Consider the following 72,089-nt stretch of genomic DNA (forward strand, 5'->3'; position numbering starts at 1 on the left):
GCCGCCGCATGGACTGCGATGGCTGCGCGCGGTTAAGGCCTTGAAGTGCGTATAATACGCGGTACGTCGTGGGAATTCATACACAGGGATGTCCGCTGTTACGCTCACACGAATGTTTCCTCATTGCCTATAATATGTGAGTTGTAGAGCGCAGCGTGTTCTATTTACCTGCGTATTACGTGCGATAGAGCCGTCGTGTTACACTGCGCATGTGCGGCGTTTATACGCAGCGGAAGAGCGGAAAATAAAAAAAGACTGAAAGCAGGAAGCCTGCGGACGGCCGAGGGAAGCGCCCTCAGCCTCCTCTAAACCTCCAGAGCCCCGACGATGAGCGTGGCGCGGCCCGCAGCGGGTCCGGGCCCAGACAATAGTCTGCAGATTGTGAGCTCCTCTAGGGATAATTACACCAATTACTCCTAATCCCACAAAGGAGCCGCCAAATCTCCTTAATTCTCTGCTGTTATCTCCCCGCTGTCTGGAGACGATCCTCTCCTTCTGCGCTCGATAGAGTAACGCTCGATGGGCAGCAGACATTCAGGGCTCTGGGAAAGTAGAGTGCTGGCGCTTGCAGACATATCTTCAGCTTTCCCAGAAGCCGATCTTGGCAGTGATCAGCGGCTGCGGGCGCCGGGCGTCACGGTATCTGATCAATCAGCCCGGGGAGCGGAGAGCTACTTTAACTTGAAAATAGGATTGTAGAAAATCCTTCTTGGGTCTAATCCGCTGATTTGTGACATGTTGTGCCGCTCGGCAGCTGCGGATTACAGACGTATCTGCAGGCTTAGACACGGCAGGGGCGGAAGGTCTGTATGTACTGAAGGGCATTATTACACCCCGGCCCTCTCACCACTGGCGCTCCCCGCTGCGGTAATTCTCCCCGTGACTCCGGAGGGCGCCACAACATCCACGTTAGGCTGATTTACACTCTGGTCACCCTTTTCCTGCATCCCTTCGAGGATGTAGAGATTCGTGGAGCTCCATTGTTTTCAATGCGAGACTTTGCATCGCCGCAGTGGACGGTGCGCTGCGAGATCCCGCAGCCAGATAACACATGCCGGGGTTTGTTTCCAGCATCACATTGCGGTGCCATGCAGGAAAGCATCGCTCAGGTGTATCACCCCGCCCAAATCTCGAGTGCTCTTATCGCCCGTGTGCAGCCGGCGTCAGGCTCCGTGCACATAGACCTCTAAAGGCACGCGGACATCCGGCTGCTGCGCGGTCTGACGCGCGGACATCCGGGCTGCTGCGCGGTCTGACGCGCGGACATCCGGGCTGCTGCGCGGTCTGACGCGCGGACATCCGGGCTGCTGCGCGGTCTGACGCGCGGACATCCGGGCTGCTGCGCGGTCTGACGCGCGGACATCCGGGCTGCTGCGCGGTCTGACGCGCGGACATCCGGGCTGCTGCGCGGTCTGACGCGCGGACATCCGGGCTGCTGCGCGGTCTGACGTGCGGACATCCCACATTGACATGCACTATTGTCGTCCTAGGACTGGGCAAGGACCAGACATGCAGCGACTTATCAAATGTGGACTAGTCCCTAGAGTAAGGAAGAGCCCGTGTGCCCACACGCATTCAGTGCCATTTGGTCTATCCGTGTGCTTGCACCCTTAGGCTGGCGGCACCTGGTAGGATTCCCCATGTGTGAGCCCGCAGTAGAATCCAGCTCTGACCGCGGCCTCCGTGCCCGATTTTTTCTGTATTGCGGATTGCCCCGGTGGCTCGCCGTCAGTCACGCGCAGTACAGGTATTTTTTATCTGTTTTTCCCACACCGTCACTGGGCGATTATACGGGCCCCCACGACCTATCTGCAATGTCAATTGTGTTGGGCCCCGGGGCAGACTGGTTGATTGTTTTCAATGGGAGCCATCGCACTACAATAACACCGGCTGCGATAGGATTTCCGCTAATACGAAATGTTCTAATCTTTGAATCGATGTGGAATACCGCAGATCGTCCTTGCGGGTTTTCGCAATTCAAAGCTGGTCGTGTCCTATCGGCCTTAGATAGGAAAATCTAACAGAGCGACTTCCAACGAGGCCGGTCATCGGTGCTAGACTAGCCGGGGTCTCACCGCCAACCGCGAGCGCGCTCGGGGGGGGGGGGGGGGGTTCTCATGTAACTGCGCAGAGAGTATGGCAATTGGGCTTTCGGGACGCCATCTGTCTTCCACCTAGATTGGTGGTCACACCTCTAGGACCTGAAGAGGGGGGGGGGGGGGGGGGATACGTTTTGCAGTTTGCAGTCAGAACTACAAATACCATCTTGGCATACGGTCTTCAGTACTTGCATGTTCCGTGAGAGCGCCATCCAGCGCCAATCTAGTGCGCAGATACAGAGCGTTCCGTTACCGCCATGCACGATGCCTAGTACATTACCAAAGTGCACTTACCACTTAGTGCCGTCCGTCAACCACAAACTGCCACACAGTGCCCAATGGGGAACACAAGGGCTGTATGACGACACGAGGAGGCGGAGCTGTGACGGCCGCCATGTTAGTTGTGACCCCGCTGTTCCAGATGTAACTGGCGCATTGCGTTTCATTCCAAGAATCCGCATCGTTTTCACAGACCGTAACTCTGCCTGTTCAGTGCGTATTCTGGCCGTCCTGCTGTTCGCACCTGAGGTCCCGTAGACCTCCCTCCTGCGCGGAGGCGCCATCCCAGCGACCGCAGTCCGCTATCAGATCCGGAATACCGGAATATAACAAATACCGCCGTTTGTTTTCACGTACGTAAATCTGAGCACGAAAACCGCAGGTCTGAATACCCCAACACAATGCGTAAATACACGTGCGCGAATGAGTCGCGATGTGCAGCGGGGGATTCAGTAAAACACGTATGAAAGAGAACCCAGAATGTTCCATCGTGTCTCGTATGACGGAGTGACAGAGCGCACTGAACCCGGATGATACGTAGCGGACTCTGCCGCAGCGGTCGGCTTTATAGCTAGATAGCGGCGGCTGTCTTCTGCCACGAGCGCCGCCGCAGGTAACCGCCAATCTATGGCAGCTCCCCGCGATTTCCATCAGACAGGAGGCCGCGTATACGAAGGAAAAATCACAGCTGAAAATCTACGCCGGTTCTTCGATTTTTTTTCTAGCCACGACCTTCTTGGGGAATTTACGCCATTGTTGCACGCGCAAAAAAATAAGCAAGAAGGTTAAAATAGACATTGAGAATTTCGGATGCTGCGTATTCATAGGCCGATACTGAATGAGCCTCCAGACCAGAGGAGCGAACCTCATGTGCGTGGGGCTCATTCACACATCATGGGAGTCCAGGCTAGAGCAGACCCGTCACATCGCGGCCCGCTGGCTGTACGGACGCCCTTCAGCATTTTTACCGACAAAATAGTGTTGCATGCGGCGCGCCTTCATCCTGAATTTCACCGGCAATCTGCAATGGCGGCTTCGCTTGGCTCTTCCGCCGCCGCGGTCTACGAACGCCACGGCTCACAGGCATTTTTTTTCAGGTCGCACATTTTTGGATTGCAAGTTTATGGGAAAATATCAGAAAAATCACCAGATGTGGACCGTGAGCCGGGAGTGCGGCGCTTGTAGCGCGTTCCGTAACTCATTACCCTATACGCACATCCGTAGTGGCGCACGCTTTTTATGCACAAAACGGATGAAAACGCAGCGTTTCACGGATCCACAGGCTATAATGGGTTAAACATTGTGAAACGATGCATGCGACTGCGGTTCACCGGACTGAAGAGCAGCACTACGCTTTTCTATGATACGCATGGCGGTACGTGTCCAGACGCTTAATGTTACTTTTGTGATATTGAACTACAAAACTTTATTAGGAAAAAACAGCTAACAGTGACAACATACGCGTGGCACAAGAAAACCGGCAAAAACGGACACTGCGCAAATGATTTCAAAACCAGGCTGTCAGGCTTGTGGATCCATCTCTACGTGTTCTCCTGCGCGTCTCGTATATGTGATGGCGGGAGCGTCCGGCCGCCGCCGCGTTCTACTGCAGAGAAAACACGGTGATTGTCCCGAAGCGCGATGTGCGCCTTTTGTACTTGTGTACTTTATCTCCGGGGGTTCGGATCGAGTCCGCAGTCTGCTGCTTCTTCTCAGGCTTTGTTCCCACGGGCGCCATCGCGCTCATCAACGTGCGTTTTACCCGCGGATGCCAAAACATCATGCATCACTTCTGAGAAGTCTGGCTCTTCTGGCGCTTGTGCCACGCGCGTCCGAGGATCGGCAAGTGTCTCCATCAATATCATAAAAACATCACCTGTCGTGGGCATCAGACGGCGAGTGCATCAGACGGCGAGGGCATCAGACGGCGAGGGCATCAGACGGCGTGGGCATCAGACAGCGAGCGCTCAGACGGCGAGGGCATCAGACGGCGTGGGCATTAGACGGCGAGGGCATCAGACGGCGAGCGCATCAGACGGCGTGGGCATCAGACGGCGAGGGCATCAGACGGCGAGGGCATCAGACGGCGAGGGCATCAGACGGCGAGGGCATCAGACGGCGAGGGCATCAGACGGCGTGGGCATCAGATGGCGTGGGCATCAGACGGCGAGCGCATCAGACGGCATGGGCATCAGACTGCGAGTGCATCAGACGGCGTGGGCATCAGACGGCATGGGCATCAGACGGCGAGTGCATCAGACGGCATGGGCATCAGACGGCGAGTGCATCAGACGGCATGGGCATCAGACGGCGTGCGCATCAGACGGGGTGCGGTGTTTTTCTTTCCCCTGCTGAGTCCACCCAGCGAGGCGCTCCGGCAAACCAGGACAGGCAGCGGTTTCGCGCCTCGTAGGCATAAGACGGTGTGGGCATCAGACGGCGAGGGCATCAGACGGCGTGGGCATCAGACGGCGTGCAGTGTTTTTCTTTCCCCTGCTGAGTCCACCCGGCGCTCCGGCCCACTCGGACAGGCAGCGGTTTCGCGGTTCGCAGCGTCGCTCATTTGTGACTGGATTCAAAAAACTAAATTCATATTTTTGCAGGTTTTCTGCGTCTCGCAGCGCATAAGATTGTAGCTTTGCGCCGGTGTGCCCGCAGCCTCCGCGGTCCGAGGGCCAGGAAGCGGACCTCATTGTGCCATCAGGTTGTCACTTTCCCATCTGGAGAGCTGGGATCTGATTGGTTGCGGTGACCGCTGTGCCGCTGCTCTTGCAGTGAGAGGGGCATACGAAGAGGTCTTCCAAAGCAAGCAATGTGAAGCAGCTGCCAATCTGTGGAGACATCGCGCTGAACGGCCCGGCCCCCGCGGACGCCTCGCGCTGAATGGCCCGGCCCCCGTCGCGCTAAAGGGCCCGGCACCGAAGTAGACGTCGCGCTGAAGGGCCCGGCCCCCGCGAACACCTCGCGCTGAAGGGCCCGGCCCCCGCGGACGCCTCGCGCTGAAGGGCCCGGCCCCCGCGGACGCCTCGCGCTGAAGGGCCCGGCCCCCGCGGACGCCTCGCGCTGAAGGGCCCGGCCCCCGCGGACGCCTCGCTTTGCAGAGCTCGGCCCCCACGGACACATCGCGCTGAAGGGCCCGGATCGGAGGAGACATTGCACGTTTCAGAGCGCGGTATCAGGCGGTTTCCCACGTGTCGTTACGCTGACATTTGCGCGGCTTCCTCCGCAGTGATGTCATCACCTCCACAGATTCGCGGCGGGCTTCGTGTATTTTACCAGCATCGGTCCGCACGGCTACGGCGTTAAACATCCGCAGTGAATACGGACGGCACGCGGGGGTTCGCGGCGGTTTCACAGGCGGGGGGCGCTGTCCGTCCTTACTGCATTTTTTCACTTGCCTGAAGACCCAATGGATGCGAGCGCCAAACACGGGTGAACACGCTGCGTGCCTCACGGCCGCCCGCGGCGCTCTTTCTCGCGGCTGCAGCACATTAACCCCGTGTTTGATGCTTATTTTCCCGGTTTTTGTCCGTGTATCACCATGGCGGTCGCTGCGTATTCGCGCTGATATCACACCTGTCTACGGCGGCGTATTCGCACGGTCCTACGGGTTTCAATGGCGGTCTTGGTCCGTAATACACAGAGGGGTGTAACCGGCGGGTCGCACGGACTATTTACACCCAGGAGGATATCCAGGCCGCGTACACTGTAACGAAGCTTCAGCTGTGAGCTGTTCACTGACAGGCAGCAGAGCTCTAGTGATGAGACGGTGCTGCCCCCCGCCGTCGGGCTCCACAGCCCTCCCATCCGGACACTCCGGAGAACTACAACTCCACACGAGCCCTCAGGAGACTCGCGCGGTGCACGCTGGGAGACTCCACACAACATCTGGCGCTGCGGAAGAGTCTATGTGAAGAGGGGGGCGCAGAAAGATCATGATCGGGGATTCTCACACTCCCGACTGATATTATCGCGTTTGTTATATTGCGGGCGCTTAATTACTAAAACAACAGCAAGAACACCGGCACGACTGATCCCGAGAACACCTCAGCTCCCCCGTACGAGTAATGGTTCGTTCCTCGCCTGACCTCTGTTTGATGAGCAGCCAGCTAGACCAATAGGACGTCAGAGGGGAGGAGCCATGCCTGGTCCCGCCTCCTGATTGACAGCTCTCCTCAGCCATCTACCACAGCGCTTTTCCCCCTCACCTTTTAGTCAGAGGTGAAGAGACTGACAGGACTTTCTGACCAATCAGAGCCGCCACTCTCACTATGTGGGCGGGCCTGTGTTAGCAGCTGGCCAATGGCGTGGCTTGTCATAGCGGGCGGGTCATCGTGTCAGCGCTGGGGCGCCAGTCCTTCACGTAACGGTTTTTGGGTGACGGTGGAATAACGGCGAATAACGGAAACCCCGGGGACACCGGAGCCCCGCCAGGACGGACGGAAAGCCGCGCCTCGTCCTCCTGGGGAGCCGTCACGTCAGCCGGGGTCGGCAGTTATCGCTTCTCCTCCTGACCCCGTCCTCCAGACAGACCCCCGCCGGGAGAGGGGCGGGCAGCGTCTCACCCGAAGCAGGGAGGAGCCTCAGCGGACCGGAGTGTCGTGACAGCTCCTGACCTCTTCACTAGGTGTCACGATAAGCCCCGCCCAGTGGCTGCTGGTGAGTGACGACGCCCGGAACTGCCCACATCAGCGATAACTGCAGGAGACCCGATAGATGATGGGGGATATATATATACCGGGCATATAATATACGGGAGGGGGGGATATATATACCGGGCATATAATATACGGGAGGGGGGGATATATATATATACCGGGCATATAATATACGGGAGGGGGGATATATATATATATACCGGGCATATAATATACGGGAGGGGGGATATATATATATATATATATATATATATATATACACACACCGGGCATATAACGTACGGGGAGGGGGGATATATATATACCGGGCATATAACGTACGGGGAGGGGGGATATATATATATCCTGGGCATATAACGTATGGGGGGGGGGGGATATATATATATACCGGGCATATAATATATGGGAAGGGGGATATATATATATATATATATATATATACCGGGCATATAATATACGGGGAGGGGGGATATATATATACATCGGGGATATATATATACACCGGGCATATAATGTACGGGGAGGGGGGGGATATATATATACACCGGGCATATAATGTACGGGGAGGGGGGGGGATATATATATACACCGGGCATATAATCTATGGGGAGGGGGGGATATATATACATCGGGCATATAATGTATGGGGAGGGGGGGATATATATACAACGGGCATATAATGTATGGGGGGGGATATATATATATACACACACACACACACACGGCATATAATGTATGGGGAGGGGGATATATATATCGGGCATATAATGTATGGAGAGGGGGGATAGATATATATACTGGGCATGTAATGTATGGGGAGGGGGGATATATATATACCGGGCATATAATGTATGGGGAGGGGGGGATATATATATATACAGGGCATATAATGTATGGGGAGGGGGGGATATATATATATATATACACCGGGCATATAATGTATGGGGAGGGGGGGATATATATATATACCGGGCATATAATGTATGGGGAGGGGGGGATATATATATATATATATATACACCGGGCATATAATGTATGGGGAGGGGGGGATATATATATATATACCGGGCATATAATGTATGGGGAGGGGGGGGATATATATATATACCGGGCATATCATGTATGGGGAGGGGGGGATATATATATATACCGGGCATATCATGTATGGGGAGGGGGGGATATATATATATACCGGGCATATAATGTACGGGGAGGGGGGATATATATATACCGGGCATATAATGTACGGGGAGGGGGGGATATATATATACCGGGCATATAATGTACGGGGGGGGGGGATATATATACCGAGCATATAATGTACGGGGAGGGGGGGGGTATATATATACCGGGCGTATAATGTACGGGGAGGGAGGATATATATATATATATTCCGGGCGTATAATGTACGGGGAGGGAGGATATATATATTCCGGGCGTATAATGTACGGGGAGGTAGGGATATATATATTCCGGGCGTATAATGTACGGGGAGGTAGGGATATATATATAATCTGGGCATATAATGTACGGGGAGGTAGGGATATATATATAATCTGGGCATATAATGTACGGGGAGGGGGGATATATATATTCCGGACGTATAATGTACGGGGAGGGGGGGGGGATATATATCTACCGGGCATATAATGTACGGTGAGGGGGGAATATATATATATATATATATATACACACACACACACACACACATACACACCGGGCTTATAATATATGGGGACAGGGATATATATTCCGGGCATATAATGTACAGGGAGAGGTGGATATATACATACCGAGCATATAATGTATAGGGGGGGGATATATATATATATATATATATATATATATATATATATATATATATATACACACACACACACACACCTATATATACCGGGCATATAATGTACGGTGAGGGGGGAATATATATATATACACACACACACACCGGGCATATAATGTATGGGGAGGGGGGATATATACCGGGCATATAATGTACGGGGGGGGGGATATATAACACACAGATCCCTGACCATCTGCTGATCCCCTTGACCACTGTTGCTATGGTCAGCAGAGGAAGCAGAAGGTGCTGATGATAGCGCAGCCGCACAGCTAGGCATGGCATTGAAGTGAATGGTAGCTGTGCCCGCAGTGCCAACCTGAGATGCTGCACTAGGGTCAGCGCTTTCTGGTAGCGGCCATGGAATGGGCTGATGGGCAGCGATGCCAGTGGTGTGTCCGCCATCCTAGTATACCCCTCCGATAGTCTTCCTGCTCCCACAGTAGAGTCCCGCTGTGATCGTGGCGTCAGAGGCGCCTCCTCTTCATGGTTACAGGCACAGGTGTCACAAGATCACACTGTCCTGCACCCCCACATACCTGTCCTGATGCGGAGCGCCCACTGTGCCCTTCCATACGGGGACCCACATCACCACATGAGGGGCCACTAATAGGATTGCTTGTCCTACCATAGAATACTGGGGTCACATCTCTTACTATGCCGCTCCTCACCAAACGTTTAATGTGGCCCTCGATGTTCAGAGATCTGTGCCATACTGTAGAATACATGGCACAGCTGCTGCAGAACCTCTGTAAATAGCATTCATGCCGACAGACCAGGAAGAGATCAGAGGCGCCTGTGGAGCTGCTCATCGCCATATAAGGCTGGGCCGTGATTCACGCGTATCGCAGCACGCAATGGCGCTGTGTACTTGCTGCGTGCCACCAATCGCCACGCACCATCTTGGCGTGTAATAGGACAGAACATGCCACGATTTGCGGCACCGTGGGAGCTCTGGCAGATTGGTACAGCGTCTTATGTGCGCAAAACCCAGGTGTGTCACCAATACCATCAGAGTGTGAGGGGGAACCAGGCCAAACATAATACCCCAAATGGTACCAGGATCCCCCCTCTATATCCCCCTCATCTATGTGTGGCCTCTCCTGTCCCCCTCCATATCCCCTGTATGTATCCTCGGTCCCCTACGTGTCACCCCCTGTGTATCCTCTCCCCCGTGTATCCCCGGTTCCTCCGTATGCACCCCAGTCTTCTCCGTGTCCTCTCCCCTGCGTATCCCCGGTCCCCTACGTGTATCCCCGGTCCCCTCCGTGTCTCCCCCCCCCCCTCCCCTCCGTGCCCCCCCTTATATCCCCGGTCCCCTCCGTGTCCCCCCCTTATATCCCCGGTCCCCTCCGTGTCCGCCCCCCTATATCCCCGGTCCCCTCCGTGTCCGCCCCCCTATATCCCCGGTCCCCTCCGTGTCCGCCCCCCTATATCCCCGGTCCCCTCCGTGTCCTCCCCCCCCCCCCCCTTATATCCCCGGTCCCCTCCGTGTCCCCCCCCCCTCCCTCCGTGTCCCCCCCCCTTATATCCCCGGTCCCCTCCGTGTCCTCCCCCCCCCCTTATATCCCCGGTCCCCTCCGTGTCCCCCCCCCCTATATCCCCGGTCCCCTCCATGTCCCCCCCCCCCCCCCCCTTATATCCCCGGTCCCCTCCGTGTCCCCCCCTATATCCCCGGTCCCTTACGTGTCGCCCCCGCCTCACACGTGTCTTTGTCCCCGCAGGTGTGATGCTTGGAGAGCGGGGGATGCCGCAGACGGAGCCGGCCCGGTGATCGCTCCCCCGGCAGCAGCAGCAGCAGCGCACAGCCCCGGAGGGAGGAGCGGAGGCGGGCCCGGCCGGAGCGGGAAGGCGGCGTCTAGGTGTCGGGCAGAGAGCGGGGGGCTCAGCCGCCGGGTGTGTCCGGGCACCATGGTGGAGAAGCAGCGCTGCCCCCTGCAGAGGGACGGCGTGTACCGCTGGTTCTCCGAGCTCTCCTCCTCCCAGCGCATCGAGTTCCTGTGCGGCCTGCTGGACCTCTGCCTGCCGCTGGAGCTGCGCTTCCTGGGCTCCTGCCTGGAGGATCTGGCCCGTAAGGACTACCACTCCCTGCGCGACTCCGAGATCAAGGCCAACAACCCCGCCGACCTGGGCAGCCTCACCAACCTGGCGGACGAGGTGGTGCGCAGCAAGCTGCTGGTCTCCCTGGCGCTGCTGGCCTCCGACAACCGCGAGGCGGCGGGGGCGCTGTGCCGGACGCTCACCCACATCGACTCCATCATCAACAACCTGGGCCTGCAGCTCAACGAGGGCCGCACGGGCGACGAGTTCCTGCTGCTCTTCACCATGGCCACCAACCACCCGGCCTTCAGCTTCCACCAGAAGCAGCTGCTGCGCAAGGAGCTGGCTCACCTCCAGGGCCGGCAGGGGGCGGCGGGCCCCCCGGGGAGCAGCGTGCCCACGGCCACCACCACGACGGTCAGCAGCAGCCGGGGCTGCACCAAGGTCAGTGCCCGGGGGCATACAGGGGGCTCACCCCATACTGGCCCATTAGAATCAATGGGAACACGTAACTGTGCCGCCAACATGTATGATGCGTGTGCGAGCTGGGCGTCCAAGGGGCCGCTGCATGCTTGACAAACGCCATGAACACGCCTGCGGGCAAAGGGCAATACACGGAATACAGAGTATCAGCGCTGCGTATGTCAGACCCCATTGTGAACGAGCCCTGAAGGTCTTCCATCCATCGCCCGCTGCATGTACGACCCGTGAGACCGACTGATGGCCGAGACGGGCGACGCCAGCAGAATGATCGTTCAGCCATCGGCTTCTCTGTGTGGCCGGGATCTTGTGCTCTTCTGAATGGGCAGTGGCATGTTAGTCGGCGCTGGGTCTGCAGAGATCATCGCTGCCATCGTTAGTGGCATGTTAGTCGGCGCTGGGTCTGCAGAGATCATCGCTGCCATCGTTAGTGGCATGTTAGTCGGCGCTCAGAGATCCTCACTGCCATCGTTAGTGGCATGTTAGTCGGCACTCAGAGATCATCGCTGCCATCGTTAGTGGCATGTTAGTCGGCGCTGGGTCTGCAGAGATCCTCACTGCCATCGTTAGTGGCATGTTAGTCGGCACTCAGAGATCATCGCTGCCATCGTTAGTGGCATGTTAGTCGGCGCTGGGTCTGCAGAGATCCTCACTGCCATCGTTAGTGGCATGTTAGTCGGCGCTGGGTCTGCAGAGATCCTCACTGCCATCGTTAGTGGCATGTTAGTCGGCGCTCAGAGATCATCGATGCCATCGTTAGTGGCATGTTAGTCAGCGCTGGGTCTGCAGAGATCATCACTGCCATCGTTAGTGGCATGTTAGTCAGCGCTGGGTCTGCAGAGATCATCGCTGCCATCGTTAGTGGCATGTTAGTCGGCGCTGGGTCTGCAGAGATCATCGCTGCCATCGTTAGTGGCATGTTAGTCGGCGCTCAGAGATCATCGCTGCCATCGTTAGTGGCATGTTAGTCAGCGCTGGGTCTGCAGAGATCATCACTGCCATCGTTAGTGGCATGTTAGTCAGCGCTGGGTCTGCAGAGATCATCACTGCCATCATTAGTGGCATGTTAGTCGGCGCTGGGTCTGCAGAGATCATCGCTGCCATCGTTAGTGGCATTGTAGTCGGCGCTGGGTCTGCAGAGATCATCGCTGCCATCGTTAGTGGCATGTTAGTCGGCGCTCAGAGATCATCGCTGCCATCGTTAGTGGCATGTTAGTCGGCGCTGGGTCTGCAGAGATCATCGCTGCCATCGTTAGTGGCATGTTAGTCGGCGCTGGGTCTGCAGAGATCATCGCTGCCATCGTTAGTGGCATGTTAGTCGGCGCTGGGTCTGCAGAGATCATCGCTGCCATCGTTAGTGGCATGTTAGTCGGCGCTGGGTCTGCAGAGATCATCACTGCCATCGTTAGTGGCATGTTAGTCGGCGCTCAGAGATCATCGCTGCCATCGTTAGTGGCATGTTAGTCGGCGCTGGGTCTGCAGAGATCATCGCTGCCATCGTTAGTGGCATGTTAGTCGGCGCTGGGTCTGCAGAGATCATCGCTGCCATCGTTAGTGGCATGTTAGTCGGCGCTGGGTCTGCAGAGATCATCGCTGCCATTGTTAGTGGCATGTTAGTCGGCGCTGGGTCTGCAGAGATCATCACTTCCATCATTAGTGGCATGTTAGTCGGCGCTCGGAGATCATCGCTGCCATCGTTAGTGGCATGTTAGTCGGCGCTGGGTCTGCAGAGATCATCGCTGCTATCGTTAGTGGCATGTTAGTCGGCGCTGGGTCTGCAGAGATCATCACTTCCATCGTTAGTGGCATGTTAGTCGGCGCTCAGAGATCATCGTTGCCATCGTTAGTGACGTGTTAGTCGGCGCTGGGTCTGCAGAGATCATCGCTGCCATCGTTAGTGGCATGTTAGTCGGCGCTGGGTCTGCAGAGATCATCGCTGCCATCGTTAGTGGCATGTTAGTCGGCGCTGGGTCTGCAGAGATCATCGCTGCCATCGTTCGTGACATGTTAGTCGGCGCTGGGTCTGCAGAGATCATCGCTGCCATCGTTAGTGGCATGTTAGTCGGCGCTGGGTCTGCAGAGATCATCGCTGCCATCGTTAGTGGCATGTTAGTCGGCGCTCGGAGATCATCGCTGCTATCGTTGGTGGCATGTTAGTCGGCGCTGAGTCTGCAAAGATCATCGCTGCCATCGTTAGTGGCATGTTAGTCGGCGCTGGGTCTGCAGAGATCATCACTTCCATCATTAGTGGCATGTTAGTCGGCGCTGGGTCTGCAGAGATCATCGCTGCCATCGTTAGTGACATGTTAGTCGGCGCTCAGAGATCATCGCTGCCATCGTTAGTGGCATGTTAGTCGGCGCTGGGTCTGCAGAGATCATCGTTGCCATCGTTAGTGGCATGTTAGTCGGCGCTGGGTCTGCAGAGATCATCGCTGCCATCGTTAGTGGCATGTTAGTCGGCGCTCAGAGATCATCGCTGCCATCGTTAGTGGCATGTTAGTCGGCGCTCAGAGATCATCGCTGCCATCGTTAGTGGCATGTTAGTCGGCGCTGGGTCTGCAGAGATCATCGCTGCCATCGTTAGTGGCATGTTAGTCGGCGCTCAGAGATCATCGCTGCCATCGTTAGTGACATGTTAGTCGGCGCTGGGTCTGCAGAGATCATCGCTGCCATCGTTAGTTGCATGTTAGTCGCCGCTCAGAGATCATCGCTGCCATCGTTAGTGACATGTTAGTCGGCGCTGGGTCTGCAGAGATCATCGCTGCCATCGTTAGTGGCATGTTAGTCGGCGCTGGGTCTGCAGAGATCATCGCTGCCATCGTTAGTGACATGTTAGTCGGCGCTGGGTCTGCAGAGATCATCGCTGCCATCGTTAGTGGCATGTTAGTCGGCGCTGGGTCTGCAGAGATCATCGCTGCCATCGTTAGTGGCATGTTAGTCGGCACTGGGTCTGCAGAGATCATAGCTGCCATCGTTAGTGGCATGTTAGTCGGCGCTGGGTCTGCAGAGATCATCACTTCCATCGTTAGTGGCATGTTAGTCGGCGCTGGGTCTGCAGAGATCATCGCTGCCATCGTTAGTGACATGTTAGTCGGCGCTCAGAGATCCTCACTGCCATCGTTAGTGACATGTTAGTCGGCGCTCAGAGAACATCGCTGCCATCGTTAGTGGCATGTTAGTCGGCGCTCAGAGAACATCGCTGCCATCGTTAGTGGCATGTTAGTCAGCGCTGGGTCTGCAGAGATCATCGCTGCCATCGTTAGTGACATGTTAGTCGGCGCTCAGAGATCCTCACTGCCATCGTTAGTGGCATGTTAGTCGGCGCTCAGAGAACATCGCTGCCATCGTTAGTGGCATGTTAGTCGGCGCTGGGTCTGCAGAGATCATCACTGCCATCGTTAGTGGCATGTTAGTCAGCGCTGGGTCTGCAGAGATCATCGCTGCCATCGTTAGTGGCATGTTAGTCGGCACTCAGAGATCATCGCTGCCATCGTTAGTGGCATGTTAGTCGGCACTCAGAGATCATCGCTGCCATCGTTAGTGGCATGTTAGTCGGCACTCAGAGATCATCGCTGCCATCGTTAGTGGCATGTTAGTCAGCGCTGGGTCTGCAGAGATCATCGCTGCCATCGTTAGTGGCATGTTAGTCGGTGCTGGGTCTGCAGAGATCATCGCTGCCATCGTTAGTGACATGTTAGTTGGCGCTCAGAGATCATCGCTGCCATCATTAGTGGCATGTTAGTCGGCGCTCAGAGATCATCGCTGCCATCGTTAGTGACATGTTAGTCGGCGCTGGGTCTGCAGAGATCATCGCTGCCATCGTTAGTGACATGTTAGTCGGCGCTGGGTCTGCAGAGATCATCGCTGCCATCGTTAGTGACATGTTAGTTGGCGCTGGGTCTGCAGAGATCATCACTGCCATCATTCGTACCCATACTAAGTATATTCTTGCGCATGGCATGAAAGATCGAATCAGCCCATCGGCTGACCGCGGGTATAGTCAGATGGGCCAGTGGTTGGGCAAATGTTGAAGCTCTATCATTGCCCTGTGTAACGGAGCTTCAGGCAGCCTGTCCACGGGCGTTGCGATATCGCGGGAGCAGGAGCCAGCTGACAGATCTCCGCGGTGAGCCTATCTGACAGGCTGACCGCGGAGAATCGCTGCAATTTGCCAGCCACGAGCGGAGGATCGCAATGATTTTCCGCTCGGGGGGGGGGTGTTGCGCGTTCCACAGCAACATTATGGAAAGCGTTCACTGCGTTCCCCGCAGCCGGATTATCGCCGCGGGGAACGCAGTGTAATTCGCCTGTGAACCCAGCCTAAAAGGGAATGTTCCAGGTAAAGGTACCTTTACTTGCTGATCATTGGGGGTCTCTCTGCTGAGACCCTCACTGACCCTAAGAACAGGGATCGCATGCCCCCCCACTTCTCCCACCTGCAGTGACTACAGTGAATGAAGTGCTGGCAGAGCTTATGTAGTCATTCACTTCAGGGGGCCTGATGGAAACGCCCCTGTGCTTGCTGTCAGGCTGTCTCTGCAGTCCCATTGAAAATGAATGGAATGGCAGCGCGCTTGTGCGACCGTGGCTCCATGTATTCTCTTCCTCACTGCTGGGGATGCAGTAAGCCCAAAGTGATGAGAATGGGGAACGCAGGATCGGTGGGGGTCTGCTGAGACCTCCACCAATCAGCCAATTAACCCTTTCCTTTGGATAGGGAATAACTTGTAACTCTAGTACCGCCCCTTTAAGGCTGCCCATACTCATCTAGTGCTGAATGCCTACAACATTTGAGTTTGCCTGATGGGGTCTGTGCAAGGTTAGGAAAAAGGCTCTGCGGATTTTCTAGAAACAGCGCCACGTCAGTCAATGGGCCGTATCTGGTACTGCAATTCGGCTCCATTCACTTGAGGATCACCCATACATATGCATGTTCGGGCAAGTGTGCACATGTTCTTAATAGGGGAGGTCAGAAAGCTGCTGCCAGGCCCCTCTGTCACTAGCTTACCTCCCAACAATAAAAGGATCAGGCAGTTGAAACCTGGTCTTCTCCGGTGGAGAGTTGGGGGGCCGCCACACACGTTAGTAGGGTCCGCTGATATCCAATATGTATGGCCTGCTTCATGGTGACGTATCGCACGCAGCGTGTAGTACTGCTATGTGATCAGAGCCATGGTGGTTGGCGTTCAGGTAACCATGCATCACGTGGCGCCGCTGTCACTCGGCTTGTCGCATCGCCTCCTCATAGTCAGCAGGTTTATTTACATGAACCCAAATGTCAGGCGGAGTGGCAGGTTGGCGTATTCAGCCCCGTGTTCTGTGGTCGCCTTTACCCACAGTGACTGGCAGTCAGTGGTCGCTCATGTGCCACCTGCTGACCTTGGTGAAAGTGGAGGCCACAACCCGTGAGCCCTGCCGGAGGCTCGTCAGGGAAATGTCACCCACTTGGCAGCAGGCGCAGCCCTCTATACATAGCATTGGGGAATGTACCCGCAGGTATGAGAGTCCTAGCCGCCCGTCCTCTGCTGGCCACAACTACAAGACGGGCCCTTGGAACATTTCTAGCAGACTCTCCATGTGAGTGGAAAGAGTGAGCCTGTCTGCCCGCCGGCGGCCTCCTGCGCTGAACGCCACTTCCTGCCGGACCTCGTCTCTTCCAGATTATTACACCAAATAGGGGGTTATTTATTTATTTCCCTCAAGGAGCCAAATTACACTCCTTGTCAAAACCAGGCGCTCCCCCATGAAGAGGTTATGTGATAGATCTATACTCGCTGTGTCAGTAATACGCCTCCCCTGGTAGGAGTATATATATATCATTGTCAGTAACATCATCCCAGAAGTTGTTGGGATGAAACTTTGTGTGATTACAATCGGAGCAAAAGCATCATTTAGGCTTCCTGCACACGGGTGGGTCAGACTCCGTATGTGGGATTCCCGCAGCAGAGTTCGACCTGGTGCCAAGCTGGTGAATCCAGCTTACCCGTCTGGCGGCATCTGCACACTCTGCGGTTCTGCTGTCCGGCACTCCGTCGTGCATGCGCAGTAGCTGCTGGCGCTGGGGGGTGATGCGTATCCTGCGATACTTCTGCAATGCTCACTGCAGAAGTGCCGCGGGGCGGAGGGATTCCGTTGACTTCAATGGAAGCTGGCCATGCGTAACCGGCACAAAATCGCAGTTTGCTGCAACTTATTCTCCGCAAGCGAAAATCTTAAAGGGGTTGTCCCGCGGCAGCAAGTGGGGGTATACACTTCTGTATGACCATATTAATGCACTTTGTAATGTACATTGTGCATTAATTATGAGCCATACAGAAGTTATTCACTTACCTGCTCCGTTGCTGGCGTCCCCGTCTCCATGGTGCCGTCTAATTTGCAGCGTCTAATCGCCCGATTAGACGCGCTTGCGCAGTCCAGTCTTCTTCTTTTCTGAATGGGGCGCTCGTGCCAGAGAGCTGCTCCTCGTAGCTTCGCCCCGTCACGTGCCGATTCCAGCCAATCAGGAGGCTGGAATCGGCAATGGACCGCACAGAAGACCTGCGGTCCACCGAGGGTGAAGATCCCGGCGGCCATCTTCGCAAGGTAAGTAAGAAGTCACCGGAGCGTGGGGATTCGGGTAAGTACTATCCGTTTTTTTTCTTTAAACCCCTGCATCGGGTTTGTCTCGTGCCGAACGGGGGGGCTATTGAAAAGAAAAAAAAACCCGTTTCGGCGCGGGACAACCCCTTTAATAGATTTCCGCTCGTGCAGATGAAATGACGTTTTGCCATTGAATACTATGAGCTGTATTCGCCGCGGACTCCACATGCAAATACGCCCTTGTACAGGAGGCCTTATTGTGGGGAACTGACCCCTTGAAGGGAGCCGGTATTGGTGTATTTTGTCTCCACCGGAACTAGGGATGGAGGCAGAGGTTTGTCCTGGTGGAGTTAAAGGGAACACCTAAAGCTGCCGATTGGCTAGCTCACATTGAAGCCATGGTTCTGTCTATTTTTCTGCTGCTCAGCTACCCTTCCGGTTGCTGTAAGTGTCCCTGGCGCTCTCCCTTCTCCCCTCCTGGCTGCGGTGCTGTAACTGTCTCACCCCGCTGTCCCTCTGGCCGCTGCTCACATACCCTCTCCATTCCTGTAAGTGTCGCCTGCGTTCTCCCTTCTCCCCTCCCGGCTTCTGGCGCTGTAATGGTCTCACCGCCCGCCTTGCCAGCGGCGGCGCTGTCACATCATGTCCACCGGCGGTTCCTTTCAGTGTGCTTTCCCCCGCTCTGTCTCCCAGACGGCCTCCTTTCATCGCTGCTGTGTGTCCTGCGCTGGCGGCACCTGTCACTGTTTCCACTGCCGGTCTCTCTTTCGCAGCTGCCTTGTCCGGCGCCGTCCGTTCTATACACACCCCCTTTAAAGGCGTAGGGAGATAATTGCATATGACGACGTTGTAGAGCTCAATATACTTACAGCTCGGGTCACATGTTACCGGAGAGAATTAATGGAGCTGAATTGGGGGGTAATCACACATTTTTGTACATGCTTTTTCCTGCACTAATTGCAACTTTTCTTTTACACCATGCTCATAATGGGCAGGCCTTGGCGGAGGGGGCATAGCCTCCTATTGCCTGGTACATTTAAGTACAGCTCTATAGCAGTTCATAGCTGGCATAGACTTACCTTTCTGGCGTGCAGGACGGGGCACACCCCTTAATAGAATAGATGGTCTGCTCCAGCATAGCTTACTTCAAGGTGGAACTGCTGCCATTGCTTTATTTCTCTGTGCCCCCGTTTGCAAAGCGTTATTGTCTATGCGCTCCTGTTCCCCACAATCGCCCCCGTTACTTTGCATGGCTGATATGGAAGCAACGGAGATCCGGCCGCCGAGGGGAAGCTGCAGCCCCGCATACAGGTAAGCACTGGAGAGCCATGCTTCCTCTGCTGCTCGCTGGCAGTATGTGGCTCAGCTTCCGGATCTCCTCGGCCTGGGAGCCTGATCTCAGAGTATGGTGTAAATCCCATGAGATCACGCTGCTGGAACCTCCCAGTTGTCAATCTTGTTTGATCAGCTTGCATATTGGCTGCTAAAACAAAAGTGTCCGATTTCAGGGGAGCAGGCAAAAGAAAATGTTTGGCACTCGTGTCCTGGAGGAATCTATGGTGGGTGGTATTTTATTTGGGCCTCTTGGGTATGTTCACACATGGTGGTAAAGCTGTGGACTGTCTGCATTGGAAAACCCACAGCATTTATGCATCAACAATGCGCCCGTTGGTGTGGATAGGCACCTGATTTTCTGCAGCACGTAATGCTGAGCCTGAAACATGAGCATTGCCAGCACCAAGAACGCAGTGCCCACCGCCAGCCGGCAATCGCTACTGAGCGCCGCTGCAGGTGGAGCGATGCGGAAGTGGGAAATGATTGCTATGCTCAGTGGGTGATGGTGTGCTTAAATTGGCTACAGATCCGCAGTTGAATCTGAGTCACAATCCACACCAATGGTGCAAATTTAGATTTGGAAAATTGGGTTTGTGTGGCTGTAGCTTTAAGGTCTTGTTCACACGGGCGGCACGGCATCGCCGCAATATTGCATCGCTGGTCCGTGCGATATTGCTGGTTTCTCACGGTGATGGCACGATTTTGTAGCCCCACATGCAAGGACTTTCAGGGTAGGTGTGGGGGCTTGAAATATAAGCCCTAGCTGCAGGGAAAAAAAAGAGTATACATCACCTTAGAAGCGCTGTCCGCGACTCTGCTGCATCTTCCTGGTCCCCCGACACTGTATTTCATCTCTTCTGGCTGATGATTGAAAAATCCCCGGCCCCTGGAAGTGCTGGCTGCGATTGGCTGACACTTAGCTAATCAGAGCCAGCACACAATGAATGGCTGTGATTGGTTCATCAAGCGCGAGCTGTGATTGGATAAGCATTAACCAATCGGAGGCAGCGCTTCCAAGAGGCGGGGATTTTACAATGCCCAGCCAGAAGAGATGAAGGAGAAGAGTGCCAGAGACCCGGGGAGAAGACGCGCCGGAGATGACAGCGCTTCTAACATGATGTATACTTTTTACAAAAAGTGTTTCCTGCAGTTAGGCCTTAGGTTATGGCTTTGACAGTAGGATTTCCTACTGTGTATCAGGGAGGAAGGTTCTATAGGAAAACGTGGGCTACAAAACCTCACGAGTCGCGGGCATATGGCGGGACCCGCAAGGTTTGTGTCGGGATGTTGCATGCTACAAAACCTTGCACATGGGGATTAACCCATAGCAAAGCATGGGCTTCACATACATGCGATTTGTAGCAATGCCACTTTGTCGCCCGTGTGACCAAGGCCTAAGGATGCATTCACACATAGCGGAAATGCAATATATAAAGCGAAGCCAGGCAGCATCTGATGTATAACAATAAGTAGAAAAACTTTTTATTCCTCCATATTAAAAAGAGACTGGCGACGTTTCGGCTTCGCCTCAAGCCTTTCTCTGGGCTTGAGAAAGGCTTCAGGCGAAGCCGAAACGTCGCCAGTAGCTACTCAGGTACTTAATAGCTTATTAGTGTGCAAATGAAGCCTTTAGCTGAATGCAGTTAATAGCCCAAGGGCTCTTATCTGCTTCCAGTTCCTTTGTTCTCCGCTGGGAAACAATGCTATCAGCACCACCAATGGAGAACTCCTGATAAGACCACACGATTTTAGGTTTACCTGAATTTAGCAATCAGCAGGCAGTGCATGAAATGTGCACAATGGCCGCGTGTTTAGACGCAACGATTATCACTCAAACGATCGCATTTTAGCGATATATATATTTTTTTGAGCGATCATAGAACTGGCTCTGGTTAATTACTCCATTCTGATCCAAGTACTTGCATACATGCTGGTTTGTTAGTTCAAAGACCTTTCCCGGTATGGAAGTCAGGCTCACAGGCCTGTAGTTTCCTGGATCCACCTTCTTCCCTTTTTTTGAAGATAGGGACAACATTTGCCCTTCTCCAGTCTTCTGGGACTTCTCCTGTTCTCCAGGAATTCTCACAGATTATAGCGAGTGGTTCAGCAATTACCTCCGCTGCTTCCTTTAGTATCCTAGGATGTAATTCATCTGGACCTTGAGACTTGGATTCATGTAAGTTAGCTAAGTGTTCCCTCACCATCTCTCTGCTTACAGATAGCCTGCATTCATGTATCCTCCAATACCACAGGGACGATCAGCTGATGTTACTTCTACTTTCTGGGAGAAAACAGATACAAAATAGGAATTTATAAGTCCGTCCTTCTCAGCATCATTCTTTTTTTTTAAATTCGTTTTATTTATTGATAATATGCAGTTTGTGAGATACACAGTGAAGTAAACTTTACATTACACATGGTGATATAGACAGTAACGGTTGTATATATTGGATTAACATCAACTTAGTTGCTGTGTCTCTCGAACTATCTGTTCGCATATTGTAACAGTAAACTTTTAAATTTATATAAAAGAACAATAAAATAACATCGGACTCTCCTCTTCCTTTTTCCTTTTGGAGTTGGGGGATTCGGGGTTGTAGCTCTTCCAGGCGCTTGTCAGTGGGGAGGGGGGGGGGGGGGTATTAGGAAATGGAAAAAGGGGGGGGGAGGGGATTAACGTGGGGTAAGTTAACGTTTTCATCAGTGGTCTCTCAGCATCATTCTTAACCAATTCCCCATTTTCATCTTGTAAACATCCAATAGCATCTTTGAGTTTTCTTTTGCCTTTGACCCCCAAATCCTTTTTTATTGCTTTTGGTCTCTCTTACAAGCCTCAATTCATTATCAGCTGTATCTTTTCTGACACTTGCCCTACAGTTTCTGCAGACCCCATTATATTCTTCTTTAGATATTTCCCCCTCTTTCCATTTGATAAACCTATTTCTCTTCCTCTTTAACATGTGTACAAGTTCTGTGTTCATCCATCCGGGTCTCTTTAAATGCTTCCCATTCTCCCTTCTTTTAGGGATTGGTAACGATTGTGCTTTGAGAATCTCATTCCACAATATTTCCCAACCTTCTTGGACATTTCTGTCCTTAAGAACATCCAGCCATTGGATTCTTCCTCTTTCTGAGTCCATTACAATCTACCTTTCTGAAATCCAACCTTACGGTCTGAGTCTTCTCAGGTCTTCCTCCCCTTGTTATCCAACATCCAAGGATATCATGATCACTGCCTCCTAAGGTCCCAGCCACCCTTACTTCCCCAACCATTCCCTCCCTGTTGGTAAGAATTAGGTCCAAGATAGCAGATCTCCTTGTTTTCTCTTCTACCTTCTAGAAGATAAAGTTGTCAGCAAGAGCGGATAAGGATCTGTTGGATCCATTACTTAGTTTGTGATCGGGGTCTCTTGTTCCTCTACATTCCTTCTGTATTGTTTGTTCTTTCTTCCCACTTCTAATAACGAGGTTCTCGGCTGTGTTCACTAGCTGTATATTTTTGCCTTTCACTTCCCTTCCCATATTGTTCTAGTGTAGTATCTTTGTAGATCCCCTATAAAACTCTCTTGAAGGACAAGTGGCAATGTATTATATTCTGGTCACTATTTCCCCGGTGCGCCCGCTCTGCACCCCCGTTATTCTGTCAGGTCTGTTGGTTAGTATGAACTCCACAATGGCCGCCCCTCTAGTGGGGTCCCGTACAGGTTGGGTAATTATCTTTAGTAATTGGCAGGAAGTTGTTCCCCTCATGAGATCCGCAGGTTCGGCTCCCCAGTTTATATCCGGATAGTTACAGCCCCCCATAATAATGACCTCTCTGTGATTTGCTGCTTCAGTAATGGATCTTCAGTGGCTTCTCTTATATTTGGTGTCTATAGAAACCCCATATGGGGATTTTAGTATTGTTCTGCCTCCATGTATTTCCACCCATAGAGACTCCACATGTTCATCTCCCTCGTATATGTCTTCTATGTGTGAATGCTGCCTAAGAGTGCTTTACCAGCAATCCAACATGTATCCCCTCTCCACAGTGCTGTCATTCCTATTAGGAGCGAGCGGCGCAGTGGTCACGCACGCTACCCCGCCAATCACACAGGAACCCATGATTGTGGTATCCCTATTGATAATACACTCCTCACACATTATGGGAAGTCCTAAACTCAACGGTACATCTTTTCTAGTTGGCGTCATAAACTAATCAGCAGCTGCGTAATAAGGCCTGTATGTACAGGGGATGGTCCTGGCTGATATTGTATGTCTGCTCTGTCTCACAGATGACTCCAAGAACGGAGACGCTGATAAGCAGCATCGGAAACAGCTTAGCAAATGCACTACACACATCAGCACATTCCATAGAAGATCCCATACTCAAGAGGCCTTCGGGGAAGCACTCCAAAGGTAAGCCGGGGCAGCCTCACCTGTACACGGGGTCAGAGGTCGTCCGTTACGGGCACCTGATTTACAGTGTTGAGCTTCAGTTGTCAGAAACTTTCCAAAAGGGCGATGCAATTTGTTTTTTTTGTTTTTGTTTTTTTTTCTTTCAGAAATGTGTGCAAATGTATTTATTAATTTGCGGTTTCAGAACTTTCTAACATTTTCCTGCAATCCTAGAATTGTCCCACAAGAATGGCAGCAGCTCTCCATCGGGCATCTCGGTGAAGCAGGTTGCTCGCTGTGGACCCTATGAGTTAGAGGGGTTTTACCGGAACACACAATAAATCAAAAGGGTTTAAAATGAATGTAATATTCCCTGCTCAGCTCTGTGCCCGCTGCACGGAACCTGCAAGAAGCGGCGGGCGGTCATGTGCTGTTCATGTGACAGCTCAGCCATTCGCAGGCGTCAGTGGCCATAGAAGAATCACCACTGAAGCCTGTGAGGGCACAATGACCTATGTGTGACCGCCCACCACTACTTCCACATCCGTGTGGTGGGCATCGGAGCTGCAGCGCTGGGCGCGGAGCTTCTGGGGTAGGTGAGTACTTAGTTTATTTTCATTTTGCACCCTTTTTGATTTCTTTTTGTTGTTGTTGTGTGTGTATCCTGGAAAACCCTCTTTTAAGGTTTTATGGCCCCTTTACACTGGGCGACTTTAAGGCGCAGAAGTGTCCAAAGTCCCTTTAGCAACTATTATTGCTGTAAAAGCATAGAAGCTCTAGTACTTCTGTGGATGGAAGCGGTGCGGGCCCGAGATCTCTGGCCGCGCTCCAGCTGCGCACTGCTATTGTTGGCCAGAGCGGTGGTAACGTGTCGCACACTCGGTGTAGCCACGCACGCCCTGTCAGGACTTGCACTTGTAATTTGCCTCGGGAGATCCTTATTCGATTATTGTGGCAGTTGTAAAGTCTCTGACAGGTTCTCCCTGGATGAGGTGTTACTGTGCAGTCATGAATCCATAGAGTTGACACGCTAACGCCTGAGGGATGTGGCGCACATCATGGAGCTTAGAAGATGAGCGGTGCTGGAGGTGTCAGGAGTTAGCAGCAGGCATTAAAGAGGCTATCCAGAACCTTTTTGGTGGCCTGTCCCCTGAATAGGTCATTAGGAGTAGTTCTACATAGTAACATAGTATGTTAGGCTGAAGGGAGGCAGTGTCCATCTAGTTCAGCCTGTGTGTCTCCCCCCCCCCCCCCCCCCCCCTCGTTGATCCAGAAGAAGGCTAAAAAAACAATGAGGCAGAAGCCAATTAGCCTCCTTGTGGGAAAAAATTCCTTGCCAACTCCATAATGGCAGTCAGAATAATCCCTGGATCAATGTTTGAAAATGCCTGCCTGACTCCCAAGACCCGGATCAACAACCCGCTGATCACCTAATGTCTGTATCCTGTAATATCATAGCGCTCTACAAAGACATCTAGTCCCTCTTAAACCCCTCTATGGATCCTGCCATCACCACGTCCTCAGGCAGAGAGTTCCACAGTCTCACTGCTCTTACAGTAAAGAACCCCCTTCTATGTTGATCAGTTGAGGTTCACCATTCCGTACCCCATTGAATTCACTGGGATCTGCGCCTGTAATAGTATCATGAGCCACTGCAGCCCAGACAGAGCTGTAAGCTTCCAGTTGTGTCTGCACTGACAGCAGGTCCGTGAACAGCTAATCAGCAGGGATCCCAAGCGCTAGACCCCACGATCAGCTATTTATGACCTATCCTGCCAAGTGATTTAAGAGTAAAGGTCCTCGGAAACCTCCTTTTAACCCCTTCGCGCTCCAGGGCGTAAACTTACGGCCTGGGGAAAACGCGAGATCATAAGTGATCTCGCGCTATCCCACAGTGGGAGGCGGCGGTCAGTCATAGCCTCCTGCTGCAACAACGGGGGAGCATCGGAGATGTGCCCCCGCTGTTAACCCCTTCCCTGCCGCAATCTATGTAGATTGCGGCATGGGAAGGGTTCACAGACAGAGCGCGCTCCCTCTATGAAGTTGCCGGGCTCTCGCAATATAATCGCAGAGCGCCCGGCTTGTTGCCAGGTACTGGCGTCCTGTATTGCCATAGCCTGTGATCGCTGTATAAGCGATAAGGCATGGCAGGAGAGAAGTCCTGCCATGCCTTATCACAGCGATCATCAGTGCTGTGCTGCAAGTCCCTCAGAGGGACACAGATGGTGTAAAAAAAAATGTACAAAAAAGAAAAATGTAAAAAAAAAACCCCTTTTTTGTGCTTTTTGTCATATTAGCGTAAAAAAAATTAAAACCCCATATATTTGGTATTGTCACGTTTGTAACGACGCGTACAAGAAGTTGCACATGCTTTTGACTGTACACCAAAAAAAAACTCAGGCAAAATGCTAATTTTTAACGTTTTGCCTCCCTAAAAACACAATAAAGGTGATCAAAAAAGCCATCTGTACCCCAAAATGGTACCAATAAAAACTACAGCTCGCCTCGCAAGAAATGAGCCCCTCACAGAGCTCCGTCCATGGGGAAATAAAAAAGTTACTTTCAATGCAGCGATTTAGAAAGAAGAAAAGATTTCCATAAAAGGGTTTTTATTGCAGAAAAGTGGAAAAAAAAATATAAGGATTATGGTATCGTAACCGTGCCGACCCGCAGAAAAATGTATCGTGTCGTGTGTGCTGCATGATTAACGCTGTGAAAAAACTCCACAAACTACGGCAGAATTGATGCACTTCTCTCGCTGCGATCATAAAAAAGATTAATAAAAGTTTTACAATACGGTCAGCGGACCCAAAAACGGCACCGATAAAAACTACAGCGCGCCTCGCAAAAAACAAGTGACGACGGAAAAGTGAAAAGGTTATGAAAATCCGCCAAAAATCATTGCGTCCTTAAGCCCAAAAGAGGCCGTGTCCCTAAGGGGTTAATAGAAGCTTGTCACCATGTTGCTGGCCCTTGAACACCATCTACGTTTCCATGTGTGACGTCACGAGGCGTCGAGCGGTACCTTTCATCAGTCTGGACCCCCTCTTGACACACCGTGCACCATAAGCTAATTAGCGCTGGAGGGTCCGGTCCGAGCGCTCCGCCTGTCTATTGTACTAATGAGCGCCCCCATTCGTGCTCAGTGACTCCTCAGCTCAGCCCGCTGGAGACGGGATGCATTGCACCTTCGATGGGGGAGCGGCCACATGTGCTGTGACTCCTCGGGCCGCACCGTCGTCAGCGTGGCACAAGCGCATAAAGGTGGAATGTTTTCAGTGGGCGAAGCTGGAGATGTTACTGAGCAAAGAGGGTGTTTTTTAGTACAATGGGCAGGGAGAGAGCCTGGTCCGCTGGCAGAGGACGACCCATCGGAGGGTCCACGGCTAATGAGCTTATGATCATCAGGGGCCGTAACTCGAGATGAAAGCCGGACTGAAACAAAAGGTACCGCTGGCTTAAAAGTATATTGTGTCACTAGGCCAAAAATATGGTGACAGACTTGTATTAAAGGGACCTCCCAGCAGCCACACGCATGGCCTACCCACAGGATGTCTGGGGTGGGTAGCAGAAGATGGCGGGGACCACTGTCTATCCACCTTTTGTTCTGCTGTTTCTGAGACACCCATGGACTTCTGGTAACTTTGGGGGGAGCGGGCGACATGTCTCTTTGGACCCCCATGAGAAATTAAGAATCCGAGCTTCTGATCAGCATTTTGTAACCCGCCCCTCTGCTCCCGCGGGGCCGATGTAGGGCAATAGGGTGTTTACCCGCAGTAATGATGGGACCAGGTGGAGACGTGACGGGTGTCCAACCAGGGACTGGAGCAGAACTGCACTCCATTCTTGGTGAACCCATTTAATGTTTTAATGTAGTAGAATTATTATGTGTCTGTATGTATAACGAGGGAAGGGATTAATCACTGCGACCCCCCAACATGGGCTGCAGCGGGCGGGGGGCACCTCTCTGAGCACGGCCTTCCCCCCTCTCTGCGCTCCATTACCGCCTGTTATCTGATCTCCTCAGTTATTGTAGATTGCATATCCAAGCCAAGGCATGCGGCCGACAGCTGCTGCCGTATACCCTTAATCTGCTGTGTGGATATATTAACTCCCTCTCTGCTGGGAGGAGCGAGTGGCCCTGATTTCCGCTCGTCAGTGAGCTGAAGACGGGTGAAGTAGTTGCGTGTACCCGGTGTGATTGATCTCGCCCCACTGTGTTCACGGAGTCGGGCGCCCTAATATTACAGCCCAGCCTGGTTGGGTGGTCACAGGTTACAGTACGACTTGCTGCGGCTCCCCCTCATTGGGTCTGGTCCAGGCACCCCTGATCTCCCCATTGTGGGGGGAGGAGCAGCTGTCGGCCCTTCGGGACGTCAGTAAGCTTTGTAAGTAATGTGGGGACAACCCGTCTCTGCAGCTGCTCTGGCTTATGGGGGCGCACCATCCCCCACTTTGTGCCCCTTATGGAGTGAAGCAGATCCCTGGACACCCCACCCCCAAAGCCGACAGCCAAATGTCCAACTCCTCCTGGAAGGGCCTACTGGGTGCGTTCCTGCGGCGTCCTCTCGCCACGTCTGGGATCTGGGTATTCCTGCCCGCTCTACCGTGTAAACAGGAAGTGCGGCGGCGAGATCTGAACAGCGGTCGCTATCTTGTGGTTGTCGCACAGCAATGGCTGCAGATTTCACTATGAAATAAGTGGAAATTTAAAATATCAGCGTTTTTAACCCCTTGAGGACGCAGACTTTTTTTTTTTTTTTCCCCCTCTTCCTCACTTAAAAACCCACTTTTTTTTCTTTGTGCGTCCACAGCCATCCGAGGGCTTGTTCTTCACAGGATAGGTTGGATTTTTAGATGGTCCCACTTAATGTACCTAAAAACACTTACATTTTACATAAATAGGGTAAATGAGAGGTGGGGGGGGGGCAATTGTGCAAAAATTATTTTTTTTTTTGGGGGGGGGGGGGGGTTGTCTTGATGGCCTGCTGACTGTCCACCGTGTAGGATAAGTAAAACATTAGCAAGTCAGGCTCTTACAGATGGGGTGATACCAAATATGGCTTGTTATGTGTGTTATAAATGGGGAGGGGGTCGTGTGTTGATTGTTTTTTTGTTTTTTCACTTTTTTTTTCTATCTTTTTTTTTTTTTGTAATAAGTTACCATCTTATTTTTTCTTTGCCCCAATAGTGGAATGCAGTATATTCTATTAGCCAAATGCAGTATATTCTATTAGCCTAATGCAGTATATTCTATTAGCCTAATGCAGTATATTCTATTAGCCTGGGCAAAGGTCACAGGCATGGCTTAAGAGGAAAAATCAATCGCCGTCTGGGGGGGCCTTCACCAGACCCCAGGCTGCCATGACAAATTAACGGCACCCTTCAATCTCATCGTGGGGGTCTGTCTGGGAAACAGAGGAAGCCCCTTCCCTCTGTCAGGCCTTTGAAATGCTGCTGTCAATACTGACAGCAGCATCTAAAGGGTTAACAGCCAGGATTGCCTTTTATGGAATGGTTTGGCTGTCAAGCACGCCTCCGACCTACACGACTGTAGATGTCCCCACGGGATTAAACCTCAGACCTGCATGGATGCCACTGTAATGAGACCAGTTAATGCCATTTCAGGATCTGTAGAAAGCTGTGTGGCGCCTGCGCTGCTGCTGGTGGTGGGTGTCACCCAGCTGGATAAGGCCTAAAGGGTTCAAGCAGATGCGCCATATTTGTATAATTGGTGGCCTCCTATTTTTTTTCGATAGAATGGTAGCAGCATACGCCAGGAGACTACCAATCTGCGCCTGACCTCTAGGTATTGGCAGCATTGATGGCACGGGCGCACGTTCTCCTTTCAGTCTTAGAGCCCAAGATCTAGACAATAGCGGAGTGGAATTTCTGTGAATAATGGCATCTGGCAGCGTGGCCTCTGTCCCGCGGATGACTCATCACTGGCGCTGCCACAGATGGAAGTGTTTTACTCCCAGCGTACTGTACGGAAAATATGTGCAGCCACAAAGAAGATTGGCTTTCATCAGCATTTGCTGACGTAGAATATTTTCTGGCGCTGCTGCGCTCCATGGTGGCGGGGGGGGGGGGGGGGCATCTCGCTGCACGATTTCTGCCCTTGACCCCGTGCTCCTCTTCCGGAGCTCTGATGAGGTTGTGTCGGAATCACTCGTTCTTTCCATACAGAAAAAAAAAAGGGCTGAGCAGAATCCACTCCTCCGTCCAAACAATGAGAAGTGCAGACGTAGCAAATACTTGGTGTACAGCATGCTTCTATAAGCAGGAGCGCAGGCCGGCCATGATGGCTTCCACAGGACAGTCACTCAGCTTCTCCAGATTCCTGAATGCCAAATGTTGCCTAAAATAAATTTCTTGGACTTTCTAACAGTAATTAATTGCTGGCTGATGGAGCTGAATCATATCCTCATTGTATGCTCTGCACTTTTGCGCGATTTGTCATAATCGATGAGTGTAGACGCGGGCATCAACATAACTCGTTAGCCCATGTCATCTTAGCTTGCCAAAAAAAAGAGTCGCTGTTGATCAAAAGTTGTCCAGTGTAAAGTTGCAGTTGTTTGAATTTGAATGATTGACTCCATAGTTGCTTCTTGTAAAGGTACCTTAACCCATTCATGCCACAGGATGTACATTTACATCCTAGGTATGCGGTGTTTACATGGAGCAGGATCGGGAGCCAATCCCACCTCATAGACAGCGAGTGCCAGCGGTCTTTGATGGGATGGCTATAACGGGAGACGACCAGTTCCAGCGCCATTGTGTCTAGGAGAAACCGAAAGGTGAGACTCCAGCGGGCAAAAAAGCGCAAAACTTGTATCACTGAGCAGCGGAAAAACATCTCCTGGTCAGATGGGGCCAGATTTATGTGCTGATGGGAGGGCAGAATTTGGCGCAAGCAGCATGAATCGCTGACCCCTTCCTGTCCGTCGGTCAAAACATGTCAGCAGCGCCATCTAATCTGCAGGGACTACAAGAAGCTTCCTGTCCACATGGGCCGATATTCCTGCAGGAGGATTTCATCACCGAATGGAATTGACGCCATGACTAATTGCTGCAGTTCCAAATGGCAACGCAGTATTATTGTATCTTGTCACCACCGGAAGTTATGGGAGGTGACAAGGTACCAGCTGTCAAACAATTTAGTAACGCCCCCAGCCTCTGATTGGTTGGGGGGCGTTAACAAATTCATACAGGGCAAGAGGACAGCGGCGAGGCAGGGAGCGGCAGCGCAGCTAGAGAACACCGGCCACTGCCGTTCTGCGACAGCAGCAAAAGAATATTGAGGCTGGGAGAGGTGCTGGAGGACACCAGTTAGTATACTAGCGGCGGCCTGTTGAATCCTCCAAGTGCCGTCCTGACACCGGAGGTGGACCGCACTAAGACTGCGTGGGAGGGCTGAGGCACAGCAGAGAGCAACAGGCAGTTAGTGAGGCAATAGACGGCCGGGATGGCGCTCACAGCCCCCATAGCGGCTGCAAAAAAGTGGCCGGATGGACCACTTAGAGAGCGCAGGGGCAGCTGCAGCGTTTGTAGTGATTTTTGGATGCCCTTAAGGGTTAGAGGTTAGTTTTCCTATTAGGCTTACAGTTTAGCTGTAAAGGCTTCTGCGTTTACAGCTAATAATGTAAGCCTAACTGGAAAACTAATCCCTAACCCTCCTGGCCAGGCAAAAAGCAGTAGAGAGGCTGCAGCTAGGACCTTACTGCATTCACCCAATCGGGAGCTAGGGGTGTGCCAGGGGCGTTCCTCCATCCTAGTTTCCTGGTGGTGACAAAATAGAATATTTACCAGCCAATGCTACTAGTTTGGGGACTGTAAGGCCAGGCGGACTGGATTCTGCATGCAGGAGGTCCACAGCGGATTCCGGTGCCGAGTCCCGGCGGCGACTCTGCATACCTGCTATTACTGTAATGTTAATGACCGCGGCGGCTCACTGGCGGCCATGCGCAGTAGAGCTTTTTTCTTAGTTTATTTGTATTCCCCCACCATCGCTTGGCAATGATGCGGGTACCCGCAGCCCATACACAGTATTAATTGCATGTGGGCTGTGGCTCGGACGGCCTGCATTAACATCAAAGGAGGCCATCCGCGCGGATTCCGTGGCAAAATAGAGCATGCTGCTGTTTTTCTTACACTGACGGAATATGCAATTTGTATCTGCAAGTGTGAATGAAAAAATGAAAATGCATGCCTTTCAATGCCCACATTTTACTGCAGATCTCCTGCATGGACTGCGATCACAGAATCCGAATCCGCCCATGTGAGCCCGGCCTAATAAAGGGGCTGTTAAGTGCATGATTGTTTTGTATTGTCAGACACATTGGTGAATCTGTGAGTGAACGTATCACAAGTCTAAACAGATTTGCTGGCAGAAGTTTGGGAAAGTTGGGTGGGTATTAGTGTACCTTGACGCCACCAGAAGCTAGGGGTTTGACAGGAGGAATGCCCCTCTCACACCCCCAGCTCCCGATTGGGTCAAGGCAGCAAGGTCCTAGCAGATTGATTAGTGCCAGCGATGCAGCCTTACGCTGAAGTTTACTTTTCTTCTTGGGTTTACATTATTATCAGTTAATGCTGCCATTTTTCCGCTGTAACATGGTAGCATTAATGTAAGGCTAACCAGACAAGTAACGTTCAGCCTAAGGCTGCCGCGCTGGCACAAATCTATCCACATGCTGCAGCCAGCAGTGTCCGCACAGCGGCCGCCCCCCACTTCCATCTGTAAAGGTTAGAAGCTCATGCCTCCGTCCCAGCAACCGGCACCACCGCCTCTGTCCTCCCTGAAGCCCGTGCACACGTTGAGAGGTCCCAATGCTAATGCTGCCACTGTCTGCTACTCCGGCCATGGAGGGAGGTTACGGCAAGGAGCGTACTTGTGTGCCACAGCCGGCGCCAAAAACGTTTACTGCTGCTGTTACTGCGTTGAGCCCTTCCAGGACCTACCAGCTAACGAGCTCTGCAGCCAATCACGTACAGGGGGCGTCACCCCCTGTCAATCTTGAATCCACCAGGACTACCTGGTGGCGTCAAGATACACTAATACCAGTTGGGTGATTCTATTAGATGGAAGTCTCTAATAAAGTCCTGAGATCCACAATGAACAATCAGATTTCATCCCATTGAAAAGATTAGGACATATTTTATAATTACTAGCTCTGCTGCTTCATTTCTCACCACTTTCAGGATCTCTGCTTGCTTTTCATACAGAGGTCTAACCTGGTTCTGACCTAGTACTTGATACAGTGGATGGATTGTAACAGTTGCATCCAGTGTAGCCCGCCCTCTGAGCTCAGTGCAGCAGCTGCATAACCTCTTTCTTCTGTTTTGATACAATGTATCGGTGCAGGTGGGGGCAGAGAGGAGGTGGTGAGCGTGAGCCCGTGCCGCCATTGGTCCAACCATTCCTCTCCCTTTACATTGACCTCACAGGGTCTAATTCTCACCAGATCCATTATGAATGACTATTATATAAATCCTCTTCCGTCGCAGTAAGATTGTCTTTTTTTCCCCCCATTTTTAGTGAATGTTGAAAAAATTGAACTTAAGATTTTGCCGCACAAGAAGAAAGACAAGAATGCAGACTGCTGTTTTGAGGTAATTGTTGAATTCGCCAATTGAGTCAAATTTTACAAGTTTTTGGATGAGAAAATAGGAGAAAAAAATGTTCTCCTTAAAGGAAAAGACTCCTCAGAAAGTGTGCGAATGTAGAAATCACGTTTATGTTAAACATTTGTAAAGATTTTTGTGGTGATTCTTTAGTTTTAGATGTCACAATCCATATTTAAAACCAAAATCTGAACTCCTGCAGTTCTCACACTGACCACTATGACTGATAGTCTGACACTTCCTGTTCTGTAGGAAAAACCTCTAGGCCGTCATCTCTTCATCATCACAGACAGGATTACACTGAGAGGTGACACCTATATATAGATAACATAGGACCCATCATTCACAATAGTCACAGCTCACCTCCTCCCCTGCCTGTACAGACAGGATTACACTGAGAGGTGACACCTATATATAGATAACATAGGACCCATCATTCACAATAGTCACAGCTCACCTCCTCCCCTCCCTGTACAGACAGGATTACACTGAGAGGTGACACCTATATATAGATAACACAAGAGCCACCATTCACAATAGTCACAGCTCACCTCCTCCCCTCCCTGTACAGACAGGATTACATTGAGAGGAGACACCTGTATATAGATAACACAGGACCACCATTCACAATAGTCACAGCTCACCTCCTCCCCTCGCTGTACAGGCAGGATTACACTGAGAGGTGACATCTGTATATAGATAACACAGGGTCCACCATTCACAATAGTCACAGCTCACCTCCTCCCCTACCTGCACAGACAGGATTACACTGAGAGGAGACACCTATATATAGATAGCATAGGGGCCACCATTGGCAGTAGGTGATGTCACAGCTCACCTCCTCCCCTCCCTGTACAGACAGGATTACACTGAGAGGTGACACCTATATATAGATAACACAGGACCCACCATTCACAATAGTCACAGCTCACCTCCTCCCCTCCCTGTACAGACAGGATTACACTGAGAGGTGACACCTATATATAGATAACACAGGACCCACCATTCACAATAGTCACAGCTCACCTCCTCCTCTCCCTGTACAGACAGGATTACACTGAGAGGAGACACCTATAGGCCGCCTGCAGACGGCCGGGTCGGATCCGGCTGCGAGAATTCTCGCAGCGGGTCCCGACTCGAGCCCCTGCAGAGAGCAGCGCGTGCTCACCTGCTGCCGCGGCCCCGGCTGTTTGATGTGCCGGCTGCCAGGGAGCAAGATTTCTGTGCGGGGCTCATAGTGTCTAAGGCCTATGAGACTGCTGTAAAGCATTTATCTAAGTGCTGTTAACTGCAGCTCAGGCAAGATGGCCGACCACCCTAGACTAGAGGATAAAAAATCTATGATCAGAAAATAAAAACAAATCAGAAAAATGGAAAATATTTCACCGTCTGGTTTTAGTTAGTGAAAAAGAAAATATGGATGATACCGTCCCTTTAAGACTAAAAAATTCCCTTCAGGTCACAGGTTGCAGTGCGCCCCCCATTGGCTGTTGCATGCGATGCCTCTTCACGCCATGTAAGGGATGTCGTCCTGCAGTTCGATAGTTCAGTTCTTTGTGAGATCAAATAAAGCCGAAGCGTTTGTGAAGTGGAGTAATAAAAGGAAAGGTGTTCCTGAGTGTCGATCTTGGTGGGGCTCCCCTGCTGCGCCCGTGACCCCAATACATTATTGTAGCCCACGATCTCCCAGGAGCCCCCTGGTGACGGGGCTTTGGCTTCCCTCCGTAGAGCTCCTGTCTGAGTGCTCCCAGTCATTGTCTCTCTTTCCTCAGGTGTTTTGGTCTGATTCCTCGGTGTCTCTGGTTACCAAATCTTCAGCCGAAGTTACAGAGTTCATTTCTAAGGTAATCAAATTACTGTGCAAAATCCACCTCTACCCCGCCAGCTACATAGAGGGCTCACAGGCACCACCTCGGGCTACCGGAGACCCCTCCACCACGGTCAGCTCACAGAGGAAAAGACTGCACCCAAAAAGTTCAGTCACTTTGTGAAGACATTGCCTATTTCTTTGAATTTCACTTTGAAAGCTTACAGAATAGTGAGTGCAGCTCTGCAGTATAATACAGGATGTAACTCAGGAGCAGTACAGGATAAGTAATGTATGTACACAGTGACTCCACCAGCAGAATAGTGAGTGCAGCTCTGGAGTATAATACAGGATGTAACTCAGGATCAGTACAGGATAAGTAATGTATGTACACAGTGACTCCACCAGCAGAATAGTGAGTGCAGCTCTGGGGTATAATACAGCATGTAACTCAGGAGCAGTACAGGATAAGTAATGTATGTACACAATGACTCCACCAGCAGAATAGTGAGTGCAGCTCTGCAGTATAATACAGGATGTAACTCAGGAGCAGTACAGGATAAGTAATGTATGTATACAGTGACTCCACCAGCAGCAGAATAGTGAGTGCAGCTCTGGAGTATAATACAGGATGTAACTCAGGATCAGTACAGGATAAGTAATGTATGTACACAGTGACTCCACCAGCAGAATAGTGAGTGCAGCTCTGGGGTATAATACAGGATGTAACTCCGGGTCAGTACAGGATAAGTAATGTATGTACACAGTGACTCCACCAGCAGAATAGTGAGTGCAGCTCTGGAGTATAATACAGGATGTACATAAGCTTCAAGTGTCTGTATTCACACTGTAGGTGAGTTGTGTCTTTCTCATCATCCTCTGATAAGCCTCTTGGTTGTGTCCTGGCAGGTCTCTCATGTGTTCTCAGAAGATTTGGAGAAATGCATTCCTTACCGTGGGGGACTGGACTCTTATTCCGTGGACAGGAACAATGTGGATCTTGATGTTGATCACCGGTGTGACTTTGGTTTCTTATTTTCTTCTTCTCCTTTTCTCTGATGCCGCTCTCTGCTGATGCTTGTGTCTTGTGCTGCAGGTGTTTGGCGTCGCTGCCCCCCCAGGTATTAAAGAGTGACCTGATTAAGAAATTCTTCAGTACTTCAGCCAACCACCAACAACACCAGAACTTAAGTGAGTGCCGCCGCCTCTTTTCCGATGTTTAGTTTGCTACTTGTAGAAAGCCTGATGATCTTTGGTTTACCTTTCCCTCAGGTCCCAGCAATCCATCCCATGTGAAAGTAAGCACACCTGTGGGGCCTTCTATACGGTAAGTAGGTTCCAGCAGCCAGATGTTTCTTGCCTTGCGTCTCCCTTCTCCTGGTTTGTGTGACTGGCTGTTTCTTGTGTTGCAGACCGATATGTGGTGTAGCCAGTATCCAGTCTTCCCACAGCAGTATTGCCTTGCACCACAGTGGAGCCACAATGAGCATGTCCCCATGTTCAAGCTCAACCTCTCTAACATATCGGCCTTCAGCGGAGCCGACCTCCTCCACCGGAATACCTTCCAGTGTGCCAAGCCCACAAACTCAAGAGCAGCAGGACATATTGGAGTGGCTCAGAAAGCTACGCCTGCACAAATACTACACAGTATTCAGCCAGCTGTCCATGAAGAAGGTAACAAGGACCTCCGGGTCATGTTGAGTGTCTTAAAGGAATTGTCTAGTTTATAGCTATTGGTAGGCCGTCCGTAGTAGATCAGCGGGTGTCTGTTCACTGGGCCGCTGCACTTGTACACTGAGCTGGTGGGAGCCTTGACACACAGCTCCATTCTCTCTGTAGTGGTCAGGCAACGTTCAACGTCTTACAAAAAAAAAATTCCAGCTCAGCAACCATCTCCAAGCTAAGACCGAGCACGGGCATGTCTGACCAGGCGTCTATAGTAGCTGTAGTGAAGAAATTCCAGCTCATCCAGGAGTTTGCTAAAGTATAAACCACTTCACAACCGCTTAATGTGTTGGGTGGTCATAAAGTGTCATCGAGCGGAGTCCGCTCCATACTGACAGCTGGCTGCATCAGGGCGAGCTGATTGTGGCAGCTAATTGTTTAGATGCCATAATGGAAGCTGTTCGTATGTTTAAACAGTCAAAGAGAATGGGGGGTCCCTTCCCAAGGCCTATTGGCACCCCATTCTTGCAATGCAGTCAGAGTGCGGTAATGGGCTAAGCCGCATGGTTTCCTGGAACCTACTGAAGGCTCTCAGGTCTGCCATGAATAGATGTCTATTAAGCCATGCCCGTAGCAGGGCTTCATAGGCAACATTCTAAATAACTATATAGTACAAGCACTCAAATGATCCGAATTTCAAGTTCCTTCTGGGGACTATACTGAAACGTAAAAAAAATATTACTATTTTCCCTATAAAAACAAAAACGTGAGCAAATAAAAAACCGCACAATATTTGGTATGGCTGCGTCTAAACTATTAACATATTACATTGTGTCCCGCATGAGGAAAGCCGTCAAAAAGGGGGATAGAATGTGAGAATCGTGAGGCTGTATCTAATCCCATCTCCCGAAGCATTTTGGATAGGGGGCCGTTCAGACACAGCGATCATCGCTCACAATTCGTTGTAATGATGGAAGGTGAGCGAAGGTTTTGCTTTTAAAGACGGACGTTTTAACCTGAAGAAAATCGTTGGCGAATGGAGGCAGCGGCCGGCACTTCAGGCGTTAGATCATCGTTGTGGAGCGTTCGCCATAAACGATAATTGATTGTCTGAATGGCGCGTGCGTTTAGTGAAGGGAAACCAAGAGCGTCTTTGTATCGGCTCGTGATAATTGTGGCCGCGCTTATCTGGTCTGACCAGCAGCGACAGAAAGAAACGAGAGGTAAAAGGAAGGGGCCTCTTCTGGGCTCTATGGGAAGGACCTGCGGAAGAGTTGTGTGAAAAAACTGGGTGGGGCAAACAAGTCGTTGGTATGGAAATCATCTCTGTCATCCCTGTCAAAAATACTTGTAGTTTTGTGTATTGATCCATTAGTGACCTAAAATCTAGTAACCAAATCTGGCAAAGCCTAAATGAAAATAATGCGTGAAACAGAGACCGTGGCACATGCGTCTTCAATGGTCTTGGTTGCTGCTTGCAGGGTACGTCATAGCGGCGCAGCCAATGGTGGAGCACTAGGTGGGCGGGTTAAAATCGAAGCTTTGTCCTCCCGACAGCCAATCGCTCTGCTTAGCCGGCTGAATGTACGCCCCGCCAAACGATTAAACACTCCCCTCAAATCGCTGAACGAAGGTCATTTAAACCAAACGCAAAGCAATCTGCCAAATGATGGATTTTAACCCTTTCCAATCCACTGTCTGACGTCTGAAGACATTATGATTTAAGGCTGTACAGCTCTGATGTTGGGAGACGTCCGTCGGGGTTCTCTTACTGTATATTGCCAGCCTCTCTGCTGTCAGAGCCTATCCAACGTGTCACCTCATGCAGTACTGGCTTTAGCCAGCAGATAGCGCTGTTTTATAACAGCAGAAAGACTTAAGTCCCCTAGGAAAACCAGGATACAAATTGGATTGGAAAGGGTTAAGCGGACAAAAAAACAACTATGAACGAATAGGTAACGAAAAATGCACTATGGGCGCTTTTACACACAACGATTGTCTCTCAAAAGACGGCTTTGAGCGAATCCTGAGCGATAATCGTTGCCTCTAAATGGGCCTTTTAAAAGTGATAAAAAAATGTACGTTTCCCAAAATGCAGCTAATGAAAACTTTACATGCACTTCACCCTCATTACTAGTAGGAGTAATAGTTGTACAGCCCATATACTCCTACCCGGAAGGCACTGTTATGGCGAGCGTCTAGCCGCCCCTGTACTCCCTTCCATAGGAGAAGTAACTGGATTACGGCGAGACTCCAGATCCCCGTTAACTTGGCAATTATGGCAAGCGGTCATTTATTCCAGGGCTTCAGGGGAGAAGTAATTACAGTCAGTCGTGACAACCATCCTTTTACAGGAGGAGTAATGCTAGGACGGTGGCTCTCAGCATTCTGCATGATTACTGAATGATGACTACGATCATCCACCAGATTACCTTCTTCCATAGTAATAGTAAGCTCTGTGCAACTCTCATATCACGGGTATGGCACATGGCCGGTCACTCGGGACCTCTGTTATATGAGACCTAATGGAGGGCTGTGAGTCTCAGGTCCCTGTAACTACTCATTCCCGACTACCATCATCCACCACATTACCCCCTTCATTAGAGGTATGACTCTGTATCTCTCATGCTTCGGTCTATCCAATTCTTAACTACAACTATGCTGTATCTCATTACCCAATCCTGAAGGAGGAGTAATGGCAGGCGGGGGTCTCCGTTCCCTCGTGGCTATGAAGGTTATCCGCCTCATGCATGCGTGGTAAGGGGGGGGAGTGATGGGAGCTCTATAAGACGTTGTATTCCCGGGACTGCCCAAGGTCTTCTGTGTTCCCCAATGAAACGCACTATAAAACAGGATTCTTATGCCTTTCTCGTCACGTTCCTTGGTGGACACGGCACCCTCCCAGCTGGTCGTTACTAGCGCTGACCTTTTCTTGAAGGCGCTCCTCAATCCGGCCTATTTGCCTAGAAATGCCGTTCTGCTTCTAGTCGGTACGGCTCGGCTGCAGTTTGTATGTGAGAGGAGGAGAGAACGGAACGCCCGATGAGCTCCGTGCCGGCAGGAGGGGGAGCTGCTAGGAGGCACTAACTTATTCTTTGCTCAGTGTCGCCTCCTGGTGGCAGCAGCTATACCCGAGGTCTTTTGTGCCACACAATGAACGTGACGAGTGAGGAATATTAGGGTAACAAGAATCCCGTTTTTGCATGGGGTGCGGCTTTGGCCTTTCACCGACTGATGCTGTCATGTTATTCCAGAGGTCTGACTGCTATTCTTTACCTGCTAGCTAAGCTTTTTGTGTTTCTTCTCAGTTCTTGAGTCTCACCGAGGAAGACTTAAATAAGTTTGAATCTTTAACGATGGGAGCGAAGAAGAAGCTGAAGACTCAGCTGGAGCTTGAGAAGTGAGTGCCGCACATTCACCGCTGCCATGCTGTCACTGCTTAGATCTCGCTGTAGTGCCTTGGTACAAGCTGCAGGGCACGGCCCCCCGTCTAATGGCTACCCACCTCTATTTGTGGAAGCAAATTATCAACACTAGGAGAGATGGTAAGGTGCATTATCCATCTTTGGCAGAAGCTACATGGATGCTTTAATTGGCTTCCTTCTGCAAGGCATAGAAAATTAACCACTTCAGGACCGCTGAGCCCATATAAACCTCCTGCGGTCGTGAAGTGTGAGCAGAGTCTACTGCATACCCAGCGGCTATCGGCTGTTTCTGACAGCCACCAGTAACTACCTCAATCAGAGTTAGTTCTGTTTGTGGCAGTTAACTGTTTAGAGGCCGCAGTCTGAATGTACGTCTAAACAGTCAGCAGGGAGGGGAGTGCCAACAAGCTAGCATGACATCCCGGAGCCTACTGAAGACTCCTAGGGCCGCCACTTCTAGATGCCTGTGGCATGGCTTGGAAGGTGACATCAAAAATCGCTATATACTGAAGTATTACAGAATATAGTACAAGCGAACAGATAATCTGCTGTCGCTATGGTCAGTGGAGGAAGCAGAAAGCGCTGACAATAGTACAGCAGCTCAGGTTGGCACTGGCAGCTCCGCTCCCATATACCAACCTGGGCCATTTCTCTGCTGACCATAGCAACAGCAGCACCAGGAATGATTGACGGGGGTTCGAGTGGAGGGTCACCACTGATCATCTAGGTCAACAATAACCAAAGTTACAAACGTCCTGGAATACCCCTTTAAGGGGTTAACAACATGCACTTCTGTGCTAGCTGCTGATTCGTCTGATGGTTATTGGAAAATGTGAGTTTTAAGGGTGGATCCAAATGTGGGGATATTCTATGCCGCGGGTTGGTCTGCATCCGTGTATTACATGCGGATTTAGCGGCGCTCTTACACAGGTCTAAAATCGTGTCATGTGACTCCAGCCGTCACATTTTATTCCATCTTCTGCTCAACAGAGAGAAGTCAGAAAAAAGATGTCTGAATTCGGCATTGTGTACCTTCACCAGCAGCGGAGTGGCATGGGTTCCTCCTACTAGTCACGTGGGGTCTGTTCATAACGTCCATTGCTCCCACTCTACAGGTAAGTACCCCCCGTGATGTTTCGGGGGTCACTGCTCCTACATTCTTGCTCTGCCTGCTTTGGTTTTGTGTTGCTCCTACTCATCTGCTGCTCCTGTGCTGGAGGTAAATGTTGGAATCTATGACTGCTCATCCCTTTTATCCCGACTTGTTGCCTTCTGTCCTCTTTGTTTCGGGCGTGTCACAGTGTCCCCTGTATGTAGTGGAGGTCCAGCATGGCCGCCTCTGTCAGTAGTCCCTGAGTGCTGACTGTGACCCTTCTGTCTTGTAGAACTGTCTGTAGATGTCGAGTCTGTGGCCTCCCAGATGCCTCAAGAAGGCAGCTCATCGTCAGAGTACTCCAGCTCGCCATCAAGCCCAATGGGACTCCAAACCCGAGAAGAGAGTTCTGATAGCGCAGAGGAAATGGACAGACGTAAGGAAGCTGCCGTCATCGTCTTAAAGGGGCCGACCTACTTCTGCACATGATACATAATGATTTTGTTTTAAAAATGTCCTGTGTAATTAGGCCAACAGTACAGTCATGGCGGCGCCTGCGATGGGGCCTCTACGGCCGAGTCCATCACGTTTGGTGAAAACAGGAGTGCAGCATGCAGGGCAATATTTTTTTCTGGATAAAACAGCAGATACCATGATGGAACCCATTACAAATCTCCAGTACTGATATAACCTGCAGAAACCTTTACATCATGTATGTGACGGATATCAGCCGCTCCTCTTATAACGCTCAAGTACTGCTATAACCCCAGGGACGTCGTGTATGTGACTGATATCAGCTGCTGCTCTGATAATGCTCCAGTACTGCTATAGGCCTAGGGACGTCGTGTATGTGACTGATATCAGCCGCTCCTCTGATAACGCTCCAGTACTGCTATAACCCCAGGGACATCATGTATGTGACGGATATCAGCCGCTCCTCTTATAAGACTCCAGTACTGATATAAGCTCAGGGACATCGTGTATATGACTGATATCCGCCGCTCCTTTTATAACGCTCCAGTACTGATATAACCTCCAGAAACCTTTACATCATATATGTAACTGATATCCGCTGCGCCTCTTATAACGCTCCAGTACTGCTATAAGCTCAGGGACATTGTGTATGTGACTGAAATCAGCCGCTCCTCTTATAACTCTCCAGTACTGATATAAGGCCAGGGACATCATATATGTGATATTAGCCGCTCCTCTTATAACGCTCCAGTACTGATATAACCTCCAGAAACCTTTACATCATATATGTGACTGATATCCGCTGCTCCTCTTATAACGCTCCAGTACTGAGATAAGCCTAGGGACATTGTGTATGTGACTGATATCAGCCACTAGTCTTATAACACTCCAGAACTAATATAAGCCCAGGGACATCATATATGTGACTGATATCAGCCGCTCGTCTTATAACGTTCCAGTACTGATATAACCCTAGGGACATCATATATGTGGCTGATATCAGCCGCTCGTCTTATAACGTTCCTGTACTGATATAACCCTAGGGACATCATATATGTGGCTGATATCAGCCGCTCGTCTTATAACGTTCCAGTACTGATACAAGTCCAGGAAGATCATATATGTAACTTCTATCAGCCGCTCATCTTATAACGCTGCAGTACTGATATAACCCTATGGACATCATATATGTGACTGATATCAGCCGCTCCTCTTATAATGCTGCAGTACTGATATAACCCTAGGGACATCATATATGTGACTGATATCAGCCGCTCCTCTTATAATGCTCCAGTGCTGATATAAGCCCAGGGACATCTTGCATGTGACTGATATCAGCTGCTCCTCTTATAACGCTCCAATACTAATATAAGCCCAGGGACATCGTGTATATGACTGATATCAGCCGCTCCTCTTATAATGCTGCAGTACTGATATAACCCTAGGGACATCATATATGTGACTGATATCAGCCGCTCCTCTTATAATGCTCCAGTGCTGATATCAGCCCAGGGACATCTTGCATGTGACTGATATCAGCTACTCCTCTTATAACGCTCCAGTACAGATATAACCCTAGGGACGTCATATATGTGGCTGATATCAGCCGCTCGTCTTATAACGCTGCAGTACTAATACAAGCCCAGGGACATCATATATGTGACTGATATCAGCTGCTCCTCTTATAACGTTCCAATACTGATATAAGCCCAGGGACATCATATATGTGACTGTTATCAGCCGCTCCTCTTATAACGCTGCAGTACTGATATAACCCTATGGACATCATATATGTGATGGATATCAGCCGCTCATCTTATAATGCTGCAGTACTGATATAACCCTATGGACATCATATATGTGATGGATATCAGCCGCTCATCTTATAATGCTGCAGTACTGATATAACCCTAGGGACATCATATATGTGACTGATATCAGCTGCTCCTCTTATAACGCTCCAGTACTGATATAACCCACAGAGACGACATATATGTGGCTGATATCAGCCGCTGCTCTTATAACGCTGCAGTACTGATATAAGCCCAGGGACATCATATATGTGGCTGAGATCAGCTGCTCCTCTTATAACGCTCCAGTACTGATATAAGCCCAGGGACATCATATATGTGGCTGAGATCAGCCGCTCCTCTTATAACATTCCAGTACTGATATAAGCCCAGGGACATCATATATGTGGCTGAGATCAGCTGCTCCTCTTATAACGCTCCAGTACTGATATAAGCCCAGGGACATCATATATGTGACTGATATCAGCTCCTCCTCTTATAACATTCCAGTACTGATATAAGCCCAGGGACATCATATATGTGGCTGAGATCAGCTGCTCCTCTTATAACGCTCCAGTACTGATATAAGCCCAGGGACATCATATATGTGGCTGAGATCAGCTGCTCCTCTTATAACGCTCCAGTACTGATATAACCCTATGGACATCATATATGTGACTGATATCAGCTGCTCCTCTTATAACGCTCCAGTACTGATATAACCCTATGGACATCATATATGTGACTGATATCAGCTGCTCCTCTTATAATGCTGCAGTACTGATATAACCCTATGGACATCATATATGTGACTGATATCAGCTGCTCCTCTTATAACGCTCAAGTACTGATATAACCCTATGGACATCATATATGTGACTGATATCAGCTGCTCCTCTTATAACGCTCCAGTACTGATATAACCCTATGGACATCATATATGTGACTGATATCAGCTGCTCCTCTTATAACGCTCCAGTACTGATATAAGCCCAGGGACATCATATATGTGACTGATATCAGCTGCTCCTCTTATAACGCTCCAGTACTTATATAAGCCCAGGGACATCATATATGTGACTGATATCAGCTGCTCCTCTTATAACGCTGCAGTACTGATATAAGCCCAGGGACATCATATATGTGACTGATATCAGCTGCTCCTCTTATAACGCTCCAGTACTTATATAAGCCCAGGGACATCATATATGTGACTGATATCAGCTGCTCCTCTTATAACACTGCAGTACTGATATAACCCTAGGGACGTCATATATGTGACTGATATCAGCTGCTCCTCTTATAACACTGCAGCTTCTTATATAGGTAGGTGGAGCTGTGAGTGAACCGTTCCTGTACCATGCGCCTTACTCCTGTTTTGTTTTGTAGGTCTTGGGAGGCACTTGGACTGCTCAGAGAAGGATAAGTCAGTCCTGCTGGTGAATCATTTCACATCAAGTTCAGTTCGGCCAACAGCTCAGGTTTTACCCGTGCAAAATGAGAGCGGTGCCAGCCCTTCAAGCCATCACCCGGGGCCCCTTCAGATCATAGCTGGGGCCCCTTCCCACATCGCTCCTCTGCATCTCATGAACACCTTGCACAAGTCCGAGCGGGGCAGTGCAGATATTAAGATCCTTCAGTCTTCTCCACACTCCCTGTTGTCTTCAGAAGAGAGGAGTAAAGCTTTGCCCGCATCCAGAAGTGGCATGAAACTAGAGAAGAGCTTTGGAGGCATGCTTCTGGATGTGAAGGCTTCAGCGAGCCCCATGCAACCTGCTCAGGTGCTTTCCATAATCCCTGACAGCAGCTCCTTGCAACAGACTCTAAACTTTGGTGTCCGGACCAAAGTGGGAAATACTTTATCTGGGGAGAGGACGATAAAACCTGCTCCACCAGCCCTCATGGTGGAAAGTAGTGCCCCCAGCACCATGCCATCCACTCCAGTCTTCCACGTGACCCGCACACCCGTGAAGCTTCTTGTTTCGTCGGCGGACTCTTCGGTGGTCGGACAGATGACCTGCACCAGTGTTTCTCCTGCAATGATAAACCCCAGAAGTGTTCTGTATACAGCCAATACCAAAGTTGCCTTTTCCGCTATGAGTGGCATGCCTGTAGGCCAATTGCCCGGCAACTTCTGTGCGAACAGCAATGCTGCTTCCAGCAACCACGCCTCAACGTCATTCAGTAATGTGACGAACCTCCCCAGCTGCCCTGCCCCTAGCTCGAGCCCTACCATCTCCTCCACGTCTGACAACAGCTACTACAGCGGCAATGCACCAGCCATGAATCTTCAGATCTCCAACCAGACTTCTGGCCACCACCACGTGCACCATCAGCAGCCGCAGCAGCCGCCACAGGCAGGGTGCACCGTTTGCAGCTCGTGTGGCTGCAGTGGCAGCTGTGGGTCGGGTGGTGTCACCGTCAACTATGGCAACTATTTTCAGCATCAGTTCTCAAGCCCCTCCATGTTTCCCTTCTCGCTCATGCCCTTCAGCCCAATGTGCAATAATGGGTACATTAACACCCAGCAATACAACAACAGCGCTTCTTTCCCCGTGGTTCACACGCCATACAATAACGCAGACTCTATGCTGACGGGGCAGCCTGGTTTTTCCTTGCCTCCAATGCAGAACTTTATAACTGGCACAGCAGGGGTGTACCAGCCTCAGGGCATGATGGGGACCATTAATGGCACAACTCACAAAAAGAGTGGGAACATTTCATGCTATAACTGTGGGGTCAGTGGCCACCGTGCTCAGGACTGTAAGCAGCCATCGATGGATTTCAATCAGCAAGGTAACGTGTTTGCAGCTATTTCATGTTTAAAGATGTTCTGTGGCATTATAACTACTAAAGTGCTTTTAATCCCCCCTGGTAGCATCCTGCAGAGCTGAGCCCCATCGCATGTAAACATTGCAGCTTGCTCATTCTTCACATCACCCTGCCCGTTCCCTCCCGTGCCATGTACTGGACACTTCCCTGCAGCGTACTGGTGTCCCATTCATTACATGGGCTTAAGAGGGAAGGGGAGGAGGCGTTGCACAGGACAGTGGTACATTGCACAGTCACCCGCACCCCTACTGTGAAGCAACTGGCGGCAGTCTGCAGGGCACTTAGACGGGCGACGCTAGGATTGCCATTCACACGGGCCGAGCTGTGGGGCAAATGATGCCTGACCGCACTTCCCAGTGAAGCTCGCTGCTGTATTCACTGTAAGCAGGAAGTCGTTCAGAACTGACCGACCCGTTTACACGGAACGGCTAGTGGTGCAGTTTTTTTTGCATACATTTACATGGGCCGACTATCGTTCAGATACCCACGAGAGCCTGAACGACTCCTAACGATGATCATCCCGTGTAAAAGGGGCTTAAGTTACCTGCCCAGCAGGTAATCACGTCTAAAGGACCGTAGGCTCCATCCTGTAGGCGGTGCAGCTGATGGGCAGAGAGGTCAAGGTTCCCAGTCTAATTGGAGCAGCAGTGGTCTTCCGATGGGGGCTACAGACGGAGAGATGCTTGATGGTATCAGGGTGCTGCCAACTGGAGGTCCACTGAGGCGGGTACTAATACTACTGGGGCAACTAACGGGGGGCATCATCACTACTGGGACCACTACTACTTGCAAGGGAGGGTGCCAATTCACACTTCGCCTCAGGCAGCGGAAAGGTGTGGGGGCCACCCCTGTGCAGAGTATTGCATTCCACAATGCAGCACAGTCCTTATGTGACTGCGACCGTGCAAACCCTTTGTGTACTAGACACAAGTGCCCCATGCATTGCACAGACGGGAGGAGGGAAGGAGGCAATGTAAGGCTTGCAGACCTCTGCACGGATCTCCAGGGATGCTGAGAATGAAGGGGATACAGTGCTGATTAGGGCTGGCCGTCCACGGGTATGGCGGTATCCCACGGCGGATCTCCACCGCCCGGGAGCAGGAACCAGCAGACGGATTACTGCAGTCAGCCTATCTGACAGGCTGACCACGGAGAATCATAGCAATTCGCAGCATGCCGCGAATTGCTGGCCGCTTGCGGAGAATCGCTATGATTCTCCGCTCGTGGACAGGGGGCTGCGCTTTTCATACGAACGCTATGGAAATATGGAAAGTGTGCATTGTGTTCCCCGCGGCCGGACTATCGCCACGGGAAACACAATCCAAAAACACCCGTGGACAGGAGCCTTAGAGCGGGGTCCGCTTACGGTTTCCCTGGTCCCTCGGCTGGCCGGGCAGTTGTAGCGGGCCCTACCTGCTCCCATTCTGTAGTTCAGGGAAATCAGGTGAAGATCAGCAATTTACCATCACATTATTAGTTCGGGAAACTCCTTTCCTAATTCGGAGCTCGATAAATAAATTCTGTCCTCCTGGACCCCCTTCTAAGCCGTCCATAGATAAAGAGCGGTGCAGGGCTTATCCAGGGAGAGGGACATTTACCGGATCCATTCCAGGTCCTGCAGGACCTCCACCTCTGTCCTGTTACCGTATGGATTCTTGCTGCCGATGTCATTGCCGGCGGCCGGCTGACTGGTTCATTTCAACAGCGAAGCCTTGGCCAGAAAAGGGGGCGGGCTTAGTTACCGCGGTAATGGCACCGACAATGAGAGTAGGTATCCATAGCACATGACCCATGTCCGTACAGGCTGAACGGGGAGTTGTCGGCATCGCGACTGGATTGGGAGGAATCCTCTCCATCTGACATCCCCCTTAGAGCCTTAGTGACCGCCCCTACGCCTTTTTACAGCCCTGCATCAGAATACTGACACCGGGCCCGGCTGTTTGGTGACCGCCAGTACCTGTTCTAAGAGCGGGGACCAGAGAAACCAACCATCTCCACTGTTTAACCCTTTGCGTGTTGCGATAAATGCAGCCGCAGAACATTAACCCCTTAGTGACCACACAATAGTCTTTTGTACGTCCTGTCGTTGCAGGACGTGTATGGAGGGAGGTAGCGCTGCTATCTCCTTCCATGCCCGCAGGTGTCAGCTGTAATAAACAGCTGATGCCTGCGATATAACAGCCCTGTTCAGCCACTATGCCGCCATGGCATTACATCCTACTGCATAAGCGATCTAAGCGTCACTAGTTGTGGTCCCCCAGGAGGACTGAAGGAAAAAGGAAAAATAACAATAAAAGTTTTTTTATTGATTTAAAAAAAAAAAAAAGAAAAGTAATAAAAGTCCAAAAAAAACCCTGTTTGCCTGATTTACAATAAAAAAATCTAAATGATAAAACAAAAATACATATTTGGTATCGCTGCATCCGCAAAAGTCTGCTCTATCAAAGTAATGCATTAGTCACTGCGCACGGTGAACGTCGGCCGTAAGAAAAAAAAACAAATGCACTGTTTTGGTCGCCCTGTTGCCAAAAAATCTAATATAAAGCGATCAAAAAGTCTTCTGTGTTCCAAAATAACAGAAACTGCAGGGCGTCCCGCACAAAACGAGCCCCCCCCCCCCCCCCCCGCGCAAAACGAGCCCCCCCGCACAAAACGAGCCGCCCCCCCCCCCCCCCCCCCCGCACAACGATAGTGACGGAAAAATAAAAACGTTATTGTGCGCAGAAGATGGAGACAAAATAGTTTTAAAAAATTTAATATCAAGTAGTGCAGCAAAAAAAACTCTACAAGTTTGTCGTCGCAGTAATTGTACTGACCCAGAGAATATTCTTATTACAGTTTGTGCGCCATAGAAACAAAACGCACCAACAGATGGCGGAATGTCATTTGTTTTTTCATTTCTCTCCACTTTTTACAGTTTTTTAGTCCATTATATGGTAGATTAAATAGCAACATTGAAAAATACAACTCGTCCCGCAAACATCAAGCCCTCATACAGCGAGGGGGAGGGGGAGGAAAAAAGTGTGGTCACTAAGGGGTTAAAGGCTAGCAGGAGGCTTCCATGTAACGGTGGGGTCCCAATGTGTTGCTATGGCGCCTGGAAGCTTGTAGAAGGCTCCTGCTCTGCCATCTGCGGTGGGGCAATATAATACACTGCTATACTTCGGTATATTATAAGCACATCCGAAGGCAGAGAGATCCAAGGGGCAGAGTGGGCAAAACCCTACATATCTGGTATCGCCACATTCGTGATGACCCTTGGGGGAAACACTACATTATTTAACCCCCAGCGTGCCTGCTGTGAAAAAACAAATTGTCGAAAATACCTAATTTTGTACAACTCAAGGAACGGAATAGAAAGCGATCAGAAAGTCCTGTGGATCACCGAAGGGTACCGCTGTCCACAGAAACCGCGGACCGCTCTGTCAGCGAAGAAAAAGATATTGGGGCTCCTTTTAAATGTGTCCTTATGAATTTTTTTTTTTTTTAAAGCTGTTAAACTATCTTCAAGTTCAGCCAATATATTATTTCTACCGCGACGCGAACGCCGTAAACACGAACAGGAATAGCAGATCTTCTTGGGTCGTTGTCACACGAGCGGATCTAATTGCGGATTCCATGATCGTGTGATCCACAATAATGCGCTGTTCAATCGTATACATGGGATTACACCGCTCACATTAGCAAGTCAGAACCGCGTAATCCACTACGGGAAAATAAAACGCAGCGGAATCTGCGACCATAAAGCCCATTGTGCTCCAAGGTCGCAGATCTATCCATAGCAAACGGCGTATAGCCTGCGGGTCCCCGCGATGGGACGGGGAATACAAACAAAAGCTGTGCTGCGCATGACCGCCGGCGCGCCTCCACAGTCATAGCCAGTACAGTTAGGTGCCATAGCAGGGTCCCAGCCGGCCCTAATCTCACCCCTAGAAGAAAAGCGTAATACATGGAGATTACAGCCCGCCCCCAGACAGCGGAGGAAGGACGCCGCCCGGCACCAAACTAAGCCTTACAGAATAAGTGGTGGTAGTTTAAAGAACACATATAAAGCGTTAACGGGATTTGGCCGCGGTCGTACGGAGCGGTCAGAAGGTCGTCGCGATATTCATGCTGAACGCCGGAAATAGAAGAAACAATGGTGGATTTTTCCCAAACGCCCCCAAAATAGATAAAAGTTATAGAACATATTATATGTACTCGGAATGATCGCATTAAAATACCACAAACACCCCTCGTACGGCTGTGGCAATGGGCCATGTGACCTGATCATGTGACTCATGTATACTTGTACCCGTGCCGCTGGCGGTCCGTGACGTCTGACCGCTCTCCTTGCCCTCTGGTGTCTCTTATCTTAACATGTTTTCTTTTATTCAGGAACTTTCCGTCTTAAGTTCGCTCCCCCATCAGATGGCCTGGACTCCGCCGACTGACCGCCCGGACCGCCTCACCCGCGCGGCTCATCCTAAAGGTGCTTTTAGTTTTACCCGGGCTGAAGTGAAATCCTCTTCAGGGCCGATTGTTCCAGTATTGCCAAATTCTGCTTCAAGGATATTTAGCGGCGACACGATGACTTTGGCCGCCGCGAGCCTCACCTCTTCTGGAGCTCGCCGCTGACGGACTTCGGGTTTTCATTTTTGTTATTTTTGCTCTCGGGCGCCATATAAGACTTTTAGGGCAGCTACAAAAACATCAAGGTAACCGGTGAGAGGCGACGGTTCCCAGCCTCGCGGCCGCTCATTGCCAGGAGGTAATCACTGGGATCCTTGTAGATTGCACTAGACCGTTTTTTAATACTGGGATAGACTAAGTGGAGCGTCTCTTCAGGAGTGCCCCCTCCGGCAGTGACCCCCTCCGGCAGTGACCCTCTCCGGCAGTGACCCCCTCCGGCAGTGGCCCCCTCCGGCAGTGACCCCCTCCGGCAGTGGCCCCCTCCGGCAGTGGCCCCCTCCGGCAGTGACCCCCTCCGGCAGTGACCCCCTCCGGCAGTGGCCCCCTCCGGCAGTGACCCCCTCCGGCAGTGACCCCCGTTAAACTTTGTCTATGAGGAATTTGCACTTTAGTTTTTTTATGTATCTTTACTTTTCATGGCAACTATGTTACCTACGGGGGCGCCCCGGCCCCGAAGAGAGGCAGAACACAAGTGATACCCTAACAGGCCAGGCCTGGCACCCTGACAGTATTATGTGCTGAGGACTTGTATCTAAGGGCTGTAAACACTAAGTCTCCGCCATCGGATGTCGCCAGGTATTCTCTGGGCTTGGAGGCCGCCATCTTGGGATTTGATGGTGTCGATTTTGTAACTATAGATTTTATTTAATGCTTTTTAAACCCGCGTCCCGGACATTCAATGCGAGGCGTTTGTGTTCTAACCGTACAGTATTTGATGAAGCCACCAGTAATGGAGACGACCGTCAACACCGAGGCCTCGATGGCAGCAGTGACTCTGGGAACAGCGGCTCCTTCAAAACCAAAGATTAAAGCAGTGTGCCGATGAGCCGGCGAGGCGTCTGCTGATCGCTTCCCCGAACACTTTTTACGTACTGGAGTTACCAGAGGTTCGCTGAATCGTCTCGCCGTTCTGTTCTGCTTTGGGTTTATGCAGGGAAAAACACTACAGAAAAGCCAGAATCTCCTGCACCCCGCTGCGTGCAGCGCCGATCACGTATATACCCTGTCGGTCCTTGGGTGCAGGTTCATGTACACAGCCAATCTATAAGGGATGGGCCCATGATACAGCTCCGGTAGGGATCTGTACTGTGCCTCACATGGCATGCCCCAGTTGGATGCAGTGTTATGGAGAATACAGCGCCACCTGGTGGCACGCAGAGTACGGGCGGCTCTGTAACCGGGAACTACACGGTCTCCGTATGGCTGTGTGCTTGAAGCCTCATGCACTGAAGTGACTGTATGAAGTGGACCCATGACGTTAGCATGTGACTTCACTCCTACACATGGGGTTATAATCCAACTATAATGTTGGGTGAACTCATGAGGACTCGGAGGTTTCTGCCACGTGGAACAAACTGGCTGGGGAGGACACAAAAATAAGAAACTAAGGCCAGTCAGATGCCGCCCGGGTCGATTTCATGCCCTCCTGAGCCAGGGAGTTGCAGCGGCCATGTGCCGGTCATTATTTACGTGACTGCTCAGCCACCAATCACAGGCTTTAGCAGTGAACGGCACATGACGTCTGAAGCCTCTGATTGGCTGCATGCCTAATAAAGGCACGTGACCAGTACAACTTCATGGTTGCAGAGCAGCTGTGATGGACCCGAGGGACATCTCACCGCCGCCCAGGCTTGTCTTTGTGTCCTTCTCGGCCACTTCTTTCGGAGTGTCCAAAAACACCTTGAGTTGCATCATGTTTTACTCTAGTCACATCCAGATCTGCATTCAGATATATAGAGGGGTGGCTCAGTTACCAGACAACCCTACTTTTATTGTACTTCCTGCATTAAAGCATTTTACCAAAATGGCAAGTTCTCCCCCATTTCACAGGGTTGGGGCTAACCTGCTGATTGGTGGGGTCTCAGTTGAGCCCCCTGCCAGTCTTGACAACAGGAGTCCTGTGTCCGCCTCACTGCAGAGTTACTGCTCCCCACATAGGGAGGAGCAGGAGACTGAACGGAGCGCTGGCCGTGCAAGTGCCCCAGCGCTCCATTCACTGTCAATGGGACCGCGGAGATAGCCGAGCGGCACCTGCTCAGGTATTTCCATCAGCCCCAATAAAATGAATGGAGCGCTGGCTGAGCATGCTTCACAATAACGTCCCAGCAGGTGAGAAGCGACCCCCGCAGTGACATAGGGTGACACGGGAGTCTTGTTCTGGAGATCTGCGGGGTTCTCAGAGGTGAGACCCCACGATAAGCAACTTTGGTACAACCCCTCTAAGACAATAAACTAAAGTATACTTACCCCTCCGCGGCTGCCGGGCTCCAGCGCTGCCGTCCCCATGATTGTTGTGACGGATGATGTGACTGCTGCAGCGTCACGCTCCTGAACTGGCATTATGGCGCTCAGCGGTCACAACAATCATAGGGACGGCAGCGCTGGACCCCGGCAGCCGCGGAGGGGTAGGTGCACTTCCCTTAATGCCGGCCGTGCTATGAAGCGGTGTTGTCCGGTAACCAGACGCCCCATCACGGGGAGCGTCTGAACACAATTGGCTGCACTCATGTGTCTTTCTCCCCTCAGTCCTGCGTGGATGGGAACGGCTGGAAGGAACATTGGGAACAAGAGTTTGTTCCGTTTTTTTCCAGAGCCCCTTTCCCCGTTGTGTGGGGCGGGCCGAGTCATCGATCTGTTATTCATCACAAACTGGGGCTTTAAATGGCTTGGGACAATAACAGGTTTTCCCCCCAGTTTTTCTGTTCTTTTTTCCAGGCCTTCCCCTCTCCGGTCCTGCATCAGCCTGATGTAAACACTACATCTCCCACAATGCACTGCAGCAGGGAATTACCAAGTTCTGACTTGGCATTATATGTAGAGGTACACTAATCCCAAGTGATGCCCTGCTGGTCCCGATGGCAACGTGTACATGTAGTGTGGCAGAGCAGAGCATTATGGGTGGTGATGCCTAATAATATATGGTCCGGGGCGACTTATAAAGACACTAAGCCTTAATATATAGTGACGGCCGGCACGCAGATCAGCGGATGGACAGGCGCGGTTTTAGCTGTTTACCCCCTTTTCTACATACTATCTGCGCTCGGCAGGGGCCTTCTGGCCGCCGACTCTTCGGGTGCTGAAAGCCAAACTTTTGTGTTAAGGAAAAACAAAAGCTTGTCTAAACTTGAATGGTGTTTGTGCCGCGGGGAATAATGGGGACGGCTGTTTTCTAGAATGTTTGATGCCTTTCTTTTCTTGTGTAAATGGCCAGTGCACAAAAACGTACCGAGGAGGAGGAGCCAAGAGGCGTCCCCGGTCCCACGCTCCGTTCTGTACGGCTGGCGGCCGCTGCCTCTGTCGCAGACATTGCTGAGACGTCTCCAGCCGTCGCTCATCTTACATTTACAAGACATTTCGTTTTTTTATATTTGCACCTTATTTGCCCCGTTGATAATTCTGATCCAACCATCGCGCTCGGGCGCAGCCTCTGCCCACGACATTCATGGCTGGTGCTTCATATCGGAGGAAGGCACTTCTCTCAGAAGTTGGTAAACTTTCTGTTTTTACTTTAGCACTTTTTTGGGGTCTGTTCCCAGATAATGAAACTGGAGCTGCGGCTGCACCCGTGTGCTAGGGATAGGAAGAAAGCACTTGCTTTATATTCCCAGTGAACCCCCACCAATGGGCCGAGGAGTTACATGTACTTGTCTGACTCTGGTTATCCAGCTGTGAACCACGGATGGCCTATCCTTGGGATGAATAGTAGATTAGCAGGGGTCTGCCACCCAGGGTCCACAACCATCGGCTGTTCTTGGAATCAATGTACTTGTTCATTCAGCTGATTTCTGCAGGAAGCGGACAGCTCCATCCCCACTGCAGTGACCAGGCTTGGTATTACAGGTCATTCACTCCAATGGGAACTTGGCCTGTAATACCAGTCCTGACCACTGCAGTGGGAATGGAGCTGTCTGCTTCCTGCAGAAATCAGCTCAGGGCCAAGCACACGGGCCCAGAGAACAACTGATTGTTGGGGATTCTGGGCGGCCGACCCTTACTAATCTAATACTTATGGCCTATACTGAGGACAGGCCTCCCGTAGTTTAGAACTGGACAACCCTTTACTCCTTTCAGGACCTTAAATAACTTAAAACTGTGGGACAGCTATGTCCCTTGGCCGTGAGAGGATTAAGGGCTCATGCGCATTGTCATGGTAACGGGCACGTCTCACTACAAACAACCCCTCTAATATTGGAGCCACCATGGGGATTAGTAGTTTGCTGCAGGTCCTGATTTCGCAGGGTCGGCGCAGCCATCAGTTCCCCTGCCGTGGCCTTTCATGTGCTATATGGACAGGACAAGCAGGGGGCGCTCTTCTATAATGACAACCTGCTTTATTAGGGCATGTGGAAAGCATGGAGCACTCCATTCACATGTGGCATTCAGTGGCACCATCTTGGGGTCACTGTGGGGTCCAAGTGTCAGACCCCAACTATCAGACATTTATCCCCGATCCTGTGATAAATCTGGAACCCCCTTTATGTTGTTACATGTGGTGGGAAACTGCAGCATTTGTGTAAATCTACCCGTAAGGACCCTTGTCCAGCGCCATAATATGCTGGCTGCACGCCGCCGTGGGCCGCGGGGGACTTCACTGTCCGCCATATTATGGGGCACTGTGTATAGGCGGGAGTGCAGCGCAGCGGGGAGGTACTATACAATGGCCAGTGCATGACCCCCAAACCTTCAGTGCTGTGCCAAGTGTACAAAAGGCCGAACGAGGAGGATTTGGCGGAGCACTAAAACAAGATGGCGGCGGCGGAGTTATCACTTTACTCTTTGTTTGATGTTTAAAAAGAAAAGTAAAATTTCATCGGGGAAAAATTGCATCTTTTTAAAAAAAAAAACACTAAACCCACCCTGTACGGGGCCGGCCGCCATGGGGGCTCCACCCTGTACGGGGCCGGCCGCCATGGGGGCTCCACCCTGTACGGGGCCGGCCGCCATGGGGGCTCCACCCTGTACGGGGCCGGCCGCCATGGGGGCTCCACCCTGTACGGGGCCGGCCGCCATGCGGGCTCCACCCTGTACGGGGCCGGCCGCCATGGGGGCTCCACCCTGTACGGGGCCGGCCGCCATGGGGGCTCCACCCTGTACGGGGCCGGCCGCCATGCGGGCTCCACCCTGTACGGGGCCGGCCGCCATGCGGGCTCCACCCTGTACGGGGCCGGCCGCCATGGGGGCTCCACCCTGTACGGGGCCGGCCGCCATGGGGGCTCCACCCTGTACGGGGCCGGCCGCCATGGGGGCTCCACCCTGTACGGGGCCGGCCGCCATGGGGGCTCCACCCTGTACGGGGCCGGCCGCCATGCGGGCTCCACCCTGTACGGGGCCAGCCGCCATGGGGGCTCCACCCTGTACGGGGCCGGCCGCCATGGGGGCTCCACCCTGTACGGGGCCGGCCGCCATGGGGGCTCCACCCTGTACGGGGCCGGCCGCCATGCGGGCTCCACCCTGTACGGGGCCGGCCGCCATGCGGGCTCCACCCTGTGCGGGGGGCCGTGTTGGCACCTCCTTGCATCAGGAGATCCCAGTCTCTACCCTTCTCCTACCCCCATATAAGCACAGGTGGAGCGGGCACCAGGCCGCTTTCATAAACACGTTCAGTTTGAGCCATTTTCGGTAGATGAGCGCCTTCCGGCAGTATTACGGCGCGGCCCTCCTGTACATACTTCTGTGCTCCTCCCCCTGTAAAGGGTTAAAGGGTTGTTGGGTTTTTTATGTTTTATTATACTTTGCTAAGAATTATAAGTGTACATTTTTAGAATGACGTTTTTATCTAAATACTGAAGATAAAATATGATTTATACAGAAATGCACAAAAAAAGCGAATAAAGAAAAAAATGTTTCCTTTTTTACAGGAAGTCTTTGTGTAGTTTTTCTCTTTGTGTTCAGATGAGTGTCCGGCGGGCGGCGAGCATGAAGGACGGAGCGGGTGGGCACCTGCGGGTAGAACGGGGGCCACTAGTCACCAGAATGTGGCATCACTGAGAGAAGAGCGCTGGGGCTTATTTACTAATACTGCGTGCACCCCATTTATCACAGTGACAAACCGCTCGAAGGTTAGGACGGCACAGATTAGGCCACGCCCCTTTGTCAACCAGGAAAAAGTGTCTAAAGTGCGCCGATCGCGTGTGCTGAAAACGTGTGAACGGCAATATTTCATACGCACATCGCATGAAACATTGCCCCTTCACTGGAGCTGCTCCATGAGAGAGAAGAAGCCCCCCAAGGCTTCGGGTTTACCCCATAGCAGGGAAAGTAAGCAGAGCTATGGGGATTACCCCATAGCATGGAGAGGCTGAGTGGGGTGAAGGATTAATCCCCCATAGCTCCGCTCAATCTCACTGCTATGGGGATATTCACATAGTGGAGAGTGAGTGGGCGGGGCTATAGGGATTCTCACAGAAAATCCCTATAGCAAGCCATAGGGGGGCGGGGCTAGAGTGATCCATCTAGCCCCGCCCCTCCTCCCATGCCCTGTAACCCCGTCTCCCCCCCTGTCTCTGTCCAAAATAGGGAAATCCTTGCAGAGAGAGGGGGGGGGGGGGGAAAGAGTCCCCTACTGCACCCTGCTGTTGGGGAATTGCCCAGCAGGGGGGCAGGAGGAATACCCCACTGCTTACAACGGGACATTTAAAAGGTGCTTCTGGCTAGAAGCTGTAGGCAGCAGGGATGCTATTCCATGCGCAGGATTTTCTATTAACTGCTGCTCCCATAGAAGTCAATGGAAACTCCTGCCGTCACGCCCCAAGATGGTGCATGTTCTATCTTCGGCGCGCTGCGTTTTGCGCCCCTAATTCTGCACATATGAACGCTTCTATAGGAACCCATTGGGTCTTTTAGAAGCATTGATTTTGTGCGCGCAAAAAGCACGCTCGTCTGACCGAGGCCTCCGAGGGGCATGAAGGGCGTGGGACTGTTTACTGGCACATTTTAAATAGTAAAAGAGCCTTAATGTCTCCGGTGATCATCATGCCAGTGGGCGAGACTGCTCAGCTGTCATCTCATTATCATCACAGGCAGGATTACACTGCGAGGTGACATCTATATATAGATAACACAGCTCACCTCCTCCCCTCCCTGTAGAGGCAGGATTACACTGAGAGGTGATACCTATATATAGATAACACAGGAGCCACCATTCACAATAGTCACAGCTGACCTCCTCCCCTCCCTGCACAGGCAGGATTACACTGCGAGGTGACATCTATATATAGATAACACACAGGATCCACCATTCACAAGCCACAGCTCACCTCCCTGTACAGACAGGATTATACTGAGAGGAGACACCTATATATAGATAGCACAGGATCCAGCATTCGCAATAGTCACAGCTCACCTCCTCCCCCTCCCTGTACAGACAGGATTACACTGAGAGGAGACACCTATATATAGATAACACAGGATCCACCATTCACAATAGTCACAGCTCCCCTCCTCCCCTCCCTGCACAGACAGGATTACACTGAGAGGAGACGCTTATATGTAGATAACAGAGGATCCACCATTCACAATAGTCACAGCTCACCTCCTCCCCTCCCTGTAGAGGCAGGATAACACTGAGAGGCGACACCTATATATAGATAACACAGGAGCCACCATTCACAATAGTCACAGCTCACCTCCTCCCCTCCCTGTACAGACAGGATTATACTGAGAGGAGACACCTATATATAAGTAACACAGGAGCCACCATTCACAATAGTCACAGCTCCCCTCCCTGCACAGGCAGGATTACACTGCGAGGTGACATCTATATATAGATAACACAGGATACACCATTCACAAGTCACTCCTCCCCTCCCTGTACAGACAGGATTATACTGAGAGGAGACACCTATATATAGATAGCACAGGATCCAGCATTCGCAATAGTCACAGCTCACCTCCTCCCCCTCCATGTACAGACAGGATCACACAGAGAGGTGATGCTATTATATAAAGGCTCTTTTACATGGAAGGTCATTTAGTTAAATCACTGGATTGAACGAAACTGAACAATAATCAAACTACTAACGACGACCTGTCCGTGGGGTTGTGAGTGACTTACATGCTCAGCCCTGATCACATGATGGTAACGTTTTCAAAGGTCTTTCATCTCCAGTGAGGGAGTTACTGCTCACATGACTGAGATCAGCAGAGGTCCTGTACACACACGGCTGCTGTCGCTGTCCGGCATATTAACTTTTTCTACAACACTTCTGTCCTATTCAGCAATTCCAGCAACCTGATTGGTTGTTTGGTGAATTAGCCAACCGCAACAACCAATCAGGTTGCTGGAATTGCTGAATACGGCAGAAGTGTTATGGAAAAGTTAATATGCGTCCGGGGCACGGTGCTCGTATTCCAGAACAACTGAGGCCGCAGGGGGTTTGTAGTCCGCCCGTAATCTGCACAAGGATGCAGGACCTATGATGACCTCACCGTCATGTTATCAGGGATGGAGCATGTAAGTCATTCACTTGTGATGAGCGTCACGGTCATGTGATCAGGCGCGGAGCATGGCAGTGACATCATAGGTCCTTCATCTCCAGTACTGTGTTGCTTCTGATCCTTGTTTTATGGGATGAACAATGTATGTAGCAGAGCCGTGTGCGAGAGCGAGACGCGCACGTAGCAGAGCCGTGTGCGAGACGCGCCCGTAGCAGAGCCGGGCGCGCGAGCGAGACGCGCCCGTAGCAGAGCCGGGCGCGCGAGCGAGACGCGCCCGTAGCAGAGCCGGGCGCGCGAGCGAGACGCGCACGTAGCAGAGCCGGGTCTCGTACCCACAGGCTCTCTGTGCCAGTAGGGTGTCCTCACCCCTACTGTAGTTTACAGAGCTGGAAGGTGTTCACAGGTTCTTTTTAATAACTCCCAATTTCCCAGGATACAATCTTGCACCCTCCAGTAAATCTAGCCATCCGTCACCACGGGAGCCAGTGGTGGCCAATGTATAGCGGCCGTCAGAGACATTCTATATGTGTGGGATTTGTTTCATCTCGCACCACATCAAGTACTGAAAGTGAAGAGATTAGGGAATGAGGCGCAAACTCAGAATGATGAAGAACGTACAGATAGTATTCGCTGACCTGCCCCGTTTAGTAGGATCCGCAGCACATAGACGGGGTGCAAGGCCTCTTAGTGATGGCTAGGGCCCCGTAATCAGACAGCTGGGCATACTGCGTGTCCATGATAGAAAAGAGCGGCCCGAAGCTAATAAACAGAGTCATTCAGTGAATGTAAGTGGGACAACAGAACTGCGGCTGGGAAGGCTGTGGGATGGAGGAAGGAGGGGGCACTATTACAGCTCACTGGGTGGAGAAGTGGCCCTGTTGTATCTTTCTCTTGTGCATTGGCCTTCAGCGCCCGGTTTTGATATTCACAGCCTGTACCAAGTGAATACAGGAGGGGTACAGGGAAGAAATATAACTTGTGCACAGAGGGGGAGGCCGCAACAGAGGCCCAACAACAACCTAACTGAGGGGAGAGGGAGACCGGCAGAGAGGCCCAACAACAACCTAACCGAGGGGAGGGGGAGGCCGGTGCAGAGGCCCAACAACAACCTAACCGAGGGGAGGGGGAGGCCGATGCAGAGGGCCAACAACAACCTAACCGAGGGGAGGGGGAGGCCGATGCAGAGGGCCAACAACAACCTAACCGAGGGGAGAGGGAGGCCGCTATAGAGGGCCACCAACAACCTAACCGAGGGGAGAGGGAGGCCGGTACAGAGGCCCAACAACAACAACCTAACCGAGGGGAGAGGCCCAACAACAACCTAACAGAGGGGAGGGGGAGGCCGGTGCAGAGGCCCAACAACAACCTAACTGAGGGGAGAGGGAGACCGGCAGAGAGGCCCAACAACAACCTAACCGAGGGGAGGGGGAGGCCGGTGCAGAGGCCCAACAACAACCTAACCAAGGGGAGGGGGAGGCCGATGCAGAGGGCCAACAACAACCTAACCGAGGGGAGAGGGAGGCCGCTATAGAGGGCCACCAACAACCTAACCGAGGGGAGAGGGAGGCCGGTACAGAGGCCCAACAACAACAACCTAACCGAGGGGAGAGGCCCAACAACAACCTAACAGAGGGGAGGGGGAGGCCGGTGCAGAGGCCCAACAACAACCTAACCGAGGGGAGAGGGAGGCCGGTGCAGAGGCCCAACAACAACCTAACCGAGGGGAGAGGGAGGCCGGTGCAGAGGCCCAACAACAACCTAACCGAGGGGAGAGGGAGGCCGGTGCAGAGGCCCAACAACAACCTAACCCAGGGGAGAGGGAGGCCGCTATAGAGGGCCAACAACAACCTAACCGAGGGGAGGGGGAGGCCGGTGCAGAGGCCCAACAACAACCTAACCGAGGGGAGGGGGAGGCCGGTGCAGAGGCCCAACAACAACCTAACCGAGGGGAGAGGGAGGCCGCTATAGAGGGCCAACAACAACCTAACCGAGGGGAGAGGGAGGCCGCAACAGAGGCCCAACAACAACCTAACCGAGGGGAGGGGGAGGCCGGTGCAGAGGCCCAACAACAACCTAACCGAGGGCAGGGGGAGGCCGGTACAGAGGCCCAACAACAACCTAACCGAGGGGAGGGGGAGGCCGGTACAGAGGCCCAACAACAACAACCTAACCGAGGGGAGGGGGAGGCCGGTACAGAGGCCCAACAACAACAACCTAACCGAGGGGAGGGGGAGGCCGGTACAGAGGCCCAACAACAACAACCTAACCGAGGGGAGGGGGAGGCCGGTACAGAGGCCCAACAACAACAACCTAACCGAGGGGAGGGGGAGGCCGGTACAGAGGCCCAACAACAACAACCTAACCGAGGGGAGGGGGAGGCCGGTACAGAGGCCCAACAACAACAACCTAACCGAGGGGAGAGGGAGGCCGGTGCAGAGGCCCAACAACAACCTAACCGAGGGGAGGGGGAGGCCGGTGCAGAGGCCCAACAACAACCTAACCGAGGGGAGAGGGAGGCCGGTGCAGAGGCCCAACAACAACCTAACCGAGGGGAGAGGGAGGCCAGTGCAGAGGCCCAACAACAACCTAACCGAGGGGAGAGGGAGGCCAGTGCAGAGGCCCAACAACAACCTAACCCAGGGGAGAGGGAGGCCGCTATAGAGGGCCAACAACAACCTAACCGAGGGGAGGGGGAGGCCGGTGCAGAGGCCCAACAACAACCTAACCGAGGGGAGGGGGAGGCCGGTGCAGAGGCCCAACAACAACCACCTGACCGAGGAGAGAGGGAGGCCGGTGCAGAGGCCCAGCAACAACCTAACCGAGGGGAGAGGGAGGCTGGTGCAGAGGCCCAACAACAACCTAACCGAGGTGAGAGGGAAGCCGGTGCAGAGGCCCAACAACAACCTAACCGAGGGGAGGGGGAGGCCGGTGCAGAGGCCCAACAACAACCACCTGACCGAGGAGAAAGGGAGGCCGGTGCAGAGGCCCAACAACAACCTAACTGAGGGGAGAGGGAGGCTGGTGCAGAGGCCCAACAACAACCTAACTGAGGGGAGAGGGAGGCCAGTGCAGAGGCCCAGCAACAACCTAACTGAGGGGAGGGGGAGGCTGGTGCAGAGGCCCAACAACAACCTAACCGAGGGGAGAGGGAGGCCGGTGCAGAGGCCCAGCAACAACCTAACCAAGGGGAGAGGGAGGCCGGTGCAGAGGCCCAGCAACAACCTAACCGAGGGGAGAGGGAGGCCGGTGCAGAGGGCCAACAACAACCTAACCGAGGGGAGAGGGAGGCCGGCAGAGAGGCCCAACAACAACCACCTGACCGAGGAGAAAGGGAGGCCGGTGCAGAGGCCCAACAACAACCTAACTGAGGGGAGAGGGAGGCCGGTGCAGAGGCCCAACAACAACCTAACTGAGGGGAGAGGGAGGCCAGTGCAGAGGCCCAACAACCACCTGAGAGAGGGAGGCCAGTGCAGAGGCCCAACAACCACCTGACCGAGGGGAGAGGGAGGTCGGCGCAGAGGCCCAACAACAAACTAACCGAGGGGAGAAGGAGGCCGGTACAGAGAGCCGACAACAACCTAACTGAGGGGAGGGGGAGGCGGGCACAGAGGCCCAACAACAACCTAACGAAGGGGAGAGGGAGACCGGTACAGAGGCCCAACAACAACCTAACCGAGAGGAGAGGGAGGCCGGCAGAGAGGCCCAACAACAACCACCTGACCGAGGAGAAAGGGAGGCTGGTGCAGAGGCCCAGCAACAACCTAACCGAGGGGAGAGGGAGGCCGGTGCAGAGGCCCAACAACAACCTAACCGAGAGGAGAGGGAGGCCGGCAGAGAGGCCCAACAACAACCACCTGACCGAGGAGAAAGGGAGGCCGGTGCAGAGGCCCAACAACAACCTAACTGAGGGGAGAGGGAGGCCGGTGCAGAGGCCCAACAACCACCTGAGAGAGGGAGGCCGGTGCAGAGGCCCAACAACCACCTGACCGAGGGGAGAGGGAGGTCGGCGCAGAGGGCCAACAACAAACTAACCGAGGGGAGAAGGAGGCCGGTACAGAGGCCCAACAACAACCTAACTAAGGGGAGAGGGGTTTTTTGTATTTTATGCCACATTTTCTCTGACTTTGTTACACTGCAGGGTGTTAATCTTTACGTGACCCTCATATAAAGAATGAAGCCATCAAGAAATGCAACCAGAGGATGAAAGACGTCAGCGAGGTGGTCTACAGACTGAGGCGGTCTACAGACTGAGGTGCTCTACAGACTGAGGCGGTCTACAGACTGAGGTGGTATTGTCTGCAGACACTGAAGAAGCCGCTTGGGACGGGTGAGGCCACTCACCTCTGCTTTCCTCACTATCTTCTCCAAATCTGCTTAGATGAAATGAAGAAAAAAAAACGGTCGGCGACTAAAGAGGTGGATGGAGACCACCGAGACCTGGAACTGCTTTGGACTTGTGTACATGCAGCAGAGCGCAGGAAGAAGCGAGTGCATCACATTCTGCAACTAATGGGCTTGTGGTGCAAGTTTCTAAATGGGGTGCTTGAAGCTTTGTGCCATCTATCAGTTGTGGACTCGGGGGGCTCGTAGACGTCTGCAAGAAACCGTATTGTCGATCAGTAGAGAACGCTATCCGGTGAGACGCAGCCCAAGGACTACAGCAGGAACTAGATTCTGGAGCGCTCGATCCCTGCGGCTGCCAGGAGACAAAGAAAACCAGAACCAAGTGGAAGTGACCATTCCCAATGCACCAACGGTATACCAGCAGCAACAACCCCCCTCCACACACGTCTGTGATTGGGGCCCCTGGGCATGCTAGTGCACAACATGCGCCAGGTAGCCAGAGAAGCTGAGCAGCCATCTGTGTCACCTCCAAGAAGCAGCAGCACTCATATGTAACCCCTGCTGTCCTGACCAGTGAGGGTTCCAGCGGTCGGACCCCCAGGGATCAGAAACGCTCCCCCACCAAGTGGATAAGAGTCCTGAAGTGAGGCCTCGCGCACAGCCACAGCGGATGTTGCATGCTGGAGGGGATAACGGAAGCCAGATGGCCCCCACTGAGGCAACAGGGTCCGCGTGGCACATTTGGTTCTGTCGGAGATCCATTCTGGCCAGGGAGTGAGTTCTCCGGCTCCCATGCTGGAATCCGATGGACACGAGGCGGCGATGAAGACCGCAGTTAATTCTATTCCAGATGTAGATATAAACCCGCCGCTGCTCGCGCGCCCCTTCCATCCCGCCTCATCTGCAGCTCACCGCGGGTACTCTCTGCCACAGGAAGACCTTGCAATAAAAATGTACAAAACCTAAGAGTTCAGTCAACAATTGCAGATAATTGACATAAAAATGGGAGTTTGGCTGTAGGAGAGAACATGCCGCATGCAGTGGATGTACGGCCGGCCCGCGGGAGGCTGCAGCAGGAACTACAGGTCAATACAAATGAACGAGCCCCCCCGCCTTTACAGCGGCAGCCTGACGCTGAGCTGCAGATCCATGACAAGGGAGAGAAATGATCACATCACACAGAGCATGAAGTCGGCCGTCTTTGGCGTAAAATGATATATTTTAATTGGACGCAATGATCCAGAGGCGTAAACTGAGTACAGGAAGCAGGATACATATAGATCTATACAGGGCGGGCGGCCGCTGCTACGCTCCCCCGCCGGAGAAAATAAATCTTTTTAAATAAAATTAAAAATAAAACCGAAGTCGCCGCCGGGACGTTTACGCATTCTTCATCCCAAAAGTCTCCTGTGATGCGTAGACCATGTAGAGGAATCCGTCCTCGTCCTTCTCCCGCTCATAAACCTCGGAGATGGGCGTAGAGACGCTCACCATACTGTGGCCGTTCACTAGCAGGAAGAAAGCTTGGTTGGCGTTCAGCTGTAGGCGTCTCCTGCAACACCGAGAGAAGGAGAAAAGTCACATGCGGCACAAGATGGTGACCGCCGGCGCCGGCCGTGGCGCTGCTATCTTACCGGATAATTTTGATGAGCTCGCTCGTATTAACGTGATCTGGGACGAGGAATTTGGTCTTATCCAGCACCGGGAGCTGCTTCTCCCCCTTGTACCTCTCGATAATCACCTGCGCAAGAGAACAAGAGCGCGTCAGTCTGACCGCACGGCGGCCCGCAGAAACGTTTAGGCACCTTTACACAGTACGGCGGGCAAGCACACAAGCGTCCAACAGCCATCCCAGCGCCTATCGCTTCGGTGCGTTCCACAGGACTGACAGTCGCCCCAGTGAACAGAGGGGCAGCAGCCGGCAGTCGTTCACTGCAAGCAAGCAGTCGCTCAGAGATGGAGTGGTTCCCGTTTACACTCAGTGAGAAGTGAGCTGACCTGGAACTAGCGACTCCTGAGCGGCTTCTCTGCGCCGCCAGCGGTCACACGGGCTGACAGTCACCCACAATCGCTCCCTTGAATGATTGATCGGGTGAAGGAGCCTTCGGTTTGGGCCTCTTTATGGCGTTTCAGTATCGGCCCGCTCACGCTGCACTTTTTGTACGTTAAAGGGTTTTTCTGTGACTTAAAAAAAAATTTAAAAGGGCTTAAAATGATTAACAATTGAGCCATCGGCCCCGGCGGCTTCAGCGCTGCTACTGGTGAGCTTCCAGGTTCAATCCGGCGGGTGCTGTGGCTGCGGGGCGAGGAGCCGCCGGACAGAAGAGGGGCCACTTTTTATTAGTTTTAAGCCCTTTGTAATTGTTTTAAGGAGGGTTTCACACTTGCAAGGGAATCCCACAATTTCCCAGGACTGAGAAATCACAACATAATGAATTCCAGCGGCTCCATGCATGCTTGCGATGCAGCGTTAAAACAAAATCGCGGCATGTCCGTTATTTTTGCGATCTCGCCCATTGTTACCAATGGGGCCGGTGGCAGCAGCGCCAGCCCCATTGAAATCGATCGGTGAGGATCACGATCCTTTGCCACTGCTGTGGGGACTCTCCGCGATGAGGATTTTCGGGTGGTGCTTGAAATATAAGCCCCCCCTTCCCGAAAATAATCAATATCTGTAAAGAAAATTAAGAATACATTACCTGGGAAGTGCTGTCCTGTCCGGTGCGTCTTCTTGCTGTCCTGTCCGGCACTCCATCCTGCAGGTCACTGCACTCTTCTGCTGCTGCTCTTCTGGCGGCAGGGGATTGAAAATCCCCGCCTCCTGAAGCACTGCCTGTGATTGGTCACAGCGCTCAGCCAATCAGAGACAGCGCTTCAGGAGGCGGGGATTTTCAATCACCTGCCAGAAGAGCAGCAAAAGAAGAGTGCCAGAGAGGACAGCGCTACTAAGGTGATGTATTATTATCATTATTTTTCTTTATTTACAGTTATTTTCGAGGTAGGGCTTATATTTCAAGCCACCCCCCCCCCCCACCACCACCACCACCAACCGTCTCCTGTAAATCCTTGTGGCGGAGAGTCCCCTGCCACTGCTGTCAGGGAAGAGGAGGGTTAACCCACTCCTGCCCAGGACATAAATGTACATCGCGGTTGGGAAGCAGTTCCTGCAAATGAACATACATTTAGGTCCTATGGATGGGTTCAGGAGCTGTGACTCCTGCTGCAACAGTGGCGTTAGGGGGAGGCCACCGATCCCTGCTGTTAACCCCTTACATGCCACGGATCAATGTTGACAGCAGCATGTAAAGGGTTCACAGAGGGAGGGAGCTCCTTCTATGACGTCATCGGCCGTTTGCCATGGTAACTTGACACCACACACTGACATCTGGGCCTGCGGTGTATTATTATAGCGTTGCAGGTTCAATTCCCCTTCAGGGACATTACAGAAAAAAAACGCTTTTATCACACTTTTACCTTGTTTAAAAAAATGTAGACAAATTTAAAAAGCCTCCCGTGTTGAGCGCCGGGGCGTCCATAACGACCCCCACAACTACTTAAACACTGCCACACAAAAATGTGATAAAGGGGCTCAAAACAGCCATTTGTACCCCTGAATGATACCAATAAAAAGTACAACCCGTCACACAAAACACAATGCAATGGGAGGGGGCGGAGCTAAGCTCCACCCCTCCCACTGCTGGCTGCAAAGGGACAGGGAGCTTAGCCCCACCCCTGCCTCGCCCCCCCCTATTGCAAACAGCCAAAGGGGAGGAGAGAGACGGCAAGGCGGGGGGGGGGGGGGGGGGGGGGAGACCGCTCAGCTGGTAGCATATATTGGTTGGCTGGTATAAGGGCTTGTTTTTTGCGTGGCGATCTGTAGTTTTTATCGGTGCCACTTTTGGGGTACATAGACTATATCGCAAATTTTTTTTTTTCTTTTTTATGATAACAGGGAGAGAAAACGCATCAATTCTGCCACAGATTTTTTTTTTTTTTTACAGCGTTAATCATGCAGCATAAATGACACACTACATTTTTTCTGCGGGTCGGTACGGTAACAACGATACCAAAATTGTTATATTTTTTTAGGTTTTTACACTTTTTTGCAATAAAACCCCCTTTTTTTTGGAAATCTTTTTTTTTTCTCAATCGCTGCATTCAAAGTCCTGTAACTTTTTTATTTTTTGATGTACGGCGCTCTGTGAGGGCTTATTTTTTGCGAGACCAGCTGTAGTTTTTACTGGTACCATTTTGGGGAATGTACGGCTTTTTTGATCACTTTTATTGCATTTTTTGGGCGGCAAAATGCTAAAAATTAGCATTTTGCCTCTGTTTTTTACCGGGTTTTTTTACGCTTTTTGTCGTACAAAATAAAAAGCATGTTCAACTTTTTGTACATGTCATTACGGACGCGTCAATACCCAATATGTGGGGTTTTAATGTTTTTTTCCCTTTTTTATGCTAATATTAGAAAAAGCATCAAAAAAGGGTTTTTTTAACATTTTTTTTTTTTTCTTTTTTTTTTTTTTTAACACTATTTGAGTCCCTCTGAGGGACTTACATCACTGTGCCTATGATCGCTGTGATAAGGCATGGCAGAGCTACTGCTCTGCCATGCCTTATCGCTTATACAGCGATCATAGGCAATACTGGACGCCAGTGTCTGGCGTCCTGTTGCCATGGTGACAGGCCGGGCTCTTGCGATGACATTGTGAGTGCCGGCCGGAGACACAGAGGGAGTCCGCTCCCTTTGTGAACTCTTTCCCTGCCGCGATCTACTTAGATCGTGGCAGGGAAGGGGTTAACAGCGGGGGGGGGCGCATCTCCGATGCCCCCCCGCTGTTGCAGCGGGACGCCGGCTGTGACGGACAGCCGACTCCCGCTGCGAGATAGCGCGGGATCTTATGTGATCTCGCGCTATCCCCAGGACGTACCGGTACGTCCTGTTGCGGGAAGGGGTTAAAGAAAAAAAATCTATTTTTGCCATTGCTGTCTCCAGATTTCGCAGCTTACTGGCATTGTGCAGAAACTTTAGTTTCACTTCCCTAATGCGGACGCTGGACATCACTCACCGGGATTTTGGTTGGATGCTGCTCCCGGATCACCCGCACATCTTCTACTCTTTGCTCTAGAAAAGAAAAAAAGACATCAGAGTGCGTCCGAAGCGGGAGGGCAGATGGCGGCACTCGGATACCCAGACATCTCCGACCGCACCGCATACAGGGTCTGTTCACACCTGCGATTGTACAATCCGTTAAAGGGAATCCCCTGGCCAAACAGACCCCACTGACTAGGAGGGTCTCCGTTCGGCTGTCTGTCCTTCACGCACAACTTTCTCGTCTGGCATTTTGTGCCAGATTTGTGACGGAACCTCCAAACAGAGCGTAACCCAGCGGGCACCTGCCACCTCACACACCCTGCCAGCGCCGCACACAGGGCCAACCGCCCGCGGATGGGGCATCCTCAGAACAATGATGGTAAATGCTACAAATGTAACTTCTATCACTACTGCTACAATGTTACCTCGTGCAGCAGAAGCAGTGCGCTCCGGAAATCAAAGAGTTAAAACAACATAATGACGATTAACGAGCCAAATAAAGGCTCTACCTGTCCGCAAAGCGTGGATCTTTTAACTCTATCAGTTCCAGAGCCCAACGCTGGGAGGTAACCAATTATCATTAACCCTTTAACACCACAGGATATACAGTTACATGCTTGGTGTGCGGGGTTTATATGGAGTCCATCCATACAAGGCGGGTGACCACCCACAGAAGCCGCCATCAGCGCTTTGCAGCTATTAACCCTCTAAATGTCCCAATTGTTAATTCCAGGTCCCAAATGACCCCCCCCCCCCCCCATCCCCACGAGATTGCAGAATGCCATTCAGCTGCCTATCATGCTTGGTAGACTGCCTGTCAAGACACAGTATAGTGTAGTACTATGGTATTGCAGTATACTGTATGATCGAACCATCGCCGCTTCACGTCACCTAAAAATACTTACATTCCTTGTATTTTTTTCTAATAATAAAACCGTTAAAAAAACAAAACCGCCTTTTCCAATATTAATAAAAAATATATTTTAAAAACGTGTCATCGCCACATCTGTAGCGTCCGAGCGATCAGACAAGACCCCCCCCCCCCCAGACGGCAGGACTGCGCATTATTCGGTACAGTAAATAGTAAAATACAACAAACCCTCGCTGGAAACAACTAAGCGTCAGGCCTCATGGCCGCGGCACGCGCAGATGTTTAATGCGGATATCGCAGCGGATTCACTGAGTGTCGTCGTTAAAAGGACTCATTGCTTTGGGGGGATGATGCGGATAATCCGCCCCCCTCCCCCATCTTTTCCCAACCTCCCTAATTGATTTTAACCTTTAAATCCCCAGTGGATCCGCTAATGTATTGAAATGTTTTTGCGGATCACTGCGGATCCTGAACTCCCATAGAGATCCGTGATCCACGATAAAATGGAGCATGCTGCGATTTGTTATCTGCACGTGGCATCCACAGATAATTTAGAGTCAGATACGCAGGTGGCAGATGAAGTGCGGACGCCCCATGCTTCTCTATGGGTGGCTTGAACTGCGGATCAAATCCGCCCGGGGACATGGAGTCTCAGGATTTTTTTCAGAGTGGGAGGAGAAATCAGATTAAAAAAAAAAAAATGTTGTTAAAGGGTTAATAATTGTAAAATTGTTGTAGGACATCCCCAGTCACTCACAGCAAGCAGAGTTCTTGTAATGAAGAACGTATACACTAAATATATTTGCCAAATGAGCTGCAGTACCACTCCTGACCACAGGGGGCACAGTGGGGCTGTAGCTGTTATAGCACCTCCTCAGGCAGGTATACAGTACTGCAGTCTTCCCTCTTTACTGTTTTTATTGTATCGTCTGTACAGTCTTCACACCTTTATCTTTCGTGGTCGATGGTTCTCCCGAAAAAAAACCTTGAAGGGAACCGGACAAAAACTATATTATGGGGCTCAAAGGTAATGGAGCGGGGAGCTTGTGTGCGGGGGTTTCATTCCAGTGCAGTACCCCCATAAAGCTGGCGCACACACAGCGCGACTCTGTTCAGCCCATTCATCACTAGGCAGAGCATGCGTACAGCCGGGAGAAAAGAGGCGAGCAGCAGCTGTGAGACCATCATACCAGGACTTCTCCGAGCTCCCAGCCCCCGCATGGCTGTAACACTATGACCCGCCTCTGAGCAGCGGCCACGCAGGGACTGTGCGCCATTGTTACATGATTAGCGCCTCCTACAGGCCGCAGGGCCTTCCAGCTCTCCCCGTGTATGTGGCCTGCGGCTCTCCACCAATCCCTTCAGCTTCCTTATAGGTTAAGATTCCGCTGAGGTCGATGACATTATCAGCAGCGCAATTAGAGGAAAGCCGCCTGCATGATGGGGGGGGGGGGGGGCTCGATCGCGGATGCGCGCTGTTCAGAATGTCTGATTCCCGAGTTCTGTAACATCTTCTGCAATAGACTTTGTTTCAGAACAGGTGCTTGCTGTCTGTGAATGGAAGCCGCCACCTTGAGCTAGTGGTGTGCGGCTCACGTAAGGCCGTGTTCGCACTGTCATGTTTTTAGCGGATCTTGTCTTACGAACAAAACGGAAGTAAAACTGGAATGAACGGAAATCGTTGTTCTGGCGGCGCCATCAAAAGGATCCTTCAAGAAAAAGCAGTGTGAATGCCGTTCATTACCGCTACACTTCCGTTTTTCAACATTTAACCCCTTACTGACGCGCCTCTTGGATGTGAGTCTTGTTGGAGGATTTTCATCTCCACTTTACAAGTGCTGTAACATTTTATCTTCCCGCTGACGCGGCCGCCGAGGGGTTTGGCGCGGCGAGCTGTAGTTTGATCGGTTACACAATGTCTTTTTTTGCCTTCTGACCGGATACATTTATTTCTGCGGGTCGATACGATTACAAAATGATAGAGATTTTTTTATGATTTTCCACTTTTGCGCAATAAAGCCCTTTTTTAACCCATTTTTCTTTGCATTGCCCCATAACGTTTGTTCTCCCGGGGGCGCTGTGGGTTTTTTGCACGACGAGCCGCAGATCTTATTTTACCTTTCGGGGGAGACGCGGCTTTTTTGTTCACCTCGACGGCATTTGTTTTGGGAAGTGAAATGAACAAAGAAGCATTTGGGCCCCATTTATTTTATTGTTACGGCGTTTCCTGTGCGGTATAACAAGTGTGTTTAACCCTTTCCAATCCAAT

At 51.6% G+C, this 72,089-nt stretch overlaps 2 protein-coding genes across 2 annotated transcripts in view; one reads left to right on the plus strand and one right to left on the minus strand.

The window, feature by feature from the left end:
• Positions 1-6,704: 6,704 nt before the first annotated feature.
• Positions 6,705-56,410, plus strand: ZCCHC14 (zinc finger CCHC-type containing 14). Its single transcript, XM_066583464.1, has 14 exons — positions 6,705-7,037; positions 10,601-11,360; positions 23,585-23,708; positions 33,229-33,302; positions 35,087-35,158; positions 36,031-36,137; positions 36,218-36,312; positions 36,394-36,448; positions 36,534-36,795; positions 40,095-40,186; positions 41,202-41,326; positions 41,597-41,740; positions 44,958-46,364; positions 50,778-56,410. Exons 2-14 carry the CDS (start codon positions 10,788-10,790, stop codon positions 50,831-50,833), a joined length of 3,186 nt encoding a protein of 1,061 aa, XP_066439561.1. The 5' UTR covers positions 6,705-7,037; positions 10,601-10,787; the 3' UTR covers positions 50,834-56,410.
• An 8,627-nt stretch (positions 56,411-65,037) lies between these two features.
• Positions 65,038-72,089, minus strand: part of MAP1LC3B (microtubule associated protein 1 light chain 3 beta) — a 9,541-nt gene continuing 2,489 nt past the window's right edge. Inside the window, exons 2-4 of the mRNA XM_066582483.1 lie at positions 68,924-68,979; positions 65,486-65,592; positions 65,038-65,403 (exon numbers count right to left, since the gene is read on the minus strand). Of these exons, the coding sequence (XP_066438580.1) occupies positions 65,232-65,403; positions 65,486-65,592; positions 68,924-68,979 (335 nt within the window). The 3' untranslated portion in view covers positions 65,038-65,231. The remainder of the gene's footprint in view (positions 65,404-65,485; positions 65,593-68,923; positions 68,980-72,089) is intronic.

Source organism: Eleutherodactylus coqui, chromosome 11 (assembly GCF_035609145.1).
Source record: "Eleutherodactylus coqui strain aEleCoq1 chromosome 11, aEleCoq1.hap1, whole genome shotgun sequence".
NCBI classification, from domain to species: domain Eukaryota; kingdom Metazoa; phylum Chordata; class Amphibia; order Anura; family Eleutherodactylidae; genus Eleutherodactylus; species Eleutherodactylus coqui.

Bases quoted from the DNA above. Each gene is read 5' to 3' on its own strand.
- ZCCHC14 (XM_066583464.1), top strand. From the start codon at position 10,788: ATGGTGGAGAAGCAGCGCTGCCCCCTGCAGAGGGACGGCGTGTACCGC. The intron at 23,709-33,228 runs GTAAGCCGGGGC...CCCCATTTTTAG, and splicing joins TTCGGGGAAGCACTCCAAAG to TGAATGTTGAAAAAATTGAA. The intron at 41,327-41,596 runs GTAAGTACCCCC...TCTGTCTTGTAG, and splicing joins CCATTGCTCCCACTCTACAG to AACTGTCTGTAGATGTCGAG.